This window comes from Rhipicephalus microplus, chromosome 7, assembly GCF_043290135.1.
Source record: "Rhipicephalus microplus isolate Deutch F79 chromosome 7, USDA_Rmic, whole genome shotgun sequence".
NCBI classification, from domain to species: Eukaryota; Metazoa; Arthropoda; class Arachnida; order Ixodida; family Ixodidae; genus Rhipicephalus; species Rhipicephalus microplus.
Window position 1 is genome coordinate 18,995,548 of NC_134706.1, and position 72,089 is coordinate 19,067,636.

General features: G+C 44.8%; 1 protein-coding gene across 1 annotated transcript; it reads right to left on the minus strand.

Annotated features, from left to right (window-relative positions):
* Positions 1–36,145: 36,145 nt before the first annotated feature.
* Positions 36,146–44,589, minus strand: LOC119179948 (uncharacterized). Its single transcript, XM_037431076.2, has 3 exons — positions 44,393–44,589; positions 41,432–41,676; positions 36,146–36,430 (listed from the first exon to the last, which is right to left on the minus strand). The coding sequence occupies exons 2-3, from the start codon at positions 41,540–41,542 to the stop codon at positions 36,152–36,154; spliced, it is 390 nt and encodes a 129-aa protein (XP_037286973.2). The 5' UTR covers positions 41,543–41,676; positions 44,393–44,589; the 3' UTR covers positions 36,146–36,151.
* Positions 44,590–72,089: the final 27,500 nt, after the last annotated feature.

Consider the following 72,089-nt stretch of genomic DNA (forward strand, 5'->3'; position numbering starts at 1 on the left):
CTTCGCGCTGGCGACGCTAGAGTGGCAGCTTGTAACAGTAGTACACACATTTCTCTAATATTCGTACTTCTGGCCTGCTTTTGCCTCCGTGTGTATTCGTGTGGCTTGGAACTGTTTTCTCGCGAAACAAATATTAGCAAATGTGCAGCGGTTGCACTTCACCACCTTACTCTTTTAGACTTACCTTTCCGAATCGGGTCACGAAGTTCAAGAGTATTGAATCTTTATTTCAGAACAAAACCGAAACACAGCAATTAACGAAGCCGCAAGTACGATTCGCCGCCCGAAGTACGAAGACTAGGCAAATGTGTGTACTACCCATCGTTCCCATGGTCGCTGAACGACCGCAGCGACAGAGTCCACTCTAGTTAATTTTAGGAAACTCTATGCATCTGAGTGTTTTCTCACGGAAAGACAATAGACGCATTTTCTCTTCCAATAATAATACGTCTGTTAGATTTGTTCGTTCATACTCTCTTCTTTCTCGCTAAATGTGATTTCGCCGCCACGTCACAGCGCTCGTGATTCAGCAGCATCGCTGTGACACGTCCTCATTGGTTCCCAACATAGCGCCATGAACAGAGACGTACATTGCCAACGCGAGGAATGTGAACATTGTGAACGCAAGGAATGCAAGACGCCGCTCCACGGATCTGTACACCGCTGAACCAAAAAAAAAAATTACTTGAATACGATTTCAATCGTGAGGAACTACATGCTACGTTCTCTCCCACATAGCCGCTAACCATACTTGAAGGCTAGGTGATGGGCTAGAGCAGGCAAGGGCTAAAGGAGAGGGTGGCGCACGGCTGAATCAGGTGCATATTGCTGGCACTATAAAACAGAGGTGGTGCTGACGTGCCGCTGAGTTAGCTTTCCTGGATTTCCAATAAGGCGGAAATGATGTAGGCTCGTGTGCTCAGATTTCGGCGCACGTTAAAGAACCCCAGGTAATCCAAATTTCCGTAGCCCTCCACTACGGCGTCTCTCATAATCATATGGTGGTTTTGGGACGTTAAACACCACATATCAATCAAGCTTTCCTGAATGCGTATTTTGAAGGCAATCTTTCTTTGCTCACCCTAACCGTCGTCTCATCAAGCATTGCCCTTTTAACCGCTTATATATGTCATTATTGTTGCAATAAATTCTCAGTTGATAGTTTCGCCACGTTTTTATCCCTCAATTTGTGCAATCGTTTTCTTTTTGCGCGCCACCTGACGGAGTAACGCTCCTCTGGTATTTTTTTCTCTGTAGTAGAGATAACGTAATTGCCAAGCACCTTCAACACAGATGACGCGGAACTTGGAATGGCTATATAATATCGACGATGACGCAATGCATACGCGAAGATCGTCGCGTTGATGAAGGTAGATGTTGCTGAAAGCGACGTGCAGACGCGTTTCAGTGCTCACGCTAAACGTGCACGCAACTTTACTTCGGCCACGTGTACTGAAGCGCGAAGTCAGGATCTTCTCCCATAAGACTATAGCGTTTCGAAAATGCATGGGTGATCACGTTTTGCATAAGGATGGGTCGTAACTCGGCGCACGAATTCGGACAGCGTTCATTTTGTGCCCGGGGACATTTTTTTTTTTTCTGTGGTGCGACAGGCAAGTGATCATTTCTCACAGTGTATTGTTTTTTTCTTCCTCCTCCACTGGAGTCCAGACAACGGTGCTGGCAGACTTTTTTTCGTGGAAGGGGGGAGAGGGCGCGCGCCCGGTGTGCCACTCCCTGGCCATGCCACTTTTTGCTAAGCATTCATCAGACCTCCCACGCTTCCTTCCGTCCATGCATCTGTCTGTGCGACCGCCAGTGCTTCCATCCGTCTGTGGGTCTGTCCCTCACTCTGTTCGTCCGTCCACGAGTCCGTTCGTCCGTCCGTGCATCCGTCCGTCCGTGAGTCCGTACGTGCGTCAGTCTATTCGTCCGTGCGTTCGTCCGTGCGCCCGTCTACCCATTTGTCCGTCTGGACGTCCGTCCATTCGTCCGCGCATCTGTCTGTCTGCGTTCGGCCGTCCGTGCTTCTGTCCGATTATCCGTCCATCTAGTGAACGCTCCAAGTACCGCCATTTTGCACCTTTTCATCATATATTCATCATATAGGAGTACCGTCATCCAGCGGACATTCCAGGGATTAACCGAGAGGTGGCACGGCCGGTCTAGAAGAGCGGCACGAGCGCACTCTCTTACGGCCTGCGCTTCGTGTCTACAGTTCCCACCTTCCACCACCGTTACTTCAAGCCACAGCGGCCGAACCTTCGCTAAACCTTGCTAAAACCAAGATGGTTACGCCGAGCGAGTTTAACGTGGCAACCTTTTGTGGTGAGATAGTGCTCAAAGAGCGTCCTTCTGTTACTAGTTCTTTTTTTTAGTGGCGAAGCTCCTTATGGCGTAGCTTGTGGATCCCTCGTAGAACCCAACCGCCGGTGGCACATACCCGAAATAGCGGTCCTTGCGATTTTGACCTCCAAGGTGGTTCCGCTGAGAGATTTCTTCTGTGCGTTGTTGAACAATAAAAGATAGTGCTCAATGCACATGTTAATGGCTGCTAAGGGGGAATGAGAGACAGGAGCATTCGGCCTTTAGGTAACGCGCACGCTGCGATCCCCATTAGCAGCTATTGGCATGTACATTGAGCACGATCTGACAAGAAAGGGTTGCCACGTTATACTCGCTGGGTATAACCTCCTAGGTTTTAGAAAGGTTTAGCGAGCATTGGGCCGCATAGCCATGAATACAGTGAACTAGTATATACCATGAACTCGAGGTGGTTAAAGGTGGGAAGTAAACCCGAAGCGCAAGCCGTAAGAAAGTGTGCATGTGCCACCTCCCGTTTAGTCCTTGAAATGTCCGCTGGATGGCGGTGCTTCTATATGGAGAATATGCGATGAAAAGATGCGAGATGGTGGTACTTGGAGTGCTGAATAGATGGGCGAACGGACACACTGACAGATGCATGGATGGACGCATAAACGGACGCAGGCGCGGATGCATGGACGAACACAGGGACAGACGCACGAACAGACGCACGCACGGACGGGTGGATGAACGCATGGACGGTTACACAGACGTACGCAGGAACGGACGGAAGCAAGAACGAATGGACGGACGAATGCTTCGCCCCACTCCCCATCATTCACTCCGTGGATATGCTGCCATTTTTTTTTGTGTGAGAATGAAAGTCAAGGCACATTTTATTGCAAAATAAGTCACCGATACTCATTTAAATAGGTTCTTTTCAACTACCTTTTTATTTATGATTTACGTGTGCGAGTTTCCGCCTGGATTCACAAGAGTGCGCGCTTGCCACTCCTCTAATCCGGCCGTAGAGGGGGCGACCTACTGCTGGACTCCAGCAACAACAACAACAACAACTACTACTACTACTACTACTACTACTACTACTACTACTACTACTGCTACTACTACTACTACTACTACAACTACTACTACAGCTACTACTACTACTACAACTACTACTACGTATATCCCGGCTGCGGCGGCTGCATTTCCGATGGAGGCGGAAATGTTGTAGGCCCGTGTGCTCAGATTTGGGTGCACGTTAAAGAACCACAGGTGGTCTAAATTTCTGGAGCCCTCCACTACGGCGTCTCTCATAATCATATGGTGGTTTTGGGATGTTAAACACCACAAATCATTACTACTACTACTACATACATTGCGAACGCGCGACCCGCGGCTTAAGGAGCTTCGCCCCTGAAAACCCGTCCCGTGGCGACGCAATAGAAGTGTTTAAAACAAACGTTCGACGATTTACAGATCACAGAACTCTACTATGGGAGAACACTAAGCTGTCCCGTGCACCCGTCTAATGGCGATTTGTACAGGCACCACAGTGTTCAGCGTGAAATACACGTGAAATGGGTGCATTTCAGGTCGCTTCATGCGTGTTGGCCGCGTCACATGTACAAGCTTGCTGTGAGAAATGATAAAACGATCTTCCCACACAATCACCGTAAGCACGCGGGTTGTTGCAGACGCACGTTTCTCAACGGTAAATGCGCCTTTTTTTATGCAAGAATCGCAAATCCTAAAACGCGCAGTACGGAGCAATATATATCTTTGTCCACCTATACGTGACCACATGCCTCGATAAAACGTTTAGCTGGGCGAGTTGGTTCGCACCTGAAAGTAAACAAGTGTTTACAAATGAAACATGCACAGACGCAAATGGCCTTTCCTGTCTGTTCTTTCATTGTCCCTGTTGTATCGGGCACGTGTGCTGATTGTATCGGCGCGAATGCGCGTCAGTGATGCGCTGTTCAAGTGCGTTCGCCGGTGCATTTATAAGCTGAGCCTCAATAAACACCGTCGTCTTTCTTGCACTGACCATGCTGCTGTCAGCGTCGTCTATGTGCTCCTGGCACTAGCCATACACCTGTCTTCGTTTGCGCCCACATGTTTACAAGAATGGTCATATCTGGGCTTTACTGTGTCCAAACCAAGATATGATTATGGGAGCTAGACGCCGTAGCGGAGGGCTCCGATAATTTCTACTACCTGAGGCTCTTCAAGGCGCACATAAATCTAAATGTACAGGCCTCAAACATTTGTGCCTCCATCGAAAATGCAGCCACCGCAGCCGGGATTCGATCCCACGTCCTTCGAGTTACCAGTCGAGCACCTCAACCACTAGGCCACCGCGACGTGGCCAGCCAGTTTACCTTGACCCTATGCTTATTTACTGACATGGTTTGGCCGCAAATAACACGCACACAAAGTAAAAAAACACTCAACGACAAGTACAATTGGCACTTCTAACTAAAGTAGACCGGGCGAAAATCCAGACTTAAGTAACAACATACAGACGTGCGCAGTATTCACACAGCCTTACGCTTTCTAGCTATCGAACAATCTCTAGGCCAACTAGGCCAACAATCAGTATTGTTACCTATGCATATTCTGCACAAAGTCACAAGCAGCACAATATTTCGTGGTTTTTAAGTGATCCGATGCATTTTTTCTCGTTATTTCCTGAAGAAATCTTTTTTTTAACGTCACCGACGTAAACAGTGTGGTCTGCAGGGGCAAGTTTACTGAGCTCTTGTGCTATTAACCACGACCAGAAGAGATAACCGGGCGAACGGCACAAAGAACATTGGAAAGACGCTGTGTGCGGAGGTCAACACGCCTGTCTAGAACGTAGAGCATTCTGTTCGAGACTGTGCGGCCAACACCTATGAATATCACGCGGCTTGAGACTGAGCGCACCTGAGCATGTGCAGCACCCACTGATGCACCTGTCTTGCGTTCTTTGTCCTAGTTTATCGTTGCGGTCACATCAAATGCTTCGGCCGTAAGAAGCACTGTCGGGGGTGTAGAGCCAAAAGAAACGTACGCACGATGCGTGTGCGATAGGCTGGCGGGATGATGTTGACCCGAGAATAATGTTGACCCACAGCTTGCATAGCTCGCTAAACCAGGCATTTTTTCGCATTCCATTTTCTTCTGTCTGTTTTTCTAGCTGCTTTTAATTGGTGCTACAGACACTGCATACGGCGCTCTTGACGCCCAAAACAGTTTTATGCATGGCGCTAAATAACGAAAAAAAGTAGAAGGCAAGCGCGTTATCATTGACCACTCATGCTCACACATGACAGATATGAAACCACGTTTTATCTTTATACATATATACATGCCGCCCCTGCAGTACAGATGCCGATGTTTCCGGCTTTCCAGACAAGCGTGTCGACCTCAGTACACGCATTCTGCTTGGTCATATACCACAAAACGAGAGGGCCTAATGCCTAAAGTTTCCCTAGAACGCATGCTTTGAATAACTTCTACAACTCTATTATCCTTGTGTACGTGTGTCTTACTCGTTTGCTAGTACACAGTTTGAAAGAAAAATTGATGAACTATACCATATATTTGTTGATAGTTTTATAAATATATTGGGGGTCTTATGTCCCAAAAATTATATGAATATGAGAGACGCCGAACGGCCTCCAGAACTTCTAACCACCTCGTGTTTTTTAGCGTGCAGTTCCATCCACAGTACACGAGAAAATAGCATGTAGTCCCCATCAAAATACTACCCCCGCGGCCGGGGTCAAAACCCTGCACATTGAGATCAGCAGGCGAGAAATATAACCACTGATCCACAATGCCATATGATCATATAATTGAAGTAGCGCAAACCATTATCCGGTTGCGAACAACTATTTCAATTGTGATCACATCATGTCACATCAGCTGCATTAAAACGGCTGTTTTTCCTTCGTAGAAGTCTCGCTTCCGCGCCACCTGAAACGAAACTTCTAGCCTACAAAGCGTTCGTCAGACCTGTCTTAGAATATGCAAACGTCGCGTGGTTTCCCTTTACAAACAATCTCATAAATGCCCTAGAACGAATACAACGAAAAGCGATAAGATTTGTCTATAACAAGTACAGAATAACTGACTCACCCACAGAACTTTTAAAAAAAGCAGGTCTCTTAACAATAAAAAACCGCGCTAAACTGGGACGTCAGAAATTCCTATATCAGTTAGTTCACCAACAGCTAAACATAGACAGTTCAAAGTACATGTCATTTAAAGAAACAAGGCCAACACGACAAAAGCATTCTCAGACACTGAATGAATATCAGTGCCGGACGGACTGTCTGAAATATTCTTTTTTTTCTACTAGCGATTCGCGAGTGGAATAACTTGCCAATCAGTAAAACAAACAGTCAATCATTGGAAACTTTTTCATCCCTGCTCGAATGTTATTTATTGTCTTCAGAACTGACGAACTCTGTTTTTTTCTTGTCCACTGTTTGAAGTGCTCACTTTTCTTTTTTTTTTTTCAGTACTAGCTGGAATTGATGTCCTATGCTAACAGATGTAGTCATCAAATGTATTTCTGTCGACTTTGTCTCACTCGTTATTATAATAATTCAGTGAGTACCCTCTGTATAAATCTTGCCCTTTCACAATGTATGTGCACTTCCTGCAATAATCCCTAATTGGGATTGGCAGTATATGTAAATAAATAAATAAATAAATCAGCTAGTGCAGTTTTGATAGGCGAGTCTGCTTCCGATGATTAAACCACAGTCTGACAAACTAGCCAAATTCTGATGAACTGGTTCGATTTCGCGAACTACTCCGATCGGATTCGATAGACAAACCCCAACTCTGCTAAACTAACCCAGTACGATCACCCATTCGAATTCATCATTTTTTGTGAACTTCATTTCGTGCGCAACGTTGATAAGAACTTTTCCAAGATTACTCGGTAAGCTGGCGCGAAGGTGTCTACGCACGCATCATTGAACTTTCTCGTCACGACGCATTAACGGGTGATGCGAAGAGAGCGCCACAAGCGACGCCGCACGCAAGGCAAACAAGAGCGGTGGTATAGCCACTCACCACTTCCGCCGTCATCCATCATTGAAAACCCGCAAAGGCAAACGAGCCGGCGCCATTGCGTAGCGTGACACCTAGGCGTCCCCAGTGACGCGTTGTGCTGGCACAGTTTTTTCTGTTTTTAGTGCTTCCGTCGCTTATGTGAGGGAAGCACTGAAATGTGATTAATGCGATGCTGACAGTTCCAGAACCCTAGTCCTCACGGCTCGCTCTTATTACTGTACAGCTCTGAACAGGTGAATAGCTGAGGCTGCAAAAAGCTCCGAACATACTGCAGGGGGGCCTATGGGAACTGCAAATGAAAGATCATTCTTCAAGCATAATGGGCTTTCGCATGCGCAAAGGTTGCCGTTATGACGAATTGAAAAGGCGCCGGAACTCAAGCCAAATGTCTCCGAAGTAGCCACGTCATTTCTTAATATCGCCAAATTTAGAGCCTCATATAATAGGTGTGGTATTTTGAAGCCTTTATAATTGATTAATAATAAGGTAAAACCGTTTTGAATAAGTAAAACGTGAAATTTAAAAGTAGCCAATAAATAGCCACGCTGCCAAGTGGAAGTTTTCGTCGCCAAATGGCTCCGAAATAGCTCCAAATGGCGCGAAATTTCTTGCAAAGTAGTCATCGACGGCCACGCTGGCATACACGTAGATTTAACAACTGGGAGCATCTGCTTTAGAGAGATAATTATTTCAATGGGGAGATGGAGAGGTTTGTCTGGTTTTTCACCTGACAGGCTACTCCAGTTGCGGGGTGATGAAAATCGTCACCCTTGTTTGAGCAGTGTCCTCTGCCCTTGTGCTGCTCAGAAAGCAGACGATGGAAATTTGTACAGACAATTCTGTCGCGGTGCAAAGCAGGTGTTTCAATCGACCTAGTGGCAGGGCGCCTGATCTAGAATGCTAATCCGGTCTCGAAGAAATCATCGCCAAAAAAATTACGACGTTAATTCATTACGCTTCAAATAAAATCAGCCATTCTGCATTACCAATCAGTGTGCAGTTGGAGGTTTCCTTGAGTCTACTTCTACGCTCTGAGGAAAAAAAAAAAGGTTTCATTGTCCTTTTGGTTGCGAGTTGAGACACGTGAACTATCTTAGGAAACCGTTATACTCCTTTCGAATAGACGGTTACACAAAAGAGAGTTAACGTAACTCTTTAAAAAAAGTAACATATATCAAGCCAGGACTTTCCGAGAAAGTAACACATACTACTTCTTTTGCTTATCAATGGATACCTGCTCATTGTGGCATAACGGGCAATGAAGCGGCGGACGCTGAAGCTAAGAGAGCTTTAAATAGTGCCCCGGAAGTGTGCATCGCATTTTCTCGACAAGGCACTAACATCCTACTTCGACGCGTAATGCGCAACTCCATCTTAGAGCACTAGCAGAAACCAGAACACCAGCACAAGCGGCTGCACAAATGGGACCCGGAAATGAAGTTCCGTATGCCTAACAAGTTAAAGCGAAGCATCTCATGCGCTATCCACCGCATTCGCCTCGGTGTGGCTTACACGAGGCGTTACACCCACTTGATTGGCTGTAATGACACAGGTCCCAATTGTGGTCACTGTCGGTTGCCAGAAACGCTCGAACATATATTTTGCAACTGTCCAGCATATGCAAGCGAACGTCAGCAACTGATATCTTCGATTGGCCGATATATTAGTCGACCATTAACCGACGAGGTTGTGTTAGGTCCTTGGCCTGACGCCAGCAGCACACATGTGGTTATACGAGCCGTCATCGCTTTCTTAGAAGCCAATGGACTGGATGCACGTCTGTACAGTTACCCAGCCTAATAAGAACATATCTCTCTACCTTACCATCGTCATTAATCACTCTTTCACTCCCCAGTCACCCTTCCCCAGTGTAGAGTAGCAGGCCAGAGCAAACTATAGCTGAGGCCGACCTCTCTATCTTTCTGTAAATAAATTCTCTCTCTCTCTTCTTTTGCTTAGGGCCTCACAAATAAAGAGAGCAGTAACATGACTCGAAACCAGAAAGGCATGCTGCAAGCGTCGATGGTATAATGAGACGTGCAGCCACACCAATGCTGCACCGTATTAGCGAGAAAACACTTGTCCCAACAGCGTACAACCCTATCTAGAAGGTGATGAAGGATGAATTTTTTTGAATTTCTTACGCGTGTGAGACCAGTGACGAATAAGCAGTGAAGTCGTATGCCTAGTGCGAGCATTTATTTGTTGCATAATGTTGTGAGGGAGGATTAGTCATCCGATGTAAATAATTAAGACGAGAGAAGCCTCATTACCCTTCCCTTTTTCTCCTCACTTTTTCATCTGCAATTCTACGTCGACAGCTCATTCATATTGATTGGAAGCGTTGGCATACGGAGGTGGGGTAGCGGAGCTTGCGCAAGTACAGTCGTCGACACGGCCATGTTGGCTATCTCGGGCGTCAGATGGGACATCTGGCCTCCTCAGAAATGTTTGCATACTTATCAGCTTCTAGAACAGGACGCCAGCAAAAAAAATTAAAATTGGTGAGCTATTCAATAATTGCAGCGAAATTGAATCACGACTAAGTTCATGATGTAGCAGTAGATATAACAGGCGTTAACCAATCGGAACTGTTATTTAGCCGAGACTAGTGGACGTTTGTCCTAATAACAAGACAGTGCACCAAACTAAACTAATCACAGACGCTAAAGAAATCACTGCCATAGCCATGAAGGCAATGATGTTAGAGGAGCTCGCTCGGGGGTGCACGGGGAGTTTCTTGGCGAGACCATTTTTCTAGGAAGGCTTGTTAACGATCCGGCGAATGATGAGTACGCCGAAGGCAGTGTTGTCGGGCACGTTCCGCAACTGGCACTGCACAGTGTTGGCCACGTCGATCGGCGCGTTAACCACCTGCCCCTTCACGTCATACTGGCCACTACCGTGAGTCAAATGCCTAACGCTCATAAATGGCAGACGTGAAGCTATCAGGCGTTCTTTAACGAGACGGAGAGTAGGCAGGTGAGGGGAATTGGAAGGATATTGCTACCCGTGCGTAACACTAATTGTATGAACTTGTCAGTGCCGTAGTGCCTACGAAGCGACTAGAACGAGGTAAACATAGTCGCGAGGAGGCGAGCCCGTGAGCCATTGCAAACCGATCTCTTGGATGGAGGTGCGCCATTTAGTGAGCTTCTTTCAATCACCGGAGAGGCGACCGGAGCTGCGGCCTTGAGCTGCGACCGGAGCTGCGGCCTTGAGCGGTGACCGGAGAAGTGTGTACGCTGGCAACACTGGTGTACACGCCGGTGCCCGCCGGAAAAGAAGGTACAGCGTTCGAAGGCTTAGTCAGTTTCGTGTAGGGCTTTAATGCACATGCTGTGCGATTCGAAGCAATGTCCGTAACATAAGAACCATTTTACCCTATGATGCTCATGCACAATAATCAATCAATCAATCAATCAATCAATCAATTTTCGTGAACAGATATACGCAATTACAGAGATTATTTGGACCGATAGTCTACAGTGGCGAGTGAACGGCCGAATACAATATGCAACATAAAAAAAGTGTACAGGTCAGCTTTGAGGTAACAAACAAAAGCAATCAATAAATACAGATAACACAGTAATTCATTTTTCCTTATTAGCTTGCAGCTAGCTTCGTATACATAGGCACTTGAAAAATACAATGAAAATCGAATCAAACACACATATGCTTACTTGTCTTGACTACACAGAAACAATGTTTTACACGCCATGCTGAAATTACGTGCCGTTTGATTCTCTAGGGGGATCGTGTTTATTATTTTTGTTCCATTAAACCGTGTCAGTTTTTCCCCGTAAACATTAGAACATTTCTGTTGCTAAAGAATCCGAAGATTAGAATCTGTTGCTAAAGAGAAACTGAAGCAGATCGACCACCTATTTTTATTTTAGTTTCAGAAATGCAGAGAGCATTGATAGGAAACCATAGGTAAAGGCTCTTTGAGCTCTAATACAATTACCATTTAACAGTTGAAGTATCTATCACAGCAATCTCGCTATGGCATGCCAAGCATATACCAATGGGCCTTTCATGAAACTTCCACGCAATACTGTTTTCATGCATTTCACTCAGAGTATCGAAAGAGATAAGTGGGCATGCAGTCCAAGTAAGTGAAATATTATCTGTAAAATCTCGCTAGTGAATGTTCTTTCCAATAATAACAAGGAAATAACTCTTTTTTTTTCTCAGCTTTACAAACTCATATCTACAATAGTATTACACAAAGAACAGCAATAAGTCGGAGACGCTGTCGAACATGAAAACTGTGGGCTAATTCTGCGTCATTGTTTCCTTCGTGAGTGCATACTTGTTAATTTTTACACACGAGTGTAACTTGCTGTTTATGTGTGATAAGCCTCTGGTGTTCTTATGTATATTCGTTATCCCAGAGGGCTGTCCATTGAAAAAAACAAAAACTCAATAAACTTTAGTATGGGTGTCACGAAAGTCACGTTCACGCAAGAATCGACGTGGTATACTTATTATAAATAATACATGTCCTAACTTTCACAAATAAATTTAAACGAATTGGATCGAAAGCTTCAGGACCCGTAATGATACTCTAGCAGGCTGTGGTATGCTACTGCTAAGCTGCGCGACGCTGGTTTGATGGCCAGCTCCAGCAGCATTAAAAAGGGATCAACAAGGAAGAAAAGCCGTGCTTTGAGATTCAGGTGCAGCTTACATACATCCACCTGCTCATGACTTATCCCGACTCCCCCAAAGCAATGTGCGTCATAAATGTAGAAAGTGTCTGGCATGTAACATTTAATTCATTAAGTAATTATTGAATAAGTACTTTGTTATAATTCATAATAAAAGCTCTTAGAATTCTTGCTTGTAAATCAGTTTTACCCTTTTGGCAAATTACGAGAGGACTAAGAATCTCGGATTGGCTATCAGGCAATGAATAAAAAAATTTCTCTTCGATTCAGGCTACTCTCCGAAATTCCTACCCGCCAGCTTATAAATTAAAGAAGAAAAAAATAGACAGATTTTTCTTGTCCACCTCTCTTCCCCTACTCTGTCCTACACAGCAATCTTAGTGAGGACTGGTCGATTTATGCGACTTCACGGTGCCTGAGAGCTCGGAGGCTTAATGAAACATTCCACAATGCCACTCACTCATGGCTCTCTAACTGATGACGGTGAAAACCAGTGTTACTTTAGCTAGGTCAAAGCCTTAGGACCATACAAAAAATTTAAACGTCTGGGGATCATTTATTCACACCACATGATAAAATTCGTAAATTATTTCGGAAGCGCCGCCTTGTGTCCTCCTCTGCAAGGATGATCATGTCGATGCCCACTTTGCGATAAAAACGAAGTTGTCTTTTCTTATTTGCTTCCGCATATTGTAGCTGCTTATGATTCGCTCCACTATTTGAGCATGTTTCTTCGGCTATTTCATCTAGCGCATCTTCCAATTGAAAGCGTCTCTGTAAGTTTAACGTGATAATTTCTTGTGCTCTGTTTACGCACTTCTCTATAATCCGCTAGCAGTTCTCTCGAATTTTTATACAAGTTTTCGAAACGAGCCTCGGTTAAGGAAAAGTGTACAGAATGCAGAGAATGCTCATTTTCTTTTATTTTTGTCCTCTTTTCGACATGCTCATGCATGCATTCAGAGGAGACAGCGTGGAGTAATAAAAACTCTTGAGCAACAGGCTTTACGGTGGCCTTCAAGTGGGAATACCTTCATTCCCCGATGCAGGCATAACACTGGGCCTGATTGTAAAATGACCTAAGAGGCAGAAGCAATGAAGCACAAATTTACCAGCTTGCTATACGGCTGTCACAAATTCGCTGAAATATTTCAGCAAGCGAGGCAGTGAATGCAATCCCCAATAATATTTGACGTGAAGGGAGTGAGGGAAAAGAAGTAAGCAAGTGTGTAATGGATGAGGAATACCGTGATCATTGAAAATGGAGCCAGAAGGGTGAGCCGCTGCAGCAGGGCGTCACTTCGACTCGATCATATGACTTCATTTGCAAACAGAGCACACGCACAGAGGCACAGCGGAGTGTCGGCGAATCATGTCGTCAGTCTCCATGAACATCTCCATTTGTTTTGGGTGCTGCCCCGCTGCGGTGGTCTAGTGGCTAAGGTACTCGGCTGCTGACCCGCAGGTAGTGGGCTTGATTCCCGGCTGCGGCGGCTGCATTTCCGATGGAGACGGAAATGTAGGCCCGTGTGCTCAGATTTGGGTGCACGTTAAAGAACCCCAGGTGGTCAAAATTTTCGGAGCCCTCTACTACGGCGTCTTTCATAATCATATGGTGGTTTTGGGACGTTAAACCCCACATGTCAATCAATCAATGTTTTGGGCTCTGTTTCGAAAAAAGTCGTTGAAAGGTTCGATTGCGTGCGCGAGGGTGACGTAGATTTGGTGTCGCTGCATAACCGATGCCCTGTTGAGCCTAGAAGTGTGGTATAGGGGATGTCTCTGTCGGCCGCAACACCATGTTCCAGCGACAACATAACACGAGACATACATGCATGACTTACTCTATCAGGGCCAACATCACAACTAAAACGTTAAGCCCCACATATAAATCAAATCGACGCAGTTACTATTCCTTTGTTATTAGTGATGCGAAACTGTGCAGGTTGTGTCGCATGCATAGTACGTACGGTGAGTTCCGATTCTCTCTACTTACTGTAACTTTAATTACTGTTATACTTGCACGCTCAGTATGTTTAACAAGGCATTACACAAGCTCTTCAAAATGTACTTCCACTTCTTTTTTTTTACTGAAATAAGCCTAACGACCGAATTTTTCGAAAGAGTGTGCTTGCACTTCCTAGGGCTGTTTTGTTTATGTCACATTGCAGCATTCATTTTCTGGCGGGTTCGCATTTACTTTCGCAAAAACTTGGCGTTCCTCAGTTTCTTAATTAGAGCACTAGTGCTATGGCTATCTGAGATGAGTTGAAACACGCAATGTAGAGAACTTTCAGCTTTAAAATACTTCCGCACGAAATAAAGATTCCAACTCGCGATACAGAGCGCCGGTTTTCGCTTCTGTATATATTCACAAGAGCAATGGCGCTCGAGTGGGAAACTTCATATTACATGCGCAGTACAACAGCCGGCAAGCATTGAAACACACGCATGATCGCGCGCACACACGCACTCACACACACACATAAACGCACACGAATGCCCACTTGTATACTTCAGGTGCTGCTTGCTACATAATTGTTTGATTTATTTTTTCAGATACAATGGGAGAAAAGACCACAAACAAACATACGTACGTTCATACAAACATACATACATACATACATACATACATACATACATACATACATACATACATACATACATACATACATACATACATACATACATACATACATACATACATACATACATACATGCATGCATACATGCATGCATGCATGCATGCATACATACATACATACATACATACATACATACATACATACATACATACATACATACATACATACATACATACATACATACATACATACATACATACATACATACATACATACATACATACATACATACATACATACATACATACATACATACATAGCGCCACAGTCAAGCGAGGGCATGTGCAGTCATTTTCTTTGGCTGCAGTACAAAAAATGAGGGATATTCCTTTCTGTCATATGCACCAGTGGCATGGCGTTCCTATTTATGCGATAAGTACACGTACAAATCGTAATAAAATACAGGAGGCTGAACGTCCCCGATCTCCTTTCAGAAGCGCTTCTGACGACTACCTGTGTACAAAAATATGCACCCTTCAGTTACCGGGAAGCGACAAAGAGGAGGAAGATATGGGCGGCGAAGAGAAGGCCATTGAATAACTAGAATACGATAAGGCCAGCCAGCCGCCACCCTCAAGAATGCTCACGATATTGAATATGCGAGAAATGCCGGCATATCTTCATAGTGCTAACGAAAATATAGAAGAAATATTCGTTGGGCGCAGGATCCTGATAAATGCGTTCAAGAAGCCACGTGGTTTTAATGATATCGGCGCCGGAAGTAGATGGAGAAAATAGGAAGTGGTAGCCAAATGACAAGAAATATGAGAAAAAAAAGTTCTGAGATTGGTGGTCTCTTTTTTTTCAGGATGCGGGGAATATATTGTGTCGATAAAAAAACTAAGTCGGGCTTTCGCACGCTTAGCTGCAAGGAGACGGCGGCGACAATTGCCGAATTAATTTGGTTAGCGCTGCAATCCTAGCGATTCTTTACAGGCTACATCAAAATTGAAAATTATTAGAAAGGGCGTGGGGAGGGTGTAAAGTAACATGGACATTCTAGCCTAAATCTAGCTGTAACAGCACTTAAAATATAGCTTTTAGTTTCTTCCTAAGTATTCCGAGTCCTTTTAACTCTGAGTGAGATCACACGAGCCTAATTACCTTGAAGAGTGCAGTGAAAAGGGAAAAAATAACCAGAGTGCTGTTGATTCGCAAACCTGATTTATCTTTAATATTTGGTAATGTGGAGTGAAAGAAATGCTTATGTATTCAAGATTGTTTTTTTTATTGTCACGTTGATGTGTTCGCTTTCGTGCACAATGCGTTTTAAATATTGAATAAAAAGCTTATCTTCATTTGCTACAGCGACCTTTTTGATTTCAATCATTCATTTCAAGAAGCTTTTAGGTATTTTATTAACGAAATCTAAGTGTTACACAGTAATATCAACTTTCGCTCCACTTTATTAATGTGTGTTTTCTCATTTCACTGTTGACGTTTCGCTGCATCATTTCTCCAGTATAAAAAATCGAGCTTTAGCAGCAATATTTTAAATTAAGATCGGGAGTAATAAAATTATGGTTATCTAAAACGTGAATTCTAGTGAGTAGCTTTATTTTTTAATCTCCTCTGGTCGGTTTTTGTCAGTTTGGTGGACAGCACAAGTCAGCAGCCTGTGAATACAAGACAACAGTTGTTGAACAGCAGCAAAACTTTAGCCTTTTGAAATGCTACGTTAAGTTAGGCAAACAATAAATTTATCTCAACGTTAGCTCACACTAGATACCACTAAGCTGACGTTCTTTATTACACGCATGCAAGTTAATATAATACAAGCTAACAACCAGCTAACACTCACCAACACCTAACCAATAACACCAAGCCCCGGTAAAAGTAGGGCAATAGTAGTCTTTAATTTTGCCTTGTACGTTGAATTTAGCCAAAATATTGGCTTGCAGTATTTCAAATAAATAAATAAATATCAGCCAACATTATGAAAGAGTTCACTAACAAAGGCTTGCAATTGGGCACTAAGCATGACTTGACCAAAATTTACCGAACGTTGTAACGCCAGCCAACATTCGCTTAGGTCAAGCAACAATCTGCCAGAGAAATGGTCAGGCAAAGTTCTGCCAGTGGGCAATGCTTGTACCACGCTTCCAGGCAGTCACTCTCCCCCTTTGTAAAGGCCTCCCAATCATAATTTTATCTGCCTGCGCGAGAACAAAGAGCGAACAGAGATAGAGCAAGCTGACAGATGCCATCTGAAGAGCAGAGGCTCCGCCAATTTTTTTTTTCTGAGGAATTGAAGGCAGGAGAAGAAATACTGTTCTAAAAAAATTCTAAAGTATTCCTGTTTTTTTACGTGGTTCAACTACTTAGTAGCTATTATCACCAAATTCACTCACTATTGCTTTCCCGCAGCCCCATTTGCGCCCTGAATATGGTGTTTGTTTTTCAGACAGGTGTTCGATTCTGAAACTAAAGTGTTCCAAACACTCGAACGGTATGTTTCAGGTGAACCTATACTATACCTCTAAAACTACTGTAAACTTGCCGTAAAAAGCTTGTTGTTATAAAGAGTACAAAAGCTGCCGTGAAAGCTCGTACGAAGGTGACAGTTATTTTTGGCACCGCTATCAGGACCCTCACCACCAATTTCTTTTGCCAAGCTGTTAAATTCACCAGTCTCAACTTTCAGACCAGCCATCTGGCAATTGTTTATATGTTCTCACCAACAACATTCAACATGTGGTTGACAAGGTATTCTCAAGGAAACACTTCGTGCGCACGTTGTGACAGGCCCCACTGACAAGCTTTTGTCCGTCCTTTCATCTCCAGTAAGCACTGCATAAACAAACCATCAATCTCCACCTATAATGAGAAACGTGTTACCGAAAAAAAATTGGCTCGAATCTTCGTTTTACACTGTAAATGTCGTCGAAAGATGATAGTCTTGCGTCTGGAGAGAGTGAACGAAACGTTTGTTTGATGTTCTGCGCAAGAAAATTAGAGAATGGTATTCTACAGGTGGTGCGTTAGAGCGCCTCGAGCGTGTGGCGAAGCGAACGAGCACATCTGGGCACGTTAGACACAAGTGCCATCGGGCAGTTATCTTCGAAAACAAAGGCGTGCAGCCCGCGGAGAAAGATGCGCACCAGTCTCGGAGGTGATAAGGAGTAGAACACAAAGCGACGGGCAGGTGCCACCACCGTGACGACGTGTTGGAAACACCTTTTTTGAACATCGCGTTGCACTGTCAGCGCATCGCGATTAAACGCTATATTGCTTAGAGTTACATGTATGTGCCCCTTCTAGTATAAAGGCAGACAAGAAAACATCGAAGCGTTGTTGTGGCGCCTCATATATGCGCAATAATTGCTTTTTAATTGACAATCGCACAACTGTAAACGGCTAAATCTTGAGCAATATTGGTGGGTGCTGCGGATGGGGTTCACTGTTTGGTGCCGTTTGAGATGTCGTTAGGGCGGACAAACAGACAAATGTACAGACAGACAGACAGACAGACAGACAGACAGACAGACAGACAATAACAGACAGACAGACAGACAGAGAGACAGACAGACAGACAGACAGACAGACAGACAGACAGACAGACAGACAGACAGACAGACAGACAGACAGATAGACCAAAAGTTTTCCCTCGAAGGTCGAAGGTCCCCAAGAAAGACTATCGTCTTTAAAAAGTGAAATTGAACGCCTGGTTCAAGAACAGGCAAGAATGGACCTCTATATATTTTTTTGCCAGCTGGGGATGAAGCACGTCGGTATTATGGGCCTGGAATCACTTCACTGAGATGTTTATATTGTTCGACAAACCCACAGAGACCATGAGGGGGGTATGGTTAGGCCTACTTATCGCTTTTTTTTTTGTGATTATTCTCGAGAATTCTCTAATATCATATAGATCTTCATTTTTTTTCACGACTTTAAAAGAGGTGTATCTGGTTACACTTGCATTGTTGGGCAAGTGTTTGCTTACGACTTTGTTTTCACGACTGTTTACCGAAATATTCTGTTGCCGTAGAGATACTCCATGCAAGTATAAGACTAATGCAAACGACTTCTTCGTGAATACGTGTTTGTGCGCATGCGTGTTCTTTCTTTCCTCCACTTTCGCAGCTGTTGTCAGAACAGAAGCTATCCCCTCCCATTTGTAGACACTGACCGCGTCTTCGGGTGTAGAGGGGAGTTTTTGTGTCTACGTACCCCGGTGTGCCTGCCTCCTCCGAGTACAGTGCTTTGAAGGAGAGGTCCGTACGATGCTGCTCCATCTGCAACACCGCCGCTACAACCCGCGGTAATGGGATTTCTCGCGCAGTTCCCACCAACCGAACAACGTAAATTTGCGCAAGAAATAGAAGCGCGGGAGCAGTGCAGATGGTCCGATGCATCGAGAGAAGAGCACCTGCTACCACTGCCGTGGCAGTGATGTCGTCCAGGGTTATCATATATATATATATATATATATATATATATATATATATATATATATATATATATATATATATATATATATATATATATATATATATATATATATAGCTTTTTTGAAGTTGGCTGACATGTTTTTGCATTCAAAACGAAACTATAAGGGTAACTTATAGTTTTTGATAGTTGGATAACGTCGTGGACACCAACAACAAACACTTTGGATGTATCGCAACCACATGGCGGAAAAAAACATTGTGATTACGATATATCAACATAGTTACACACAGGAGAGAAACATTTTTTAACAGTAAATGAAGATTTTGGACGACCGTAATTATGACCTCTGAAAATAAATTTTCCAAACTCATTTTAGTATTTTTTTTCAACACAATGTTTTTTCTTCGTGAATTGTTTGAAGTCATGGCAATTCAGTCTTCAACAGTTGCCAACCATATTGTTTGTTTAGTACGTGTAAGCCCACAGTCATCGCTTGGTCGTCATTAATTGCTTGCGCCTCTTTGATGCCACAACTTTCTTTGTGATGAACTCGTTCCGTGACATGGGGATCACAAGTTGATATAGTAGTTATTTCTATGTGTGTGTTTTTTTTTCAGTCACACGGTGCGATCCCCCTAACTTTTTTTTATTGTCTACATCGCTTGACTCCAAATAAAGTCCCAGAATAAAGTCTGAATGCACTTAATTTGATAGAGATTGCAAGGGCAATAGTATTGCATCGCAGACAAACTTAGTGATGAACTTACTTTGACGAAACAGTAATATAAAGTACGCACCAAAATTAGGATGATACCAGAATAATGTAAAAGTAAAAAGCAACGTTCCGTGAATGATTGCTCCTGAAGATCCTGCGTTTCTATTTCATCTTTCACAGGTCCTTGCGTTGCCTTTTTTTCTTCTTTTTTTTGTTAGAGCGTCAGTTGAAGCTTGACTTTGACAGTTCTATAACCCTGAATAAATGAAACCTTATGAATAAATATACTGAAGTCAACTGAATGGAAATAGTAGCCGATATTTTTTCACCTGCTACACTTTTTTTCCTCCTATTTACTAAATATGATGTCCCTATCCATCGCGTGACATTAGAGGCCCTGCATGCACCCCACCCCCCTTAAGGCACACACTCGCAGCCGCTGAACAGAACATCGCCTTTTCTAATAATAATAAGATGAGAGCGTCATCCTTCACTTTATAACCGACTTCACAGCTAAGGAGGTGCTTCAAAGGACAACGGGATACATTCTCCTTCTAGATCTTCCTGGGACGTCAAGCCATGACGCTGACTTACGCTGCAGGTACACATACGTCAAACACGTAACGGCATATCGTGAAAATCTTTGGTGTCAGAAAAGAGAGTGGCTGGAGGAGAGAAGTTTAATTAGGAGAGCCGGTAACGATAAGAAAGTCCGCGCTTTTGCAGAGTGAGTGACGACGCATGCAAAACTAGAAACACTGAAAGAAAGGTTAAACCCTCTGGGAGTGGAGAGAACAAAAGGAAGATGAACTACGTGCTAAGTTAAGGGGTCTAAGAAATAGAAATTGAGATTGATTGATTGATATGTAGGGTTTAACGTCCCAAAACCACTATATGATTATGAGAGACGCCGTAGTGGAGGGCTCCGGAAATTTAGACCACCTGGGGTTCTTTAACGTGCACCCAAATCTGAGCACACGGGCCTACAACATTTCCGCCTCCATCGGAAATGCAGCCGCCGCAGCCGGGATACGAACCCGCGCCCTGCGGGTCAGCAGCCGAGTACCTTAGCCACTAGACCACCGCGGCGGGGGTAGAAATTGAGATGTGCATCACTTTGAATAAAAAAGAAGGAGAGCGTGAGATAGCACCAGATAACGAAGCCAAGGGCGAGAATATGTAGAGAGGAAGGTGAGTCTAGCGACGTCTCCCTTCATGCTAGCCGTTCTTAGAACGAGCGCGGGCGAGCTTCCGCTACAAACTGTACGTAAGAACACAGTTCAAGAAACTGTAGTATTCTATTCTCTCGCCCTCTCTCTTTCTCTCTGCCTCACGCTATCAGCCTTCCACTTCTCACTCTCTCCCAACATTTCATCACCATGCTCGAGTGCTTCGCCTTGCGGCGTTATTCGCTTACAACCGACACCCTTCAGTTCCTTTAGTAGTGTGCAGTATTGCAAGTACCATAGTAAGACGGTAACTTGGGCCAGTTGGTTAGGATCCATCGTGAACTTACTTACAGCGCAACACCAGAAAAAACAAACAGCAGTTGTGAGTCAGCGCCGTCTTTTCTTTCTTATTTGCTCTTTCCCTGTCCTGTATTTTTTCTGGTGTTGCGCTGTAAGTAAGTTTGCAAGTACCGTGTTCTAGGGCGTACCAGCTGTTAGATCGTGGCAGATTGTCGTGTTGTCGATACACAATGGTAGATTTGTCGGTGCTGTCACAGGCAGAAAACTATTCACCACTTCGAAATGTGCAGTAGCAGAGCTTCTCCATGCACAGACTATTACTGCAGAAGAGCACGCTTTACGTTACGAGGTACTATTTGAGATCTATCTATCTATCTATCTATCTATCTATCTATCTATCTATCTATCTATCTATCTATCTATCTATCTATCTATCTATCTATCTATCTATCTATCTATCTATCTATCTATCTGTCTATCTATCTATCTATCTATCTATCTATCTATCTATCTATCTATCTATCTATCTATCTATCTATCTATCTATCTATCTATCTATCTATCTATCTATCTATCTATTTATCTATCTATCTATCTATCTATCTATCTATCTATCTATCTATCTATCTATCTATCTATCTATCTATCTATCTATCTATCTATCTATCTGTCTATTTTGCACGTACTCAAACCCTTTCCTCCATACACGTGTTTCACACACTCGTATAGCCTACCTCGTTAACATAAGGTGGTTTCGCCACGTGAAACTGCAAGATTTATTTCATATTGCTCTTGAGCGCACAATCCCACATCGGAACATTTAAGTATTTTTAAATACAAACTACGCATCATTAAATAAAATAACGGTCTATTGACTGGTCTTACTTGAGAAACTAAGCGTATATGTGCGTTCAGTTATAAACCACTAAGTCTGCAAAATGACTAGTGCAAAAATCCGCCTGAAACGTAAGTCGTCTTACCGTCAAGAAAAATTTCGGCCTCGGTCGTCACTGAACCGCCGCACTGAATGAATATAGTATGTTAGGTGACAGGTTTAGAATGCGTACATTGGCTTATTATCGGTAGATGAAGACTAAAATGTGAGTACCATAATATAGCGATACTTTTATTAGACGTAAAAACTGCATCCATGGCTTAGCAAAGCAAAAAAAAATCTGCCGATCAAAAACTTTGCTTCTGCGAGGAATAGAAAATTTCATAAGATAATTTCCCTTGCCGATCCTACCATTTAGGAGCTATCTTGATTTTCCAAGTCACCCCAAATTGTTTTGGCGTTCCCAGCAGACCGAATAAATTTTATTGAACTGGATGGTTGAGGAAGTATGTGAGCGAGAATCGGTGATTAGTCTTTTCTTATGTGGGCTCTGGTACGTAGAGGCGAATTCCGGAGCCATCTTCTCTGTCACTTCATATACTTCTGCTCAATAATTTTTTATTAACAACTTTTAATCATAGTGTCGCCAGATTTTGGTCGTGGTAGAGCTCATTATGTGCTCGAAACGGAAGGTAAAGGAAGAATAATTCAGTTGATGGCCCTTGCACTTTTGAAGTACGGGTGTACTTGTTTTTTTTTTCCTTTTTAAACAGTAAAGAACTATTCAATGGTTGATTGATTCGTTCATTCGTTCATCATTTATTTCATAGTTTCTTCGATAGAATAAATGATTTTCTGGTTGATTCAGTCGTTGATCGCACAATTTAATCATTTGTTCGTTTATTAATATACTAGTTTTTATGGTTCTTGCTGGTGGTGAGATAGGGCTTCTCAATAACATAGCCACGTTTTCGCCTTCGTAGCAATGAAAGAATAATGAGCTTAGCAAGTTAGAAAACCATGCCGTTCTTTTTTCGCCTGAGTGTTACTCTTGGCGTAGACAACATCGTCTGACAAAAGCAAGTGTCGGTGTGAAAGCGTTACTTCCAATGACATCTCCTACTGAGTGATTTATCATTCCGTTGAGCCCCCACATTCCCAAAAGCACACGCGACAGTTCAGAAAAGAAAAAAAAATGTTTCTGTTTTTAACTCGCCAAAAGTACACACTCAATCAATGCTACCGATTGCCGGCTAATCAAAAAAAAACAGTAATACTCTTCAGACTGTATCCAGCACTTGAAATGATACAAAGTGTGTAGTGTTCCATCCAGCAAATTTTTATTGAAAACCCCCTCAAATAAATAAACATGTGAATACCGCTTGCGCACAAGCTCCAGCTTTACTGGCTGTTGAGCAGTTTGGTGAGAGCCCCATGGTTTCGTTCTTTCTCCTGCGGAACACCCTCCATGCAGAGATAAAGGCAGAGTATACTGAGAACACTTCCCGCGTCCACACTTAACGACGGGGAGGTGATAGCCGCACCCTCCTTGCCACATTTGCCTTCGTGCCCATGTGGACGTAATGGGGACGTGAATTACCATCTGCCTGTGCTATATACACAGCATGCTTCATCCCTTCACTCGACGCCACAGTGCGTGGTAATTTCCAGTGGAGGGATTCGACGTAAGAAGGACTCAGTGCAACTTCCAGGCATGCTTTCTTCTTACTCCCCTACTTTTGCACCTTACCCCGAAGTGGTGTCCCCTGTTCTGATGTGCTCTTCAAAGCTCTTGGTGTGCCCGGTCAGTGTTTGGTATAGGACGATGCGCAATAAAGGCTGACCGTAAAAGTGCGATCATCCCCTTATTAGTGGCCTTTCTAATTCAAACCGCAAAGTCATGTCAGCGATGGCGTTTGCACTAGACCCTCATGTGCGGTGGTGACGGCTTCTCGGGTGAAATACCCCGCCGCTGTGGTCTAGTGGCTAAGGTACTCTGCTGCTGACCCGCAGGTCGTGGGATCGGATCCCGGCTGTGGCGGCTGCATTTCCGATGGAGGCAAAGATGTTGTAGGCCCTTGCGCTCATATTAAAGTGCACGTTAAAGAACCCCAGGTGGTTGAAATTTCCGGAACCTTCCGCTACGGCGTCTCTCATAATCATATGGTGATTTTGAATTGTTAAACCCCACATATGAATCAATCAATCTTGGGTGCACTGCAGGGCATGAAGCGCTTGCATAGTACAGATTCCTTTCACTTTTACTGCAGAAAAGTGGCGCCAGTGTACGCCTGCAAGGAACATGCATGAGTTCAAACACAATGCGTACTTGCGAAACCAATACGCCTTAACATAACTGAACAGGCTCATAAATCAAAACACCACACTATTTTTACCATAATGGCGGGTGTGATCTAGATTGCTGCGTTACACTTGTGCAGCCAGGAGTGTGGTGGTTTCGAATACATACCAATCAACAGATTGATTGATTGGTTGATTTATGTAATAATCAATTGATTGATTGATTGATTGATTGATTGATTGATTGATTGATTGATTGATTGATTGATTGATTGATTGATTGATTGATGCGGGAAGTTTAACGTTTCAAAACCACCACATGATGATTATGAGAGACGCTGTAGTTTAGGGCTCCGGAAATTTCGACCACCTGGGGGGATTTCACGTGCACCAAATCTGAGCACACGGACCTACAGCAATTGTTCTCCATCGAAAATGCAGCCACCGTAGCCGGGATTTATTCCTGTTACCTGTGGCTCAGCAGCCGAGTACTTTAGCCACTAGCCCAGCACGGCGGAATGAAAGACATATAGCATATAGTATCATTTGACACTGTTTTGAAAAAAAAAAACGTTATATGAATAACATCTGCTGAAGGAACTCTCTTTAACGCACCATGCATTGCTTGGCAGAAGCGTAGAACTATGTCAGACATCAAATCATGCGAATTGAGCAATGAGTGGCTGCTCTAAATGCCCAATTTTTACTAAGTCCTATGAAATATTTAATCCTCATCAGAAGCACAACCATCAATGTAAAGAACCACTGCGAAGGTTCGCGTGCTGCCCTACGCACGTGTAGTGGACCTTTCGCTGATTCACAGACGGAATATTTATGGAACAGTAACCTTTGAACAACTGTGCCTGCTATATGCACTGAGTGATGTCCTGAAAAGGTCAATGTGAGCATGCAGTCATTGGTTTCCTTACAGCGTAGTCGAGGCATGCAACGACCATCGAAGGTTAGCATTTCAGAAGGTGATGTGTAACATGCTCGATTATGCTATCGTGATGTGTTCTTAAAGACGGAGCTCAAGCGTCCTTCAATTTTTCTTATTTTTTATTTTTAAGTAAAGCCAGTGAAGCAAAACGTCGCATAACATTTTACGTGCGGCGTAGTATTCTTTAAGGCAACAACTCCATGCTTGATGATTACTTTTGAAACAGCAAATGGCTCTTCACTAATCTTTACTTCACTTAATATACTCCACGCAGGTAACTATTTATGCGGAATAATGTTATAAGCAAGGCCCGCCGACTATTCAGGGTGACATTATTATTTGCATCAGCGTATTATGACATGTATGAATTGGAGCTCACCGATGTTAAGTGTCTTCGAGAAAAACGTGAAACCTGTGTGTTCCACTGCCCACCAAAAGGCCGTGGTTTCTGCAGCTCTGCAATGAACGAAGGACAGAGCTTACTAACACCAACTCTTTATCAAAATGTGTTAACTAAATGTTCTTTGTACATTCACTCGCTCCAAAGGCTCTCGAGCAGCAGCTGTGCGTGCTAGTCATGCCTGCAACAGTTTAACCTTTGTTCTTGCATGAAGCTGAATTGCTTCTTTCTCGAGAAAAGTCATTGCTGCATGTAGAAGAATGAAAATGCGATGCTGCAATCAGCTTTACACTATTTGACTGGCTACGCTTTCGGAAATATATCATTGAACGACTGTTCATTTTGCATTACACAAAATCTCGAAGAAACTGTTTGGAAAGGAAAGAAAAAAACCACTTTAACGGAACACTTGCAAACTCGGTACTATGAAATAATTTTTCAAAGGTTGCCTATTAATCTTCACAATGTGCTGAGTGCTCCAAATTCTCATTAAGAACAAAATGTCCAAGTGGAATGGTTTCTATGGGACATATGAGTGTGCTGCCACGCCTCACCGCGGTGGTCTACTGGCTAAGGTACTCGGCTGCTGACCCGCAGGGCGCGGGTTCGAATCCCGGCTGCGGCGGCTGCATTTCCGATGGAGGCGGAAATGTCGTAGGCCCGTGTGCTCAGATTTGGGTGCACGCTAAAGAACCCCAGGTGGTCTAAATTTTCGGAGCTCACTACTACGGTGTCTCTCATAATCATATAGTGGTTTTGGGACGTTAAACCCCAGATATCAATCAAATCAAATCAATCGAGTGCGCTGCCTTCTTGTGAATACCTTAAGAACAAATTAGAAAACCGTTTCCTCTAACAATCAAGAGGTTGCACTAAAAGCCTGGAAGCAATCTATTTATTGTTTAGTTTTTTAAAGAAATGAACATGGAGAAGAAAGAGATGGGGCTTATGAGTTTCATTCAGTTATAAGAGCTTTTGAAAAACCGCACATCTACACGTACCCCGGATTTCACAGGGGGAAATTTAAACTTTCATGAATCGGAAGATCAAAATGAAGAACTCAGTAATAATAAAATAAAATCTTTGTCAGTATAACAAAACGCTGAGTTCATCGAAAGCAGGCCAAATTGTGCAGAACAAACCTTTTTTAAAACTAACGTACTGGATTCCAGGACTACGTGCAGTGCGAGAAAGAAGTAAGACTGTTATTCTAGAAAAAGAAGTTAAAACACTGTCTTCTTGTGTGTTTACCGAGCCCAGGAAACCTAAATCAAGCCAGGAAGCGATGTTTGCTTTATATCATCGGGAGTGGCGCCCTAGGAATAGCTTCTGGGCGAAAAGTGGGAAGGTGGTAGACTGAGAGGTAGGACTTGGCAAGGCAGTTAAGCTGAGCGGGTGCTTGCTATTCAAGGCACGCCACACCCCAAGGATAAGCCTGCAAGAAGCACTGAACAAACGGCATACACAATGTACCGAGAGGAGCCAGAGAAAGAAGAAAAGAAGAATGAAGTAAATAGGGAAAGACGTCTAGCGGGACAAAGCCGCACAGTGCGTGCAAGTAGATGGTCGGTAAACGTAGATCCCTAAAACAATAGGGACGGCGGGATGTGAGCTGGGGAGAAGAATCTTTAGAGGGGAGTGTTTTCCAACTGCACGCTGAAACGTGGCTGAGAGCGTCCTGAACGTGACATTGAGGCGGAGATGTTATTTGATCGACATGCTTGTGTGTTGGTTTTTTTCACTGATGTTTGAGCTCTTCGTTTTCCTTCATTGCTGGAGAGAGAAGAAGAGAAAGTGTAGGAGGGAGAGGGCTGCTTTTTCTGTGTCATCACAATGAAGTTACGTGGTGTGGTGCGCTTCTATCAAATAATGAATTTAGCGTGAGACAGAGGGGGCATTTCAAATTTGTACTTTATTGGCACATTATCACCGAAGGAAACAGAACTCGAGTTCACGTAAAATTGAGCCCGAGTTCACGCAAATATTAGAGGTTTACTCGTACAGGTACAAATTCAGATGTTAAGTAAGGCTCGTGTTTCGCAAAAAAACAAACACCGAACACAAATATAAACATTATATAAAACAAAGGATCAGGATTCTATACCCATCTGAACATTATAAAAGATTCATCTTACGTGTTTTTGTGAGCACTCTGCCCACATCGCACAGCCACTAACAAACAATTGCAGAAGTGTTTGTATCGATGTCGTGCGGCCACTGTGTTCACAGTTTTAAATCTTCACGTAGGTCTTTAACAGCAACGAGAAAAACGAAAAAGTACACACGAACAAATTACTAGTGTCGGGCCGGCTTATCGCGTCCAACCATGTCCCGAGTCGATGCAGTGCATCGCTGCGAAGGGATAAAAAATAAACAAGACAGAAAAAAAAAGAGTAAGCTGAAGAAGGCGGCCATCGTTTCGCGTCGTCTGCAAGGCGAAGCCAAAGTCGAAGCCGAGGCCGAAAAGGGAAAAGGGCTCTCTTTCGGCTCGTTCATGCAGATGGCAGAAGGAGGCTAAACAGTCATCAGAAGTCAGTATAGACGGCGTGATGGCGTATAGAAGCAGGCGGTGTCGTTGTAGCGAAGGGACGACTCCTCTCACCACCAAAGTAAAGGAAGGGGTGATTGCAGCCGCCACCAATCATTGTCACATTAAATCTTCACTCGCCGGAAGCGGTCATCCGAAGGCAAGGTTCTACATGCTGTCCTGCGCTAATACCGTGCACTGTGGTGACGTGCGCTACATTGTTATCGAACGTCGCGTCGTCCTACTTATGTGCAGAGAAACGTTTTTGGGAATTCTCGTCGTGTCTTATCAAGGTGAGAACACTGATTGCCCTCGCAGCCACGTAGACTGTTTGCTTTTCGAAGGTGTAATTCAGAGAGTGCGGTTGTTCTCGGCGCTCATTGTCAATCGTCTTTGATGCAGACGACTTTTACCTGAAGTCGAGGAGCGAAAATTTAGCGGGCGACGATTGCCGGCGGAATACATCTATTGATTGATTGATTTGTGGGGTTTAACGTCCCAAAACCACCATTTGATTATGAGAGACGCCGTAGTGGAGGACTCCGTAAATTTTGACCACCTGGGGTTCTGGCGGAATACATCTAGCGGAGGACTTCTTGCACACGATGATCTCCGAACTGACGGATTCTTGATTATTCTTCAAACAACAACTGCTTCGCCCATATCTGTGTTGCTGGGAATTAAACGAAGCAAACCTTCGGCGTTTTTGACGGTTATTGTCGATTGTCGCGAAGGACCAGTATCCGACGGCGCTCAAAGTGACACGAGCAGATCACGAGGGAAGGCACGAACACGTTCTGAAGAGATAACGACAGGTCGTCTCCTTCTCTTGGCGGCCGTCTTCAGAAGAAATTAGCAATACTTCTTATCCTGTATGACAATTACGTGATGTCCGGAAAGGTTTCACACAATGTTTATCTTTAGGGGCGAAGCTACTTAAGCCGTGGGTCGTGCATACGCGATGTATGTTGTAGTAGTAGTAGTAGTAGTAGTGGTAGTAGTAGTAGTAGTAATAGTAGTAGTAGTAGTAGTAGTAGTGCATCGGTGTAGTACGTGGCCACCTCCACAGCCGGACTAGAGGAGCGGCAGGCGCGCTCTCATTTAAATTGAGGAGAAAACCCGCACACCTTAATCATATATAAGAAGATCGGTGTTTCTGAATAAATAACATCAGGACAAGTATTGGTGACTTAATCTGCAATACAATTTACCTTGAATTCGATGCTTACTCAAAAAAACTAGTATCAGAAGGGCGTACTTTGATCACTCATCTGGTTGCCACGTGGAACACGCTGGGCGTAACCTCCTTGGTTTTAGGAAGGTTTAGCGAGTTTCGGGCCGCAGTTTCATCAATTAGCGGCGGCGAAAGGTGGAACTAGACACGAAGCGCAGGCCGTAAGAAAGTGCGGGAGTGCCATTCCTCTGGTCCATCCGTGCCACTTCTCGTTCAAACCTTGAAATCTCTGCTGGATGGAGGTACTTGTATTGCATGAATATATGACGAAAAGATGCGAGCTGGCGGTACTTGGAGTGTTCAATAGATGGACGGACGGATGAACAGACGCACGGATGGAGAGACAGGCAGATGCACGGATGGACGGACAAACGCACGGACTAATGCACAGATGGTTGGATGCACAGATGGACGGATGCATGGATTGACCGATGCGTAAACGGACGGTCGCACAGTTGCACGCACGGACAGACGGAAGCAAGAACGAATGGACAGACGGCAGCGCATACGGACTGACAGATGCTTCGCCCCACTCATCATCATGCGCTCCGTGAATATGCTGTGATTTTTTGTTGCTGAATGTTACTCGGTAATTTTTATGAAGCACTTTCCCACATCTCAATCAAGGTGTTCGAAACAGTTTTTTGGAGGTTCCCTTATGGAACACAAAACTCAACACTCAAATCAGTTAAGAAAATGAAGATCACTCGTGAACTGAAGTAGGATGAGAAAGCCGGTATAAATAGACTAATATAGTCTATGTGATGAAATAATAATCAAATTTGAAGCTCAACTTCCACACGAAGCTGTCCTGTGGTCATTAGGCAGGGAGGGAAGGGTCATTAATTATTTATTACAAGCAGTGGATGACGTTGGCTGCCTAAATGTTGTCTAAGTACTAGCGAGAGTGCCCAGTGGGGGGTCATTTTTGTAGTTTTGACAACTATTTACTCAACGTTGAGTACTGTTGGCTGATGTCGGATGATGTTCGCGTGAGCATAGTATGATGAGCTCGTAATGCTTCGCACACACCACAACTCTGCGTAAAGAACTTCGCTGCACTCCTCGTCCCGACCAACTTACTCCAGGCCTCATGGCTGGACACAAAGGTGTTTATGGCATCGCCCTGCCATGGTGGTCTAGCGGCTAAGGTACTCGACTGCTGACCCGCAGATCGCGGTATCGAATCCCGCCTGCGGCGCCTGCATTTTTGATGGAGGCGGAAATGCTGTAAGCCCGTGTGCTCAGATTTGGTTCCACGGTAAAGAACCCCAGGAGGTCGAAATTTCTGGAGCCCTCTACTACGGCGTCTCTCATAATCGTATGGTGGGTTTGGTACGTTAAACCCTACATGTCAATCAATCAATTGTTTATGGCATTTACTCGCTGAAGCTGATATTACCGAAAACAAAGTAGCTTTTTTTTTCATACGATGCGTTGTAGTGCGAACGCGTGCCCATTGCGCACCTGATGCTGAAGAAATATGGATATATGACGTTATTGTATATGTCACCGCGCGCACTTTAGCTTGTGGAGACCATCATTATTGACGAATATTTTAACTACCACTATTAGTTTCTTTATTAGCGTACAAACAATATGAATAGTTTCTCTATTGAAACCTTAGTCCTAGAAATTATCAATAATCATTCCAGTCTGCCTCGCCTAACGACGGCGAGATGGTCGGAGAGCAAGCAGAACATTCAAAAACATACGAGTCAGGATAACATCACACAGCAATAACAGAGGTGATTCTGTCCTTTTCTGGTGCGGTTATTTCGATCCCAGGAATGCCACAAACACGCTACCTTGCCTTCCGCGGATCCCAACAAATACAGCTCTGAGTGCTCAAAACAGGGGGCATAAATCTACACTAAGCGGGCTGGAACCCCGATCCGACAATTCACAGAACCAGCAAAACAAAACGATGAACTTTCGAGTCGAGTGAAGCAAATGTGTATGTATATACAGTGTAGCTTATGTGCGTATCTCCAAATATAGGATGTCCACGGAAAGGCAAAAAAAAGAAAGACGGAGCAAGATTGCTACAGAAGAGACGGTGCATCAGTGGCGTTAGCAGAGAGCGGCGGTTTTTTCCGTTTTCCCGTCCTTCCCGTCCAATGCGATAAAGCCCCCGATGGAGAAAGGAACAGTGGCGACACCATGCGGGGCAAACAAGAAGTGTCTGACAACCCGCACAACAGGCGGACCGCGACGTAGCACTTAGAGCTCAATCAGACAATAAGGATCCGAGCTACAGCCGACAAAATTGCATGCCTGTCTCATTGCTTTCACTTTCTTTCTTTTCTTTCTCACATCTACTGAACGACAAGGCTTAACGTTGGGGTACGTATACACTACCATATACCGGGCTCATCCTGTTGCGTAAGACCCTCGCGTACTGACCTGTCGGCTAAGCCTGTTGCTTTTCGATCAGTTCTTGTGTCGACAAGCGATGGGTAAGCCTAGCCCATCGGTATGGTTGTCTTACCTGGGGCTATAGTTGCCCGTATCGCTCACTTCTTTGTACACAGGAGCTGAGCAAGCAACCCTGAGAATTGAGAGAGCCAATTCTGTCACGCCCAGCCCCGTATACTTTTGTTTTTGTCTCACTTTCCAGACTGCGTAATATATTGACCTCGTACCGCCTGGCAGAAGGTAGCCGTAAGTGTCTGCTCTATCACGCGATTTGTTTCGTACAAGAGCGTAATAGGCTTCAGGGGGGATCAACATATAGCGAGGCGCTGTTGTGAAGTCTCGTGGCAATGCAACTAAGCAAAAACAATATTCGTGTTTCTTTTATTTCGTAATTGTTTCCTGACAAGGGGCCAGTCGTACACACCTTCATGCGCTTCGGTACATCTTCCTTCGGTTCTCTTTTTTTTCTTTAGCACTGCCACAGAACGTTGAAAGAGGAGTAGCTTGGTAGCTTACACACACTTTCTACTTTGTGGCTTGTGAGAAGTATGGTAGCCACACCTCTTTGTTGTGTTCTCACTTCTATATTTTTTTCCTGGGGAAGACGTCGTCGGCAATGAGTCACATACAGAACTACATCAGACAGAAACTCTACTTTCCGGACCTTGCTGATTGTGGGCGAGCACTCCAACAAGTTTAATACAGAACCAGGTGAAGCTTAGACTTTTCATATATTGCTTCTCTTTGAGAAGTGCAGTCTAATTTAGGTAATGACAGGTAAATAGACAACGCTATTGCATGCGTATTCCGTCAAATCAGGATTATTTTGAGCAGAAATATGATCAGAGTGACATGCCTGTACCCCTGCGCTTGCGGAAGTTACTAAATTTAACCTATTTTCTCCCCCTACCTCGTATGTACCCCACCCCCGTAGTGAAAAAGAAATAGAGATGACACCAGAGATCTTGTACACAGGCTCTTTTCTCGTGCTGCCCACTTAAGGGATCCTGTGGCTTTGTACAGTTGGTGTACGCACTAAGTTAATTGTAAAAAAAATCACAAATCCCACAAAACAGGGGAATCAATGTCATGCGAAGCATGCGGGGCAGGTCCCTGTCGTGTAATTTTTTTTTCTTGAAATGTTACAAATTGACGCTAAACGTGTGTACAAACGTTTACTCACAGACATGTACTTTGAACAGCCGCATATGGTTCATACAGCCAGTTTTTTTTACAAATTCATAGTGATGCCACGAGCTACATGTGTATTACGAACACCAAAAATTGTAAGCTGAAATGCGGCGCTTGTGCTTGCAAAGAAGGCAGCCCTAGGTAGTGCTACGTACAGCTACTTCTGTGGATTGCACTTACCTACCACTGACGCTAAGCCAGCATCACACCTGTACCATTGAAGTGCATATGTAATGTTTACAAAACTAGATTGGCAGCATTGCAATCGCTAATGACATTTCACCAATAAACCGCCAGCATAGGATCTTCCAAAGGAGTTCCTTGACCTGGCGTGGCTCTGTGGTAAAATACTTTATTTCCACGCAAACTGATTGGGTTAGATTCCTTCTGGGACAATAACAGTCATGTTAAGCATTTCTCGGGTCAATTATGCTGATTTTTGTTTTTCTTAACACTTTTGCATTCAAATTTACCATGCCTGTTATCGCCGTTTCTTCGTAGAAATCAACTGACGAACTCCTGGGGCGCATAGCCACATTTACCTAATACACGATGACATTTGCACTGAGGCACACAAACGTGTGGTCAATTTGCTACCACGCAATGCCGTGTAAGAGCTTCTGCGTTTGGTGGAGACACCACTCCCCCTCCGATATTGACTTCACTCAGCAACGAAAACGAACGCTAGTGCGTTTGAGTGTGTCTGAGCAGGCTGCAGATATAATTAAATTCTGAACTCGAAATAAGATAGTGCCACACGTTGGCACATCAAGGACGTACCAACTTACGATACGCGTTCCGCACTTAGTACTCGTTTGGACTACGTAAACAAAGTCTTCCTCCACCGCCCTCGCTTAGACTCACTAAATATTTTCTCAGCCAGACTGACTCGCACTCGGGCTCATCAAAATATTACACAGCCGGAGTCGCTCAAACTTACATTCACAGCTCTCTTGCGATTCGACTCTTGAGGGAGTTCAACCACTTATGATTCATGACCAATCTTGCTTGTCGCCACCGCCATAGACACTGGCTGCATTCCCTGTGCGTTTGCTCCTAGCAACGTGCATGTGTTATGGCGTAAATATACGTGCGTGGCTTCTACTATAAATGTCTGCCTAAACAACCAGGCCGAAATAAGTTGATTGTTCAGGGTGAACCAGTGCTCCCCTTTCAGAGGCGAAGCTCTTTATGGCGGCACCCATTCGTTCCTCGTGGTTTCGTAGTGTGTAACAATTGTTACATTTTGACCTGCAAGGTGGTGCCGGTGGGGATTTCTTCTGTGCGTTGTTGAACAATAAAAAATAGTGCTCAATGTACATGCCAATAGCTGCTAATGGGAAATGAGAGACAGGGGCATTCGGCTTTTAGTTAACGCGCAGGCTGCGATCCCCATTAGCAGCCACTGGCATGTACATTGAACACTATCTGACAAGAAAGGGTTGCTACGTTATACTCGCTGAGTGTAACCTCCTTAGTTTCAGAACGGTTTAGCAAGCGTTGAGCCGCAGTGCCATGCATACAATGAACTAGTATATACCATGAACTCGAGGTGGTTAAAGGTGGGAAGTAGATATGAAGCACAAGCCGTAAGAAAGTAAAAGCCGAATTCTCCTGTCTCTCATTTCCCATCAGCAGCCATTGGCATGTACATTAAGCACTATCTGACAAGGAAAGGTTGCTACGCTATACTCGCTGGGCGTAACCTCCTGGGTTTTAGAAAGGTTTAGCGAGCGTTTGGCTGCAGTGCCATGAATACAGTGAACTAGTATATACCATGAACTCGAGGTTGTTAAAGGTGGGAAGTAGACCTGAAGCACAAGCCGTAAGAAAGTAAAAGCCGTATTCTCCTGTCTCTCATTTCCCATTAGCAGCCATTGGCATGTACATTGAGCACTATCTGACAAGGAAAGGTTGCTACGCTATACTCGCTGGGCATAACCTCCTGGGTTTTAGAAACGTTTAGCGAGCGTTTGACCGCAGTGCCATGAATACAGTGAACTAGTATATACCATGAACTCGAGGTGGTTAAAGGTGGGAAGTAGACCTGAAGCGCACGCCGTAAGAAAGTGTGTGTGTGTCACATCTCGTTTAGTACTTGCAATGTCCGCTGAATGGCGGTGCTTCTATATGGGGAATATATGATGAAAAGATGCTAGATGGTGATACTTGCATTGTCGAATAGATGGACGAACGTACACGCAGACAGATGCATGGATGGACGCATAAACGGACGCAGGGTCGGATGCATGGACGAACGCAGGAACGGACACACGAACAGACGCACGCATGGACGGTCACACAGACGGACGCATTGACGGATGGAAGCAAGAACGAATGAACGGACGAATGCTTCGCCCCACTCTCCATCGTTCACTCCGTGTACATGCTGCCAATTTTATTTCCCCAATGCCAACAAAACTCAGCTATCACTCGACAAAACAGTTTAAAATGCGTCAAACCTGGCAATCTTTATTTTCATTCTTTGGCTATGTGAACTACCAGAGAATCGAAAGATAGTAGACACTTGAGCTAGTTGGTTGAGATGCATGGTATAGATGTTTAAATGCGCGAAAAGAGACACAAAGAAAGAGGACAAGCGCTACCTGCACTTGTTCAAACTATCAACGGGTCATACCAACGCCGACTAAATTTCAAGGCCGAAAGGCTGCCGCAGTGACGTCAGAAGGTGGGGGCCCAGCTACGCCACGAACGCGGCGGAAAACCTGTGTTTGGTTCACGTTTTAGGAGAACCAACACTCCCGCTGTCGCAGCTGCTGCGGCTTGATTGGGGCGAATAAAAGATGTGGAAAAAAAAGTCGTACTGAGCATGCTCAGTTGGGCAACTGGGCCCCCAACCTCTGACGTCACTGCGGCAGCCTTTCGGCCTTGAAATTTAGTCGGCGTTGGTCATACGCAACTCCGCCTGCGGGAGATGAGGATGGACGAAGACGCGGCTCCAGGCCATGTCAGCCTGTGATAAGGTCCCTAGATGTTTCATCTAGGGACCTTAAGCCTGTGAATGCTACGCGCGCCCCCTATGGGGTTTCTTGCTTTGGGGACGCCGCATTTCAACCTTCCTGTCGTTGCTCGTCTGCGCGGTGTCTTGCGTACGCTGCGTTTTCACTCTCTTGCGATTGTTTGTACGCTTGTTAGGTCTGGCACGCTTCGTCGCGGTGCTTCTCAGTTCACTCTCGTCCACGGAGCATTGTTGGTTGATGACAGCGCTCCGTCTGAAAAGAGCCTTCACCGCGGGATTTTCGAAGCACAAAGCTTCTCCGCCACGGTTGTTCGCCTGAGACTCCTGCGTTGGAACAAAAATGCAGTTGTTGACGCAAGGGTAGTTCAACAAACGCAATAGCAACAGAATGTAACGTTTTACAAGGTAAGGCTAACAGCTAATCACTTGTTTATATCCAATCTTGCGTATCTTTAGAAGGCACTATTGTAAGGAAATACGGCCGCAGCTGAGGGAGAAGTGGTTTTTACCTTAAATCTCTCCCGAACAAGAAGTAGTGATGGTGCAGTACGTGGAAGGGTATACGAGGTGTTTGCTAGATTTCGGAGTTGTTGCTCGAGAGACGCAGCCTTCACACCATTCGCATGGCGCTCCTTAACGCTCATCGCGAAAGACATCCGTAATGTTTTATCTTTGCTTTAAAAGCAATCGAAGACAGGTTTCTCCCGTAAGGCGATGTTTCCGCATGGTTCCTTCTGTCTCGTCCAAATCATGCCTGTTCTCCTGGCGCCCAGTACGGCATCTCATTCTCGCTTTCCCCACACGAACTCATTGCTTTTGTCCATGTACGTAACAATAATGGTTAAGTATCGACTTATAGCAGCTCTGTTCTTTATGAGAGTCGAACACGAAACTTTTAATTGTGTTTTAGCCTCTGATAAAAGGCCATGTTGTGAACAGCGTAAAAAATGGCCTGGATTTCGTGGCTGCACCCTGAAAACGTAGTTACAGTATTTGCTTAAGAGCTAGCTATAGAATCTTACCGTGACGTTTTAATTGTCTTTTCAGCCTCTAATAAAAAGCCATGTTGTGAACAGCCTAGAAAATGTTCTGGTAATCGTGGCTGCACCCTGAAAAAAGTAGTTACAGTATTTGCTTAAAAGCTAGCTACGAATCTCACCGTGACGTGACAACCCAATATGAGCTTCTCGTCTCGTGCTTGTGTAAGATATCAAAATATTCACTCGGCCGCACCACTCCGTAGCTCACTTACTGAAGCGCAAGCGACCATTTTTATTGCTATGATACCTCGCGTCAACACAAATAGTCCTACTGTTGCGTACAAGTCACCGCTGTAGGCTGACGTCACTGCATGCATTTTTAACTGCGTGAACTATGCAAAAATCGATTATGATGTAAAATAAACAGCAAACCAGTGTACACCCTTAAGAGGGTATTGTAATGTGTATAACTAACACGCTTACATCATTGAAAAACGTTGTTTTCACGTATGGAAACACCCGTACGATAGGTTGTTTGTAATGCCTAAACACCCCCATCACTGAAAACACGTGAATAAATGAAATCTATCAGTCAGGAAACACGTATCGAGAGATGAAACCACAATAAAAAATACAACCGCTACGTTACTTTATGATGCAACCACTGATCAAGCCATACACACTACGAGCGTATTGTAAAATGGCCCATGAGTGGAGCACTCGCGCATAACAGCTTTAAGGCGTCCATTGGGTATGTATGGCTGCGTATTATACAGTATGTTAAGCCGCTGTTCAGTGCTGGTTCGAATATTCCTGTTCTGAATATAATAACACAAATGGGTAAGATAATTGGCCTAAATTTGCGGTATGATTGTAGATAGCCCTGAAAGAGGCATATCATTTAATCAATCAATCAATCAAATCAAATTTTATTGTTACTATGAAGTAAAGTCATTACAATGCGAGTAATTCACCAAAGATCCTAAGCATTATTTATTCAGCGGGTACCACTAATCATTTCGTTCGCTCTTGTATAGGACATAAATGTTTCGATAACCCTAACACACCCTTAGCTCCTAAAGGGTGTCTTGTGGTGTCATCTATCGGAGGATACAGAGTGGTCGACAAAACTCTGCGCCGGAGCATTCCACTCTGGTGAAAGGCAGCGGACGGGAATCTGCCAATGACACACACGCGATTCCCTCTTGAGCAAATGGCAAGGTCATATATGAACGCGATGACGCACGTCTCTTTTCTTGCTTGAGTCGGCACGCTGCGCAAAGCGACGCTATACGCCAGCAAAACCTTACATCCGACGTGACGCGCGACTGACGCGACCGGCGTCCGTTGGCGTGCGCCCTGTTGGCCCCATTTCGAGGCACGGGGCACCTGCGACTTCCGGTCTAACGCGCCGATTTTGATGGAGTGGATAAAGTTGCTCTGTGACGTGGATCTCGCGACGGAGCTGCCCCAAATCGGCCAATGGAACATACAGGGAGCACTCTCAATCTGCCAATGGAACAGACTTGCTCCTCATACAGCAGAAAAAAAAGTGTTACCGGAAGCATAGAGTTTCCCACAATACTAACTAGAGGGAACTCTGGCGCTAGTATCTTTGGGAGTTGCCACACATGGCGCTTCAGCGAGCATGGGAATGATGGGTAGTACACACATTTGTCTAATTTTCGTACTTCTGGCCTGCTTCTGGCTCCGTATGTGTTCGTGTGGCTTGGAGCTGTTTTTTCACGAAAACATAAACTAGAAAATGTTCACCGTCTGCTCTTCACAACATTACTCTTTTAAGCTTAGTATTTCGAATCAAGTCCCTAAGTTCTAAAGGGTTTGTTCTTTCTTTCAAAACAAAACCGTAACCAGTACTAAACAAAGGCGGAAGTACGATTCGCCGCCCGCAAGTACGAAGACTAGGCAAATGTGTGTACTACCCATCATCCCCATGGTCGCTGAACGATCGCAGCGCCAGAGTGCCCTCTAGGTAATCTTGGGAAACTAGATGACCGGAAGTGCTCCGAATCTGCCAATGGATGACACCAATGGATGACACCAGGACATCGCCGCAGCGGTGGTGAAGTGGTTCAGCGTCATCTAGGTACTAAGTCCGATCCCTCGTGCCGGCCGGCCACCCACCGATTTCGAATGGGTACAAGTGAGCTTCGTTGTGGTGCTACGAAGTGTGGCAGCTTGGGCTAGTTGGTATGACATGACGATAGTTATAGCGCGAGAACAGAACGACGACAAAGAGACAAGAACGTGTCCTTCGTGTCCTTCTTGTCTCTTTGTAGTCGTTCTGTTCTCGCGCTATAACTATCGTCAGGTGCTACGAAGTCGCAGTGGTGCGAAGCTTACAGTGCTTGGAAGACACCAAACCAGCTGCGCTGGGCTTATGTCAGCTAAAACGTCACTCGTTAAGAGGCTGCTTGTGGAGAGAAAACTCCCTTACACCTCTATTCTGCTAATTTGGTTCTTTGAAAGCATGTCTTGCATTCTTGAAACACCGTGAAGCTTGCAAAGCAGCTTACATTGTCAGTATTTTTTGAGCTTTAGACTTCACGAAAGACACCTTTGCACACATATTTGTATGGCAAAGCAAATTTTGCTGAAGAATGTAATGCAGAGTGAAATTGGTGTCACTGTCCCTTCAAATGAAAAGCTGGGGCGTGCCCACACGTCCTCTTCTAAACTCGGGTGGCTGATATTTCGCTGGTCGTTTAGCCCGCCAAGAAAATTGTCTTCTGGAAGTATCACGGGACAATTAAGGGTCAGACCATTCGCAGTTTTTAGAGCGGATCTATATATAACTACATGAGCATTGTGTTTAGCCACCATAGAAATGCAGCCAGTGGGACCGGAAACCAAAATCGTACATCACCTTCGTAGACGAACACATGCAATGGCGGGTGGGACCAAAAGCTTTACACCTCTTGACACCTTCACTTAGTTTGCCTGTAGCGTACGTTAAAGGGTGGACAAGAGTTAGCGCCCTGTGTGTCTCTATGTGCCTCCATTTCGTCCTCCCTTTTATGTGCGCAGAAGAAAAAACAAACAAACTGAAGATATTGTACCAGCAAGCCCGCATCGCATCTTTAGTAAACTTAATGCCTCTGAAAACGACCAAATAGACCGTAGGGGTACTGCAGTGTCGGCGTCAGTGTGAGTCATACAAAAACATTATGTTACGACGTCATCATGACGTTCCTAAATGCCAAAATCAGTGACCTCACCGTGACTTGATATCCCGTCGTCGTATGATATAGGCTGTGTTCTAATTCTTAGACAGCAGTCTACGAAGACTACTTAGAAGACAGCATCGAGGCCATGCTGTCCAAGAAATGGAACACATTTAAACGGCTTTTACGCGACATTGCGCCACCTCGCGCAGAGAAGAAAAAGCTAAAATAAATTAACGTAACAGTTGTATTTTCAGGCTTATTTCATGTTGAAATAAAAAACGAGTCATACAAAAACATTATGAGTGTGAGTCATACAAAAACATTATGTTACGACGTCATCATGACGTCCCTAAATGCCAAAATCAGTGACCTCACCGTGACTTGATATCCCGTCGTCGTATGATATAGGCTGTGTTCCAATTCTTAGACAGCAGTCTACGAAGACTGCTTAGAAGACAGCATCGAGCCCATGCTGTCCGAGAAATGGAACACATTTAAACGGCTTTTACGCGACATTGCGCCACCTCGCGCCGAAAAGAAAAAGCTAAAATAAATTAACGTAACAGTTGTATTTTCAGGCTTATTTCATGTTGAAATCAAAAACGAATAAACTTTACTCACATTGAGCGTTTGGAGAAGCGTCAGCTTGTGTGCAGACGACCATTCCGGCGAGATTTGATCTATCTGAGCGTATTTGAGTGATTCGCTGAGCCGCCATCTTGTTTAGACTGCAAAGTAGCCTGCATCTTATTTGTCTACGATGCGGTCTTCTCGGAGCTGTCTATTTTGCGGGCTACGGGAGAATTGGAATAGGAGATAAGATGGGCGCCCTTCTATTTAGCTCTCTATTTAGCCGTCTATGGTGAGTATCGGAACACAGCCATTGTCTCTCGGTGAAAAGTGGGCCGGCCATGTAGGCAGCGAAAAAAAATCAAGTAAGGTGCAGAAAATGTGCAATGTCTCCAAACCACGAGGTTGTAGTGCAACGCAAAGTGCAGAAAGCTTTCGGACTGAGATGGAAACAAAAAAGGAAACAGCTTGCCCATTGGAGCCGCCCCAAGTGAATGGATCAGAGACTGGTGAATTTCTTTTCACTGCAAATTAGACCACTCCAAATTTACATGTTTTAATCCCGCTGCGAGAAATCCATCACTTACCATGCGATTCATGGAAGCGAAGCAGAAAACATCTTTGTCAATGGAGACTGCCCATTTGCTGTGGTCCACTGCACCGCTGAATTTGACGAAATTGTATGCGTCATATCTCATGATCACTTCCTCGATGTTGAAGACGGAGCAGGTCGAGCTGCGCACATTCGGAAGCCGAGTTCAAGCGCCTCTATACCAAGCCTGCACAGCAATCGGGCCCTGCAAGGCTTTCGCAAGCACCCCGAAATGCAGATCTGTAAATATGGGATGAAAAGAGACATATGGCTTGTTGTAAGTCACGCAGTTTCCGTTCACGAACAATGAAACGAATGAATCAGTTATGAAGAAAAAAAGGACCGACGTTGGCGAAGAAAGCATATTAGAAGAGAGGAGAAGGAAGGACGGAATGACTGATGTGAGAAAGTAAGGAAGAATTGGAAGGAATGGATGAAAAAAAAACGAAGCATGAATTGATTGAAGCAGAGAAGGAAAGAAGCTCAGGGGCGATGCAGGAAGGAAGAAAAGTTTATGAGAGGGGAATCTAAGAAATACTGAAAGGATGAATGATAAAGGAAAGAAGGCAGATAAGAAAAAAGGATGCAGAAAAGGAAACTATGAGCAAAGAACGAAGAACAGAACTAATCTACAAAAGATTAATGTGTGAAAGGAAAGAAAAGGGGGTAAGCAGGTATGAAAGCAGAGAGGATGGAAGGATTGTGTGTTTAGAAAAAGTGGGTACGATTTAGAGTACTAGGTACTCTACTATGGGAGAGCTTAAAACCGTCCCGAAGGCCTGTCCCAATCGTACCAAAGAGGTATAGAGGAAAGGATTAAAGAGAGCAAGGAAAAAACGTGACTGATCCCTCTGTCTAGAAATCGGCATAACGCGAAAGTGGAAAGTGTCTCCAAAATGCCAGTTGAGAGAGTTACTGTGCATTGTTTCGCCAAAAGGACGGAAAAAAATGACTGTTACAGCAACAAATTGTAGCGTCACGCGAAGAACGACCAAGAGCTCGTAGCTTGCAGCGCACACCTCAAGCAAAAAGTATGCACGAAACGAGCGTGCAGAGGGCGAGCACGAACAATTGCCACAATGTTTCTTCGTGTGCGAGTGCCACGGTACTTTTATTACCGCGGCCGCGGCAGCGAGCGAAGGGACCTTTACGTTTTCTTTAACCACTGTATCTTCCAAGCAAACAACTGCCACAATGTTTCTTCGTGAGCGAGCGTCACGCTACTTTTAATCACGCGGCCGCGGCAGCGAGCGAAGGGACATTTGTGTTATCTTTAACCACTGTAACTTCCAAGCAAACTTGTTGGAGAACCGCAGAAGGTAGAAAGCATCCGAATTACGAGATAATTTGGCGTGCACGAGCGACCACAACCTGTGGAGGCGCGCGCTCATCGCAGTGGGTGGGGCGATGACCTTTAGAGCACGCCCAATGCGCGCCCTTTGCGCCGTATTCGTACTGATGACAAAAACGCACGTGAATTGAGGAGCTCTGAGCACTTTCAATAGCATATGGTGTATATAAAAAGTTCGCCGTGAGCAAGCTGGAAAACTTATAAGCTCGATAATGTACGTTTTGGTGCAGAAACGGGTAGGGGGCATGACTGTTCGGCTATTTTGACCTGTAGTCAAGAAGGTAACAACAAAAAGTTTTGTTGCTTAGTGATTTGTCCCACGCACTGTGGGGCTAAAGGTCATAGGTTTGACACTCGGAGACAAAATTGTTCTCGTTTTTTTTTCTGAAACCTGTTAGTATGTATTTTACAGTGTCATATTCGTGACGCAATTACATCGGCAGAGGCGTGGTGGACCCCGGCATGAGACACTTTTGTGCCAAAATGAGAAGGTAGGAAAGAAGGTAGGCAGCATAGAAGAAAGAAAGCAGTGTCTGAAGGAAGGCAACAAAGACATAAAAATAGAAGAAACGAAGAAATGAAAATTTTGTAGGAAGGAAGCAGGCCTTGTCGTTTCAATACGAAAGACTTGCAACTGTTATTTTTCACTTTAGTTAGCCATTTTTTTATGTCAAAACTTGCAAAAATCGTAATGCGCTTAGACATGCTTTTACAGTGCTCAGAAAGGTGCGTGTTGTGAACAATGCCGCAATCGCAACGTCGCCGGGCGCGCTGCCACAAACTATGCTCTATTGATCATGTATGTTTCCACTTCTATTTCTATTCGATGATGGTCACTGGTCTAACAAAACTTATCGCTGTGCTTGTTGATGCATTGTTATAATGCAGTAAAGTGGCGCAACAGAAGGCAAAGAGGAAGGAAATAAATTTATTTCTAGTGTGCGCATCTACTTCTTCCCTCGTCTTCGCCTTTGTGCTATGTGGCGGCGGAGACGTTCCAAAGAAAGAGAAATGAAGAGAAAAGCGCGTCGTTGTAACTGTCTCTCTCATGGAGGTCACCGTGTGGCGGCTTTTTCCTGTATTACGCGGTGAGTGGCAATTCTTAGAGCTACCCTATAGATTTTTCCTCAGCCCCTTTTATCAATACTCAAAAGGCGTTAAGGAAAATACAATCACACGTCAAGAGAACAATTAGGATATAGGAAATTATCCGCTACAACGAAGTAAATAAATAACCACCTTGTCATTGTTAGACCTGAACATTTTTCATAATAAATTTTCGAGTATAATCAAGCATTTTACTTTCTTGTCGTGTGTGAATTGGTTTTAATGTGTTACCTGTACGTGTCCATTGTACAAGTAATGAAATACGACTACAAAAGCTTCAAGCGGGAAAGTTCGCCCGATACAACCATGCCTACGGAAGGGATCACTGAAGGTGAGGGTGACTCGGATGTAAGTGTAAGTGCCAATATCAAGCTGACGTGAAGTCAACTCAACAAGCACTGGAAAGGCGATATAGCACGCGGCTCACTTAAGTCTGAATGACGTCGTATCCCTACGTCAGCACTGGAGTTTAGAAAAATGCTAGAAGATGCGCCTTACCTTGGCGTGCGGTCGCCCTCTTAGCGTACGCATTCAGTTTAAGGCCGCCTTCGCTGGTCAATGCGGTGGCGTAGAGCGTTTCTTGGCTGTTCTGAACGAATCTGTTGTTATAGAGCTGCTCCACCTCGCGGTACTTGACCTTCATAGCCGGCGGCACCCTGGAGGCGTAGACGTTGGCGTACTCCGTCCGTAGCACCCTCGCTGCGAAGACATTAGTTTGCAGGTGGATGAAAGTGGCATATCTTACGTTTGGACGAAACCTACGAGTCCAACTCAATTACTACCCGTTCACCAACTGTGAGCATCACATGTACATCTTCCGTCTGAAAATGAAGCAAAAATTACGTCACGCTCTTAGTGTCTGTGAACAGAAAGTGAACGCTGATCATAAAAGAACAACTTGTTTCCTGTAGCTTTATTCTGGAATTCTATGCACTCAAATAATAAATCAAGCCCTTCAATACAGTGCTTCCGGTCTGATTGAAAACGGTTTCTAATTAGCAACACCATGCGCTACTTTAATAAATGTGCCTAATGCCACGCAATAGGGGCCGCAGAGACAAGAAGAACAGCGAGGCAGTAAGACGTGTATCATGGACGAAGGTTGGTTGGCTGGTTCATTCCTCGGTATCTTGGCGCAACCCACTTCAGGGGATAAGCCATTAACGTTGATGATCATGATGATGACGACGATGATGATGCCTCCACTATGCCCCTTGCCCACTCAGGGGGATCGGCCAAGAATTGAAAATATAAAATTCAAGGACTTTCAAGTGATACGCAATCTTAACAAATGGAGAATAAAGCAAACGTAAAAACAGAAAGACTGCAATAATTTTTTTTGCTGTTCTGAGCAGAAAAAAAATGAAGAATTGAAATTGCAGTTTTTTGAACACATTTCAAATTGATGTTTAGAAATTGCTTATTAATAATATAATAAGCAGAAATTCAGAAGCACGTTCGTTTTGTTTCATGAACATAACTGCACACGACATTGAAGGCGTCCCTGTGGCTGTAGCCCAGAACCGAAGCACCAAAGGAATTAAGGGCTAACACTTCGTGTTTGTGCTCTCCCTTTTCGGCTGGCCATGGCTTGCCAGCTCACAACACCAGGTGGCAATATGCATTCATACAATTCTCTCTCTCCTCTCTCTCCTCTCTCTCTCTCTCTCTCTCTCTCTATATATATATATATATATATTGACACACCTCGATGGGCGCATGAAGAGGAGGAGGTCGAAGCGGTCTGGCTCACGAGACATAGGGAACGTCGCTGGATGTTGAGGGTACGCGGCGCTCTGTTCCCACTGAGACGCAAAAGGAGGTGGATGGCTGTTGTAGCCGTAACGACTGTGGGGAGCATAAGGCGGCTCTACATAAGAAGACGTCGGTGGTGGAGCCCTTAGCTGAGGGCCGCGGTTGGGATAGCTGCGCTCCTCGAAACTCGTAGCATTGATACTTGTGGACGGTGTATCGCACGGTGGTTCTCGGGCGTTCAAGGGCGCGTAAAGGTGACGACGAAGTTCCTCACGTACAATGAGGCGAATCGTTGACGAAAGGTCGGTAGGCACGGAGTCTTGGCACACATCGACAGTGGCGACGGTCGTAACATTGGCAAGGCGTCCGAACTTCGTAGTGATGCGGCGAGTCTTCAGGGCCTCAAACGTTCGGCAGTGCCCAATCACATCGGCCACAGACTCAAGACTCTCCTTGCCGATAAGGAAGTGGTAGACGTCTTCCGCAATTCCTTTGAGAATGTGGCCCACCTTGTCCTCTTCCGTCATGTTGGTGTCCACACACTTGCACAGTTTCAGTACCTCCTCAATGTAGGTTCTGCATGTCTCACCACAAGCTTGAGCTCTCTGCGACAACATTTGCTCTGCACGTTTCTTCTTCGTCGCAGGGTCGCCAAAGCACTTCTTGATCTCCTCCATAAACTGGGCCCATGTTGTCAAGGTGTCTTCGTGATTCTCGAACCACACTAAAGCACTGCCATCGAGAAATAGACCCACGTGGGACAACTGGCTGGCCGCATTCCAGCCATTGGCTCGGCTCACCCGTTGATAGTGGCTGAGCCATTCTTCAACGTCATCGCCAGGTTTTCCTGTAAATGTGCGTGGCTCTCGGTAGTGGAAAGACGGCGCCCTCGCGACCGGCTGCTGGATGTCTCCGTCCAAGTTCATATCTTGAGGTAGTGGTGGCAAGCCCGCTAGTCGACGGCTGCGGCGAAGCTCGTGCTCTTGCGGTTCCGTCGTTAGTAGACGGCTGCTCTCCGGTCTCGCTTGACAGTAGCTGGCGTACCCAGCACCTTCCACCACAACTGTGACGATGAAACGCGTTTATTTACAGGAAATGGTTGAGATCGGTACAGCTCAGAGCCAGAAAACGGAGACCGAGCTGCTCGTGAGCCAGACCGCTTCGACCTCCTCCTCTTCATGCGCCCATCGGGGTGTGTCAATATTATTATGAAGAAGAAGAAGAATGACAACAAGAAAACCTAGCTAGATCTACAGCCGCACATATTACCCTTGTGCGGATGACAGCTCGAGAAAACCTGCAGACACGTACTTATCTAGCTTGTCCCCTTCTGACGTCCTAAATGTGACGCACATGAACATCTGGCCGTTGCTTCTGGCATTGTTGGGAAAGCTGTACCGGCCACTGTGCAGTCCGTCCACGAATCTGGGCGCGCTATGCAGAAGCCACACGCCGACGTCGTTGTCGAAGAGGACGACCCCTGCGGTCAAAGACGTCATAGTTGAGGCTTCAGCCCACCTGCGTCACAGATGACTTTTCAGTGAGGCCCCTGATACCAATGTGTTGGAACCAACGTGAAGCGATGCGAGGTCAGGTGTCTCCACGTTAGCGATTTTAGGTACCATGCTTCCAATTAGTGGGATAGTCAGGGTGAACAGTGGAAGTGCCTCAGACAGGCTGGCCGACGTTTAGATAGGAGAATTCATCTTTGTCAAAGGCACCTTGTCATCCTTGGCGTGTTAGTTTTAAGGGGGTTAATAGTGACGTCACTTCCTGGTGGTGGCGCATGTTCTTGTTGGCGATTGCCGTCTGAAAATAAAGAAAAAAACTATAAAACAGAGGAGTGCCGTTTTCGCTTCATTTGAAGTTACTACTTTTCTCCCCCATTCTCCGAGAACATCTTTAACTTGAAATGAAGCGATGACTGCACTCCTCTGCCTTATAGCTTTTTTTTATTTTCAGACGGTGATTGCCAACAAGAACACGCGCCACCACCAGGAAGTGACGTCACTATTAACCCCCTTAAAGCTAACACGCCAAGGATGACATGGTGTCTTTGACAAGAATAGGTCCTCCCATCGAAACGTTGGCCAGCCTGTTTTAGGCACTTTCACTGTTCATCGTGACTATCCCTCTACGTGTTTCCATCCGTCGGTTCCCATCTAGATTTTTGATTTCTGTGCTTCAAATCAGGCACACAACATTCTGCTAGTTATATCAAAATTTAGCTGGGTGCTGTTGTACAAGTTCATTTTGCTGAAGATGCTACAACGTTCGACATGTTCCACGTACCGTATCCAGCGAACCATATCAAAAGCACACTTTGTTTCTTTGCTCAAATATTAAAACGTATTGCACTATATACTAGCCTGAGATTCGATCTCGCTAATGCAAATCTTGCGAACCACTTTGAATAAGGTTAAAGACCACGTCATTGTGCTGCCTTGATATCATCAAATCCACCATGCTTCAGCATCTGTAGGTGAGGAATAAGCGTTCATGACGACAGATGCGCGGTATTGATCCCGCAATTGTTAAAACTACGCTTACTCATAATGTACCACTGTATAGAAGGTGCATCAGATATGTTCGGTGAATGGCCACATATGGTAAAAACGTGGCAGAAGGTTTTGATTGAAATGTGGGGTTTAAAGTCCCAAAACCATCATATGGTTATAAGAGACGCCGCGGCAGAAGGTTCCATTATTTGCGAGACTTCAAGGCGAATGCCCACTGTACACTAGGCAGTTTATTAATTTGTACAAACGCTGCCCAATAGCATGACGGCGAAGGTTGGTCACCAGTAGGAGTATTAAAGGACACTGTTTTTACTAAGCAAATCCTGTCCCACCATTGTTCAAAAAGCAGGGTTATGAAAACGCAGATTCTTGTTCATAATGTCCGCCAAGGACTTGTATTCCAAGAACTCATTACTTCCCGTCTGTTCTGTCGTGAGCCAGGTACCATCCACGTCAATGTCAAAAACATGTAACCATTTTTTTTCATTCACTGCCAAGCATGTTGACATTTGTACGAACAGGAGGGGGAAGCAGCGATTAAACATTGCGCCCCCCCCCACCAGGAGGGGAACCTGGCAAACACCCCTCTTTGCGTAAAGTTTCGTAGAGCTTCACAACCAATGTACCGAAGTAGGAGTCGTAGCAATGGCTGAGAAAATAGAGATTACTGAAAAGGTAATTTCCAAATACTCAGACGCGAAAAAAATAGGCTCTTTGCAGCTCCTATTTTATTTGCTTTCCATGACAGAACCACCATGGTTCTTTAGTTACTATGGCACGCGACTGTGGACCAGAAGGTCGGAGGTCAAATCCCGCCTGCTGCAGCCGGGTTTTTGATGTAGTCAAACATGCTTGAGACCCGCACACTTCAAGTCGGGCGCGTGTGAAATTCCCCTAAGAAGTTAAAATTTCCGGAGCCCTCCAACATGACGCTTGTCTTATTCATTACGTGGTTTCGATACGATAAAGCTCAAGTAATTAAACTCTCCAAGACTATTCACTACAAACTACGCTTTTCTGAGGCACAATATTCTTCCTATATATGATCACCAGGAAGGGATATGTAGCTTGTCGATTTGTTCCATTCCCGCAAGGGAGGTAGGGCTACAATGGGGCTTGAGTTTAAAGGGACACTAAAGTCAAATAACAATTGACGTCAGAGTGAAACCTCAATGTATGACAACATATAACACGGCAATATTATTATAAAACGGCAACAACAGTGCCCTACTTACCGATAAATTAGGATAAATGCACAAGAACACAAGCGCTGCAGTAGGATTTTTTCAAAATGATCCCGATGACATTAGACGGACCACGTGCAATAATTCACTAGTAATCGATCTAGCTTCACTAAATAAAGAGCCTTCCGCGCATAAAGAGACGCAATAAAATGCTGCTTGTTCGGTTCTGTTTCATTCACGAAAAAAAGAACCGCCGAACGTTTCTATGGGGAATGGCACGAGTGGTTCGAAAATTCAATTTTCGCGTGATTACGCGGGACAGGCAGTGTCATCTAGCGGGGCGCCGTTGAAACTAAAAACGTCTCCCATCTCACGGGAAATTGATTAATGGCCGTTGTTGCTGCTGTGGCTCTCGCTGCTTTTGGTCTGCTGCTACGAGCGTAGTAAAGCCGGGCAACGTTGTGCCCGGCAACAGTGACGTGACTCGGTCCGGTCCGTCCGCTTCTTGAGGCGGGTAATTTGAAGTGGGCGAATTAGATGCGGACCACTAGAACGGGAATTTATTTCAACATAGGCCTTTCTTCGCACAAACGTAAAACTACGAGGTTTCTGGACCACTATTTCAACACTCAACGTTGACTTAATAGTTGCCTTTAGTGTCCCTTTAAGGAAGTGGTGTCACAGTCAAAGTTCAAGCAGTAATTTTTTTACGGATGTTTTAGAATAGACAAGCTTCCACAAAGAAATAAGTGTACGTCACTTTTGCACCTTTGCTGTGGCCAGCCCGGGTTCCTTTGATGTGCGAAGGTGGCTGGTCATTGTACACGAAATACAGAATATCCTAAAATTCAGAGAAATAAAAAACAAAAAGTTAGTTTACTATCCCGGATATCAAAAAAGGAACAAAAGCAAGAGAAATTATATGCGGAAAGAGTAGATATAGGTGTTTGGATAGATTGATGAACAGACAGATGGACTTAGATGCAGCCTTAGAGATGCAGCCTTAGAGACGGATACTTGTCCTCTCTAAGGCTGCATCTGCTTTCCTATATAAGAGAGTGTATGCATTTGCCTCAAATCCCCTTCTTCCACGCAAACAAAGGAAGAGGATGGCTCAACTCTGAAAGTAGCTGGAGAAGTGAGGAGGGGTCGGCACGTTGAATTGTGCAAGTCAAAAGAACAGAATGAACATGCAATTAAAAGGAAAACGTGTGGTGCGGCATTTGCATCAGAGCTTGCAAAAAATATGTAGACGGTTCGTTTCATCATGGTCGTCTTAAAGAAGTTTCACCTGACTATTATATGAACTTTATGGCTGAAAATTCTTAGATAAAAAGTCTAAATCTCACTGTTTTTATATGCACCATATACGCTTTTGTATTATTGTGTAAAAGTCACTCGTTTCTTCCAAATATATGTTTCTGTATTGTACGTTGTCTTCTTAATATTTTGATGGTTTCAGTTTTTTACGTATTTTCGTAATTTGCTACGGGCAAATGTGTGGTAATTGTAGGGTGATAGTTTAAAGCATATGTTTCATATATGCTTTCTTCTTTTTTTTTCATTGCGTCTTTTGTGTTCCTAGAAAAAGAAATCACTGCATTGAAGCGAATGTATGGACGAAGAGACCCTAGTCAGACAGCGAAATTCTGTATTTACTTCCTTGAACGTATGCGAGAAATTTTGAGGGTAAATAAACCAACTGAATAAATATCAGATGGAATTAAAAGTGCATTTTGAAATGTTTTCACCATTTGGGTAGAGTATATCACACTTGTGAGTATGGCGTGACCCTTCATATTTCATCTCTCTCGGTGATCCAACGTTTGACTTAAATGTGTAAAGCTTTGATTGATGATTTGATTGATACGTGGGTTTAACGTCCCGAAATCACCATATGATTATGAGAGACGCCGTAGTGGAAGTCTCCGGAAATTTCGACCACCTGGGATTTTTCAACGTGCACCCAAATCTGAGCACACGAGTCTACAACATTTCCGCCTCCATCGGAAATGCAGCCGCCGCAGCCGTGATTCGATCCCGCGACCTGCGGGTCAGCAGCCGAGTACCTTAGCCTCTAGACCACCGCAGCGGGGCAATGTGTAAAGTTCTATATTATTGAAGTTGGCATCTTCCACATTTAATTTCTGTGTCACTGCTTTCAGCAGTTCATTTGCCGCGTCCGCGCGCGCTGTTCGTGGCAATATGTAGGGTTTGCGAAGTTATGAACAGTAGATCATTGAGATGACGTTAGACCGTATTTGAAATGGGAGACATAATTAGTTCCGGTGCTTTAATTATGAAGACATTTTTAAAGTGCTTGTAAAAATGGTGCTATGAGCGAGCGCAAGGTTGTCTTTGGGCACTATAAAGAGTATTTTTTTTTTCACGGACTAACATACCCTTATATCCTAATTAACCCGGCTGGTAATTTTAACTGCAAACACAGCATATCTCGATAGCCTTTCTCTCAAAATAAAACGTGATATACCCAAATCCGCATTGTTTACCTTGGACAACAGAGTGCTTTTGAACGACATATTCATGTCCGGGAACATCGTTGAATGTACTTCGCAAGCAACGATAGCCCTTTTGAAATTCTTAAACACTTCCGGCTTCATCGCCAGCCTCTACAACTAACGTCGGCCCTATGCAAGTCAGGAGTTTGCGTAAATGATGTGTGCAAAACACACATGTGCAATCACGAACAATATGAAAGGCAACACCTAGTAAGTGTTCAAGAAGCGAGTACCCGTGATTCGGATGCGAATGTAGCGTATTGATTTGCAAGAGATGCCTTTCAGCTAAAAAACAGTTAGCGTTATGAAAACTGGTATGTTTGGGAGGGAGGTTCAGGCACTATAACCTGTTAAAATCACGTCATTGTTCTGCTTAATATTGCTCGTGACAGTACATCACTCACTGCACACTATTACTCTCCCTGAGTCCCTCTAGCTATTTTTTTTCCGCTAACCCTTTCCCCCTTCTTAGAGTAGCAGGCCGGTCACAGACTCACTGGGTGTTAAGGTGCAACATAACCCACAGAAAGAGTTCAAAGTAAGCTAATTAAGAAATCGTGAGAGTTGGAACTTGTCTTTTGTGCTTTATTTTTTGTAGGCCTGTGTCTTGTTAGGGCTAGCCATCCAGGCCTTAGTGCTGTTTTCGCGTAACATCTTCTTTCCTGCTCTGAAGAGTGAGGGAGATGTCAAGGGTAGGTCTGAGAGGTAAAATAAATGTTCGAATCCGGTTAGTTACCCTATACTTGTGTGGAGAAATAAGCAATTATAAACGCTGCCTCAGCAACTACCGGTAAATTGCGCCACATCTCCCCCCCCCCCTCTGCCCCCCAATATACACCCGTGTAGATTGAAATAACTCATCACCTGTCTCATGGTTGTCTCATAAAGAGGTTGAAGCGTGAAGGCCACCGGGTTCCTGTCTGAGAAAATGTCCTGCTCAGACAGCGGCCAGTAACGCAGTCCATTGGGTCTACTGTTCACGGCGTCTATGTACATGAATTCGCCTCCTTCTGACTTGAAGGCACCATTCGTGTTCCGGGGAAGCTTGTACATGATGTACCTGCAGATAAGATTTAGGCAGCTCTGTTTAATGTCCAGTTTTCAAAAGGCGAAAGTCTTCGATATCTCCAAACGCGAAGTTTGACCGGTGGTACCATCTATCTCATCACGACGTCGCACAGTGCGAAAATTTGTGACGTCAACGTGACGTGACACGAGGACGTCGCCGTGTAACATAATCGCCTGGTCCAAAGTGCCGATGAAAGAGGCAGTGCCAACTCACGAGCACGTGACAAGATGCTCATACTGTGCCAGGGTATACAGGAGGTGAAAAGTGCCTTTTAATAATTGTCGCCATTGATTCTTTAGGAAGCACACATACTTAGCAGTATATTTTTCAAGGCCCTTGAGGGCTTAATTATTCCTTTCACTCAACAAATTGACAGCTGAAAATCGTGATGTCAGTACACTTTCAAGCCTGGATAAAAGTCCAGACGACACAACACTCTGGTGACCGGTGAATGAAACCTGGCTCCTTGTTTTGCCGGTGGAGGTCGTACAGTGGCATGCGCGGGGGTTGTTTTGAAGCTAAACTACTACTCGGTCTAGTAGGAACATATTCATTTTGAAGTTTTTTTTTTTGCGCAGGCACGTGGGGACAAAGACGATAAACAGAAACAGGCGCAGTCTAACTAGGTGATTTTTTTTTTGAAAACGTTCGCTTGAAAACCATCAGATATGCGCAATCTGGTAAGAAAATGAACAGCGCACATGGTATAACAAGTGATGAACATGTTGATTAACATGCTCAATGAACAGAAGACAAGAGCGAAATTTTGTTTTAAAGCAAAAAACTGATGGGTGGCTAATACACTTTTGTTTTATCTCGTCAATGTAATATGCTTTCATTATCTCTCTCGAAGTCCAATCGCGATGCCTATATTCTACGGTGGTGTTATAACAAGGCGTGGATTGGGCACTCATAACAATCTAGAGCTAAATGTGTAGTAGGGTGACCTTTGAGACTCGACATATATTCTCTTAGCCTCATGGTAATACATCTGAAGGGCTATCTATTATAATGGGAGGAGAAAGGGGGAACCAGCTGCATAGGGGATGAATGGATGATATGATTAACTTTATAATGTCCTTCGGAACGCACTTTAGCACGTTGCGGACCGCTCCCATGCCTGAGCAGAAAGATGAAGTATCTCTGCTGCATCGTGGGTCCATTGGACGGCCCATAAGTGTTTGTCCGAGTTCAGAGCTGGGAACAGCACCCTCCCATTTCGAAGGCGAGATGACTTCCCCAACGCGTAACGTGCCACGCCGCCAGAGCATGTGTTCTAAATTGAGCAGGGAATGTAAAATTGAACTTAAGACGATGACGAATTTCTCACAAAGGCCTATCATTGGTCTCCATCACTAAGGGTACCATAGGCCGGGCATTATGAGAAACGCTGGAAGCAATCATGTCTTTGAATCCAAACTTCGGACTTCTTCGTCACAATTTTTTGTGAGAAATATAAACTCGATATAAGCCGTCCGGCTGCACATTCAATAATAACGTGAGTGTATTGACTTCGCATAGTTACGGCGCAGAATTTGCACCTACCATCAGGCACTTTAAAGGAGGGGGGATGCAGCCGCCTTCTCTGCCCTGCCATTGAGGTCATGTATACTGAATTCTTAGGTTGACATTCAGTACCTTTACGGGACGTAGTAGCAACAACATCGTAAAATACCCATGTTCAAGCCACGGGCATGGTCGTTCACGAATTTACCAGTCAACATCTTTTCCCTCTTGATTCTTGCACCTTGGTGATGAAAGCGCCGCGGAAACAGTCACAGAAATGACCGCATACGCGATCAGTGATAGGACGTACTTCATCGCACTCTCTGATCTCACAAGATCTTGGACTTTCAATGAACCGTCAACGTTAAGTCAGTGTAAAATTAGGCGATTTGGCTCTCGATTAGGAATCCCTCGAGTACACTTTCCTCTGGTCTCTGTCAGTAAAGAGAAGAAAATTTGCTCGGCGAACGAGAAGATCGACGGCAACCCTAGCACGGAAGCACTGCATCTGGGCTCAGCGGTCCCTCTCATTTATAGCAAACTGTGAGGGTCTCGTTAATCTATAAGATCGCTGGGGTGGAAGAAAACTGACAAGGCGGAAAACCCCACCTCGCAGTTGCGATTTCCGTAGCTAAGTGGCAACGTAAAATTGAGGTACAAGAGAGAGAGAGAGAGAGACTGTTCCCACTTTCACCATTCAATATTCGCTTATCTGCAAAGAAGCTCAACATTTCCCGCAATGTCGTACCGCGACAATGATTTTTTTCCCTCGTCGTGTTCCGGGTCGGTATCTTTCGTCGAGAATGAGGGCATATCGCAGTAATAGGAGAATCCTTGTCGGGGTCGACCAACTGTGAAAAGAGTTTCCTCTTCTCACAGTGCAATATCATGCCGCCACATCACTCGTTGTACTGACCTTTCTTGCAACTAGCATCGCAATCTCCTACGTTTAAAACTTCCTACAGGGGCTACGCTTCAAGCATCTTTTTAAAAGTACGTGAACGCAACAACGGAGATCAGACAGCAAGGGGTGTGTAGGATATGCAAGAGTAAATTTGGCAGGTCCCACGTATCTTGGGGATCAATGTTTTGCAAATCATGCGTAGAGAAGCTTACTACGGTGTATTTTTTATTGAGCGAAACGCTACTTAAATTACATTACTAAATTCTGCCGGAGCTTCTGCTCCCACAGAAGACAGCAGCCCAGCCCTGAGGTTCCTTCTGCCGGAGCTTGTGCTCCGGAAGGAAGAACCCCAGGGCTGCTCCCAGGTGGCAGCAGCAAATAGCCAGTAGAGAGCTTTTTCGTGCATAGCGTCGCATCTTCAGGGCAGCGTAAGAAGCCCCACGTTCTTTAGAATAACGTATCAATGTATTTTCTAGTAAAGTAACACACCATCTAATACTTACCTATTTTAGTGGCGCCAAGGATTTACGTAAATTTTGCTTTTTGACCGACAGTGTTCCCAAGTATGAACGCAGAAACCACTTCAAGATGGCCGGGTGTTAAGCAAGTGCTTGAACTTTGGCCATGTGGCTTAATCTTGTTACAAGCAGGCAGCCAGACATACAGACCAGAAGTTCCGCCTTCAAGTATACTAAGGAATACTATAGCTTTTAAAAAACAAAAAGAAACAATCACACATGCGAAAGAACTGCATCAACACAGCGGCTATCCCCAATTCGGTGTCCACGAAACTCGAGTCTTGTTAACTTGCTCACCTTTTTTCACCAGCCCCTTTTTGTGTGTCGAGACATTGTCTCCCCCATGATTCTGTTGAAATAAACACTTGTAAGTTCACGCTTCTGTTGTCCCGTACCGCTTCCATTGTCCCTCTATTGATTTTCTTCTTTTCTTGAATCTCGGAAAAAGTTTACACGATAGCAAGGCGTTAGCCTTGAGGACGAAATGGAAAAAATCTGTGGTCATAAAATGAAGCGCGAGCTCGCACAGTACAGGCTTAGTTGAAAATTACTGACATGAACATTCACTCTGAAGTATTTGCAGCTTAGTCGAACGATGCTGCTGATGACAGAATGAGAATTAGCACACAATACTACACTACTGCTCATCCCACCATCAGTATGCGTGCAAGCATGGGAAGACGTGATGACTGGTGCGTGCTCCGAGGGCCAGGATTCCACAGACGTATAGCCTGTGAGAATAAACCACGACGTCCAGGCATGATGATCTCATTCATCTTCGTCTATTCACGAAATAAAGTGAACCGCTACTCAATCAGTGCAAAAGCATCACCATCATCATCAATATCGGCTTGACTACGCCCGTTCCCAAGTAAAGCGTAGCTGTCCCACTTTTCGCCAATCTACCCGGTCCTGTGCCTGCTGCGAGAGCGTCATCCCCGTAGAATTACCAATCTCACTTGTGCACCTATCTCTCTGTGTCCCCCTCGCCTGCTCGCCTTCTCTTGGAATCCAGTCAGTTACTATTATGGACCAGCTGTTATCCAGCCTACGTGCTACGGGCCTTTTCAACTATGCTGTAATTAACCCCCTTTGTTACTTGACCCATTCTGCTCTCTTTTTTATTTTTTGTCTCTTAAGGTTCCAGCAATCATTTTCATTTCCACTGCTTGCTGCGTCGTCCGCAATTTAAGTGGAACCTTCTTTGTAATCTGTATAGGTAGGATCATTTTGCACCAAGAAGTAAATTTTAATGTTGCTCTCACGTATGTTCAATAAAAGCAAAGAAAAAAAATTACACTTTCAACGTGGTTCGCGACGTGCAGCTGAATATTTAAAATTAATTTAAATGATGACCCATTCAACCCGCAGGACGCCCAGTTCATCTAATTTGCCTTTATACTGCTCTCAATAAGCAACTAGTCGACGCAAACAGCAAACAACTACGGCTGTGGAATATTGTGTTCAGAGCAGCTCAAAGCGATAAGAAATGCGCCCCGGCAAAATGACGCCCCGTTTTTGTCATCTTTCTGTCCACAAACCTCTCGTTTCTGAAGGACAATACGCGAAAACCAAGTCATATTCTTTTCATTCCCCAATAAACCCGTGATTTGAAATATTTTTATTGATTTAGATTGGCTGTTTGTTTGTTCGTTCCACTAAACAACCGAGCATGTAATTTATCATCACCGTCCGAAGGCTGCTTTCCACATTCTACGCGATATATATATATATATATATATATATATATATATATATATATATATATATATATATATATATATACAGAGAGAGGGTGGGTAAAGAAAACTAGTATAACATGCTGATATTTTCTTGGTGTTTTCATCCTTCTTTGGAGGATGTCAGTGTTATGGCGATACCCGCAGCAGAGGGCCAACCAACCAGTTTGGCGTCCAAAGAAAGAGAATAAAGAACAGAAAAAAATGACTGACAAAGGAAGTGATAGTTCCTTTGCTGGGGTGCTCGTCAGCGATCGACAGAAAAGCGCAAAGAAAGAAGGAAAGACAGAGAGCTGTTGAACGCGGGCGGATTATCCGTGCGTCGTCTACGAAGGTCAGATAAGAAGAGCGTCTGAGGAAGCGACTAAAAAATAAGAAAACTGCTAGGAAAACCCGCCCGCGCTCGCCTGCTATGCGTCTTTCCATCTTTATTTCCGCTTTTCTTTCTGTCGCTGACGAACATACTACCAAAGCAAGTGTACCTTCCTTCGTGAGTTCCTTATCTATTTTTTTATGTCCTCTTTTGGCCGCCAAACTTGGTGGGCAGCCCTCTGCTGCGAGTTGTACCATCACATTGAAAGCCAGCATAAACTGTCAGAATAAAACAAATTGTTGTTTTGTTTATTGTGTTGTACTAGTCTCAGTTGTACTCTCAAAGGTGTCTGCATTTCTGATGGAGGCGGAAATGTTGTAGGCCGTGTACTCAGATTTGGGTGCACGTTAAAGAACCCCAGGTGGTCAAAACTTCCGGAGCCCAAACTACGGCCTCTCTCATAATGATATGCTGGTTTTGGGACATTAAACCCCACAAATCAATCAATGAATCTCAAAGGTGTACATTTAAGGGTTTGTTTTGTATCTTAGACACAATAGTAATAAGATACCGAACAACCACGCAAAGGAAGGTATAGGCGACTTTTTTTTAGTTAGCTGTAATGTAAATGTGAACAAATAAAAGTGGACGAGGAAGTAACTTTCTGTAGACAGGAACCGAACTGGTGACCTTGGAATAAGGCGTTCGATGTCCTACCACAACTGAGCTACCATGGCGGCTATCCCCCGTACATTTTAAGGGGTATAAAAAGGGGTATATATGCGCAAGAAACGTGGAAACGTAAGTGATATATATATATATATATATATATATATATATATATATATATATATATATATATATATATATATATATATATATATATGCCTTCGGTTTCCGTCAAACAAATGGGAAAAACGTGTACGCCACGGCCACGCCCCACCTCCACCAAATATGTTACGTGAAAAACACACCTGTATTTGCCGCTAGTTAGGCGAGCAGCACTGTCGATGCGATCAGCTCGTGCCAGTTTATTTGCTGTCGTCCTCATCATCGTCTAATTGGGTGCGATGCCACTGGCACGTATCAATATCTGAGGTGTTTGCGTCCCGAAACCACAAGATCAATATGAGACACGCCGTATAATGGGCGTTTGCAGAATTTTCGGCCTCCTGGTGTTCTTTAACGTGCACAAACATCGCACAAGTACATTTTTTCGCCTCCCTCAAAATGCGACCTCCGCGGCCGGCATCGAACCCGCGACCTGTGGTCAGCCACCAAGAAAGGTAATTTCTATGAGGCGTACGATTAGAAAAAAAATCACTGCATTTCAAGCTGCTTGAAGATAATAATGGGGCGAAGCTTTCGGAGGTGATTATTGTTATTAAAGTTAAGATAGTACTGAGACTAATTGTGGTTGTGATACTTATACATTTTTTTATTCAAAGAGATAGTGCTGAGACTGACTGTGATATAGCGGTGATTCTTCTTTATAGCTAATATCAGGTTCGGAGTTACGGGTTACGTTTTGACTTATTAAACACAGCTTCATTTGCTATCGTCTCTGGTGTAGAATTTTCTTGTCGGTATTGCCGCCTTGCATCCACTTCAAGTTGTCTCAACTGCGCGTCAGCTAGGCGTTTTTCCCGCTTAGCCTTTGCTTCTTTAGCCCTGGTCAATGGTGTAAAACTTTGTTGTCGCCGTCGCCGCTTTGCATCCGCTTCCTTTTCTTTTGTTTCCGCGGTAGCTTCCCGTCGACCGCGACGCTGATACTCAGCACGTCGCGCTTTCCTGCGTTCGTCTTCGACCATATGAGAGAAGGGAATGTGTGGTATGGAACGTGGTTATATATATATAGCGTTGACAGCAGCGCCATCACATTTACAATTAACCACAGCGCCCTCTGTTGCTTATAAGTTGAAGGTGACATGCGACACGGTTACCACCAACGCCCTCTGTTGCTTATAACTTGAAGGTTACATGGAAAATGGTTCGGAAACGTCAGACAGATGAAGACGTGTTACAAACAGACGGGAGACGGCGGACATCGTGAGGTCTTAAGGAGCTTCGCCCCTAAAAAATGCGGGAACCTCGAGTTTCGCCTTGGAAGAGTTGAACGCAATAGGGAAGTTTTGTCCCTGGTGCTTACGTCGACCACTTAGTTTACACTTTCTTATTTTATGATGTAGATAACATGCCCACAATCGTTTAATTGATTTTAATATAAAATACTTTGCAGGAGGCCTCCTCAGGGGAGCAGTGGTTAGTTTACTCAGCTGAACCAAAGGTTGTGTGTGCGATTCCGGCTGTGGCAGTCGCATTTCGATGGAATCGATATGGTGGAGCCCAGTGTACTGTGCGTTATCAGAGCACGCCGAGACGGACGAAATTTCCGGAGCCCCCCACTACGGCATCGCTGAAAAACATATCGTGGTTTTGGGGCGCAAGACTGCAAGTATTATTACTTTTCGGCGTCCATTAAGCGCTGCGGTAAGACATAACATCGTAATATTTTCGCAATAAATAGTCAGTAGACGCTTGTTGCGCTATGCACGAAGCTTGATGGGTCTATGGCGACGGTGTTGTGGGACCACGGTGTCGTGGGATAGGTTTGCGGTGGTCGATTCGGGAGTATATAAACTCTTCTAATGAAACCATTCGACAGTTACTTCACAGAGCGTCACAGGGCCCCTCTGAGGAGCCCCTAAATCATCCCGAGTGCCAAGGCGAGGAAGTTATTTTTTTCTCGCCTTTACTACCCATCCTACAAACGCTATGTTGTCCTTGTAACTTATTTCACAAAACACTTAGAATGCCAGCGTTAAGCGTTGATCCAGTTACGACTTCATGCTTTTCGATTACACGCTGTTATAACCGCAGTCACGAACGTTGAAAACGAAGCGAAATCAATTTTTCGCGCACGTGCAATACAAGGCAGAACGCCCCTGTGACTGCGTGGTAAGCAGAGTATGAAATAGTTCAGAACAGACATCTCTCGTGTATAGATAAATCGAGAGCCTATTTTATCCTGACGTCACGTTAACAAGCTGTTGATGTCACGAGCCGTGCCGCGAGAACGGGATTGATTGATATGTGGGGTTTAACGTCCCAAAACCACTATATGATTATGAGAGACGCCGTAGTGGAGGGCTCCGGAAATTTAGACCACCTGGGGTTCTTTAACGTGCACCCAAATCTGAGCACACGGGCCTACAACATTTCCGCCTCCATCGGAAATGCAGCCGCCGCAGCCGGGATTCGAACCCGCGCCCTGCGGGTCAGCAGCCGAGTACCTTAGCCACTAGACCACCGCGGCGGGGCTGCCGTGAGAACGGGAAACACCGAGAAAAAAATTGAGTTTCTGTTTTTTGTAATTTTCAGATTCCGTCTAAGCGGCCTCTAAGTTCTCCTAGTTCCAAGCGCATGGGTTGTCGTAGTGTTTTGTACTAACTGTGATGCAACCTCAGTGCTCAGGATTCGAACACGAGGTCTCATTTTATCTTCGTATTTCACAGTGCTTTGAAGAGTGAAGCTGTCGCGAACTCCCCGTGGCTGATAGTTGGCATGCACTGAAGGTAGCCAGAGCAAAAACAAGCGCGCGGGTGAATTAAATGTGCACGCTGGTCGCTGAGGTTGTCAAACTTATCAATCCCCGCACGTGTAACATCGAAGACTTTGGTACGTTCCGTCACATCGCAGGAAGCTATAATTTCGCCAAACCTTTATCTTCCGGTTTGCTACTTTTATATAAAAGTTAAGGTAACAGTTATCATATACCTTGTTTGTTTTTTTTTTTCAGCATAATAGTGTGCTTTTTCAACTGTCGTGACTGGAAGTCCGTCACTATCATTATCTTTCACGCGCCGCTCGCTATTCCTACGAAGCCACTCTGCCTCGAGCATAGAGTTTCCCACAATACTTACTAGAGAGAACACTGGCGCTAGTGTTTATGGTAGTTGCAACACACGGCGCTTCAGCGAGCATGGGAATGATGGGTAGTACACACATTTGTCTAATTTTCGTACTTATGACCTGCTTCTGGCTCCGTGTGTGTTCGTGTGGCTTGGAGCTGTTTTTTCACGAAAACATATATTATCAAATCTTGACCGTTTGCGCTTCACAACCTTATTCTTTTAAGCTTACTATTTCGAATCAAGTCCCTAAGTTCGAAAGGGTTCGTTTTCTTTCAAAACAAAACCGTAACCAGCAATAAACAAAGCCGCAAGTACGATTCACCGCCCGCAAGTACGAAGACTAGGCAAATGTGTGTACTACCCATCATTCCCATGGTCGCTGAACGATCGCAGTGCCAGAGTGCCCTCTAGTTAATTTTGGAAACTATGGCCTCGCGTTGTCGCGGCCGAGGTTCGGCGCCATGGCCTCTATTCTTGTTTTCAATGGGTCCGGGCTAATGCGGCGTCGGGGGTGCTAGCACGCGCATTAGCACATGTGCATGGCGGCCGCCACAAAGATCGCCAGCTATCACGTCCATTAGAAACAAGGAAGAAGGGAAAGGAAACTGGTGGTTTTCCACTAGCGTGACACGCACCTTTCTAACGATGGCGTTGGTATAGCATATGCACTACCCGATAGGCTTAAACTATGTCTTTATGCACACTCATCAATCAAACAAATATTGCATCAGCCTGTGTACCTTATAAGATAACATTAAAATAACATATAAGTAAAGAAACTATATTGTTTTAGGCTGTTAAGTCATACTAGGAAAATTGGTGTCGTCAATTTCACCACAATATGTTAATCAATATATAATAGCATGCCGAATATCAAAAGCATGCTGAATATCGCAAGTATTAGGCTCACTAAGAAGAAAACATGCTTCACGTTCGCCAATGAAGAACAGTACAGCCCCGAAATGACGCCGTCAAAATTGATGACGTCATGGCAACTGGCACTAGTACTTCCGGGAACGCTTTTTTTCGCTCAACAGATTGTTTATTAAATTTCGAAGTCCGGAGTTTCAACCTTCGTTGCTGCAGAAGCTGTGCAGATGGTTTCTGACCGGGCTCCAAAATCACATCAAAGTTTTAATCATGGGCGGCTATTTCACTCATCACACTATTTTCACTAACACTCGACGTGTTCTCAGTGTTCTCTTATTCGATAATGATGTCGTTTAACACTAATTAACACAATGGCTACATCACTTAAACAGACGTTGCTGCCCTCATGCTGTTTGGGGCCGGAAGGCCTTCTCGCAGCACTCTGGTGCTGGCACCACCTCCGCTATGGGCTCCGCTATGAGCTCAGCTCAGCAGTGGGATTGCCATCAGAAATGTCACGATGGAGAGATAACGTTACCACCAATTGATCGTCGGTGTAATGTCTGTACGGAGACCGTTGAACGAGGACAGCGTTCCCGTGGGGGCCGAAGCGCAATCCCAGTTGTCCTCTGATTCAGACGCGGTTCGGCAACTGCAACACGTTGCCCGTTCTCAGAGAAACAGTAGGCTCGATTCAAAGCCGAGGAAGCCTGGGGTGCTGAAGAAATCGGCGGGCCGAGCTGCCGCCCACTCTTCCAAAACCTGTCTGCAAGTCTGCGCGGTCGTGACGTTGTTGATCGGCGGAACGTCGATAGGCATGTAGTCCACGGACCTCCGACGTTTCGCTGAGGCTAGAGTGTACCTCCAAGACGTGATCACGCAGGCGGGACCAGAAGGAGTTGGCGTTATCGACCTGTTCATTGATGGAACGCGCATATGGACAACGTCCGTGAGAGGATGGCGTTCTGTAGCGGCTGCAGGGCGTGACGCAGTCTTGCAGGCTCCACCGGGAAGAGTTCGTACGGTCGTGTCTTCGGCCCGCAACGGAAGGTTCTCGGGAATTTTTCCCGACAGGGTTCAACTCAATGGTCTGGTTGCAGGAGGTGGACGAAGATGACGCAGGGGTGCTTCCAGACGCTGGGATGAAAGCCGAAATCGTCGTCAACTGCGGAAAATTTTGATCGACTTTCGTCGTAGCTGGTACGGGGGAAGCTGCTAAGGATGGCCTCACCGGTGTCGTAGGGGTCTTTGCAAAATGCAGCAGACGTTGATCTATGTGGGGCAGGTTGCTTGTACCGGCTGATGTGCCGTCTTCTTTGCGTCGACGCTGCGTATTCTGGGGACGTTGTTGAAGACCCCGCTGTCGGACTGCGGTGAAGACGTCATGCTGCGAGGTCCTCGCGTGTCTACAACGACGGTTACGGGCTTTGGGCGACATATCGTTGCTCTTTAGCGAAGGCGAAGAAACGCGCGAAGAGTGACGCCCTTCTTTTTTCCGTATCCTGCTCAGCCTGCTCGTGCGATACTCATGGCGATACTCATGGCGAGGGTGGTAAATAAACGTACCAACTGACGAAGGTAGCTTTAAATTTATTTCCCACGCACCATGCAATCAGTGATTGGGCAAGCGATAGACTGCTGTCTAGTTACACAAAGACATCAAGATGTTCTCCGCTGTATCTACGTCCTTGCAATATCACGCGAGCGTCGTCTACGGTATATGGTCATCTTTAGTGCCGGGTTAGAGCAACAACAACAGTGGCACGACGAGCGGTGTGATACCGGGTTTCTGAACACACGATCACACAGATAAGGCTGATATGGCACGTGAGTTTTCAAGCACGTACCGTGTCAGACGGCGTTCGCACACGATTCTGTTTCCGCCCTTGTGCATCATGCAAAAAGCGTCGTTGCTTCTCGCCTGTTCTAGGCACTATCGTCAAAGTTAGATAGACTACGTAAAGAGTGGCCGCCTTGGCCGTTTCGTGGTCAAGCAGGTGAGGTTCTGACCACCCGTCAAGCTTCATAGCGGCGGCCACTTCCACTTCGATTCAAACGTGGAGAGCTCGTCATGCCTCCAGCGGGCTGTGTCAAGGTGTCGCATATTTCTCTATGGGTTCCTTCTGCCGCGTCTCGTTCCATAAAAACGTGAAGGCAGCGCCGGCGGCTACGTACGGTCATGTGCCGCTGGTTACGCTCTCTTCCCCTTGCTTTCGGTAGTTGGCTGCTGCGGTGAAAGTCATCCACAGGAACACAGGTTTTGAAATTTTTGAAAAAAAAAATTATTTCGGCGCGCAAGCGAAGATGAAAAAAAAAACGAAAGGTGAGAAGACAAATGGGCGTGACCCCATGTTAAGGACCCCTATCAGGCGTCCTAATATTCACATGCACTCTTAAGCTACCCTGGGTATATATTTCGTGTACTTCCTTCAATAAACTGAGTTGCGCGTCGAAATGTTTCCTAGAATGTCCTTAAGCCCTTCAAGCACAGATTTCTTTCAGTCATTTCACAAGGTGTGGCCGATCTAACCCCACTAAATGTTGTTCCTTTTCAGCCATTTGTCGATTCTCTTAGGCACTTTTTCTTTCAAGCATTATCGACATTTGATACGTGCCAGATGGTTCGTTGCGAGAAAAACCACATGAACAGTTTGTGGGAGAACTTTTGTGAGTTGTATGACTGTTGTCTAGTAGCTTATGTACCCACTCCTGCTATATCTCGTGTATCAAGACAGCAGTATTTGTAAGTAAATAAATAAATAAAAGCAACCGGCTAAACTTTCAATATCATTATGTTACTAGTGTTAAAGATCGGGTGAGTTGCTTTGTCGGGTTCGAACTGTTTTAGAGCATTACGGAAAAAAAAGGAATGGCCGAGCAGACGAACACAAGAGGACTGACCACTAGCAGATGACACAAAAGGACTAGCGCTCTCTCTAGTCATGATCTGCTCGGGCGTTTTTGTTTTTTTAGCGCAATTGCATCAAAGAGTTTGTTTCGCGAAAATCCCGGTGTTGACATTGGCCTCAGCACAGTTTACTGATCGATCTTCGCTTCTCTATCGCCTTTGGCTGGGAGTTGCTTTCACGAAAGCTTATACCACGTTAATCGGAATTACTGACAGTGCGGTGTGCGATGTTTGCGGCACCAACGAAAATATCGAACACCTGCTGTGCCATTGTCCTAGATTTGCCTCAGATAGACAAATACTTGCCAACGCAATGCGGCGACTGGATGATCGGCCTCTTTCTGTGCAGGTGCTATTACAGCAACGTCCACATGCCTCGACAGCCCACAAGGCAGTGAAAGCCCTGCTGTGTTTCCTGAGAAAGACAGGCTTGTGTGAACGCCTCTGACATGCGGTAGAGTTCTACACGCTGCAGTGAAATTACTGTCAGTCTCTCCCCCACCCTTTTTTTCTTTTCCCCCTCTTCTCTCTTTCTCGTCTTTCTTGTCCCCTTCCCTAATCCCTCAGTGTAGGGTAGCCAACCGGATGTCTTTCTAGATAACCTCCCTGCCTTCTCCCTTTTTGTTGCTTCCTTCCTTCCTTCCTTCCCGTCGAACAGTTTACTAATCAGTGGGAGAACACTTTACTGACCGATCCCGTTGACAATTTGTTTTTTCTTTAAGAGCTCGTCGTGGGGAAGTTTTTAGCACTTCAAGCGGCACCCTATTGTTGCGTGCGTGCGTGTGTGTGTGTGTGTGCGTGCGTGCGTGCGTGTGTGTGTGTGCGTGTGCGTGTGTGTGTGTGTGTGTGTGTGTGTGTGTGCGTGTGCGTGTGCGTGTGCATGGGAAAATTTGACGTTTCCCTTTCCTGATGCGATTACACATTTCCAGCTCGTTGACATATTTCCGTTCAGTAATTTCCACATTGCCGCTGACAGATAACGAAATCAAATGCTCGCTTTCCAAAAATGTATGGTCCCCGGATGTGAATCCTATCGATTTACCAATTTCAGGCAGTTCGACTCCAAGGAAACTCGTCCTAAAACGAAGTCCTCATGAAGCTCAGCAACAACTGCTGCGCTTGCAGGCTCGAGAAGCGTCCGCCCCAGTTGGTCGATGCGCAGACGTTGCCGAAGACCTCGTAGTCCAGGTCAAACACCATGATTCCTATGTCGCTTGACACGTGACCCGCTTTTATCCTGCAGAGCTGTTGAAAGGAAAAAAATGGGCGGGAGTGATGCAATTGTAAACCCACACTACGTGCAAGCGTTTCGTGTGCGATAGAAGTGAACTGAAATGAAATTTATTTTCCTTTCATACAAAGGAGGAAGCTGGGGCTAAAGGCTGAAGTGCTTAACAAAAAACAGCAATTCTTCTACATTTGATACCCTAGAAGGGCCCCTCAACTGACTCTGGAATTGCAAACAACTGTGTTATTGTTTGTCGTCGCGCTGCTCTCGCGCTATAACTATCGTCATGTCATGTAAAAACTAGTACAAACCACCCCACTTCAAAGGTATTCTCCTCTTGTGTTTCCTGTCTTTTCGGCACTATTCATGGCGCCAGCGGTGGGTTCATGTCACGTCATGAGAGCATAAACCCTCGGTTGTTGTGTATGCGAGTGGTATCTGTAGAGAATCGTCGCTTACTCTGCTGTGCTGGGCAGTCACCCGACATGGCAGACTGGCGTGGTACACCGCTGCATGAGCCGTGCTTGTGGGCCGCTTCCACTCGCACACAGAGCGTATACAATGCGCGGGGTGATGTGTTCGATACGGACTATATACGGAACATGATGGCGATGGCCAAATTTCGTCCCGTGTATCCTTTTCAATGTTATCGCAATGAAAGACGTAACGAAGCATCTTCCGCGGTGCGAGCATTGCCTCGTCTGACTCGACTGTTATGCAACGCCTTCACTCGTACATAGAACACATAAAAAACTGGTCTGATGTTGCCTATCTAAACTTTATATTGACCACCAGTGTTGAAGATTGGGCAAGTTGGTTCATCGTACTTGAACTGGTATAGCGCATTACGGGGAAGAAGAAACGGCCGAGCAGACCGAAACAAGAGGACAGAGCGCTAACTTCCAACTGAGCTTTATTGTCAAACTGCATCAAATATGTAGACCGGCGCAGGCATACAAAAACCTGCATGCTTGACCAAAATATTGTCACCAAAATATGTCCTTACGTAGACGACTTTTTAATTTTCATCGACTGCAGCGACCCTGCCTGCCAGCACCTAACCGACGGTATTGTAATGACTTTTAATGAATGTTTTAAACCGCTTTTATTGACTCATGAGATGCCAGTTGACAACAGCTTACACTTTTTAGATTTGAATTTAATTCTTTCACCTGACCATGTGTGCTGGCTATTTGAACCTAGAAATGGAAAACCTCTTTCACCCTATGACTCTTCCCATTCCAAGTTAGTTAAGCGAAGCACCACAAATCTTTGTCTCATCAATCCTCTTAGGAAATCGTGTCATCATGTCATGCAGCGCAGCTTTGCAGCTCAAGCTGAAAGGCTTTTGAGTGCTAGGTACCCAGCTATCCTATTGGCACCTGTAGCTGAAAAGCTAATTAAACAGATAAAGAAAGGGTGCAACTCCGAGGTTCAGCCGGAATCTAACGACCGAAAAAGACCCGTAGTTTTACCCTACCTGCATGACATTTCCCACTGGCTAAAAAAGATAGGGGAGAACTGCAGCGTCAAAGTTGTGTTTTCAGCGCCGAATAAGTCACAGCGGCTTTGCAATGCAGTCAATCCTCTCAAATCACGTACCACTGGTTGCTCAACCAAGCACAAAACTCGGTTTGTGCAGTGTGTAACGGGGGTTGTTTACGCTATTCCATTCTCGTGTGGTAAGTGGTATTTCGGCCAAACGGGGCGCTGCCTTAATGAAAGGCTATAAGAGCACCATTATAATGTTCACAAAGCAATCCAGGGCCACATTGGTATTCACTGCCGTGATTGTGGATGTTCCCCATGTTTTATCAATGTGAAGTAGTAAAAAAAAACACCCGTCACAATTAACTCGGGAAATTATAGAAGCGCATTGTATAGCAAGAGCTGGCATCACGTGTATTAGCGCCCCTTCTTTGGTTTTATCTGAACATGAGGTGGCCTTCCTTCATCAGGATAACCGCCTGTGAATCTGTGATATGTGACGGTGCGATGTTGTGTGTAATCTTGTCGTTGCGTTAGGATGGTTTTTGTATGCCTGCGCCGGTCTACACATATGATGGAGTTTGACAATAAAGCTCAGTTGGAAGTTAGCGCTCTGTCCTCTTGTTTCGGTCTGCTCGGCCGTTTCTTCTTCCCCGGAATGCGCCTTACCAGTTCAAATATTGACAACCACCACGACGGCAGAAATTCAGATCGAGGGCCCGAAGCTATCGCAACAGAGTCGCTAATGAAATGCAGTACACAATGAGGGCATTGTTCCGTTTGTTTTCTTTGTTGCGTATTCAACAGTGCATAAGTAAACTTAGGGAGACAAGACTTTCGGACTCGTCAGTGCGTGGTACATTCAATGATTCCGCTGTGGTAGAAATGCAGTGACCAATAAAGAGAACAGAAAACCGCAAGACCAAACCTTTGTCTTGGTCCCTGTGTTAAGCTTACAGCACTATGGCCTGACTGAAGAGCATAAATGCTTTCTTGGAAAAGTTGTTACCAGACCTTTTGGCAGAGGGCCACTTCATTGTCGAACGAGAAGAGGTCCCTGTCTCCACTTCTGCGTCGCCTCCACTTCTGTGCTGTAGTTGTACTTAAATCCGTATCTTGGGTTCTGGCAGACCTGGTATGATAGACAAGCGTATATAAAACAGCAATGTCCATAACATTTCTGCTGCCACAGTGCCGAGGGGTCAAAGTTATCGTAGAGATCCCAACTACGGCTTGCCTCATAATCATATCCTAGAACCGTAGAACCGTAGAACACGTAGAACCCTTTTAATTTTTGATTACCACTGCGCGAAATATCAAGCAAGCTAAGATTCAAAGGGACCAAGCCTAGCCCAGCTTGGTGATGCTTCTGAACAACACAGTGTCGGGGTCAAAGGCGCAACAGAAAGGTCAGGGACTCCTTGACTTCTAGCGAAGTCCAACGTCCCTTCGTGGTCACCGAAATCGCCCAGGTGGCCTTCACGTCTTTCGCAGCGAGAACATTGTTCCTGTTGGCAGCCGTGGTCTGCAAGCGTTTTTAAACTAGACAATTTTGCAAGGGCGGAACGCAATATTGAAAGTGTCCAACTAATGCCACGGTCCACTTCGGTATGACATCATCAGAAAGTGTTCAATTGCTGCGACGAAAACGGAAAGGGGTTTAGTAGTTGCGCAGGTGCGTAAATTTGTAGCTTTACTGCTAAAACTTCGACTTTCGTTTGAATGACAGTATGAAAGACTGCGCGTTCCAATGATTACCGCTTCATTGACGACTGACAAAGTGTGCGACGATATCAATGTAGTACAGCGTGCGTTGCTCGCTGTTTTTTTTTACTTTTTGTTACACGGCCACGAGTTGCCCTGAATAAATTTTCAGCTTGAAAGAGCCTACTGCTGTCTTTGTACACAACACAACCACGTTACAGTATATAAAGAATCGGTCCGCTAGGCGATGACACTGCAGCAATGTATTTTTTTTTCTCTTTTAATGCTCGAACCAGAAATGAAGAAAACATGGCTTTTAGTGAATAGGGTGAAAGTGCATGAACATCCTACGAGGTTGGCAGAACCTTAATCTTGGCAAGACTCTATCTTCCACTCTATCTATGCTGCTGTAGGAAATTTCACACTTTGACAATCCGATGTTTCAATGTTTAGATTTTTTGCCTTGCGCTGTCAACTGCTAGCTTCCTGGTTATCTCAGTTGGTAGAGCGACTGCCCCAGATAGGCGTTGGTCCCGGGTTCAAACCCATGAACAGGAGTAATGTTTCGGTAACTGAGAGGTTTTTCTTTCTAAGAAATTTGTACAGATTTCTTTGTGGCTTCGTGCTACAAAAGAGTAGTTGTCTTTTTTTTTTCTTTTTCTAACCTTTCTGCTATTTTGCGGGTTTCAGCACAATTCATTGGCGATGATTTTTCGGTATTTCTAATTTTCAATCACTCGTCAGTTAAGCATTCAGAATTTTTTATGCTTTAACTTTCGGCATACTAATAAGACGGCGTTTTCATTTTTGGCGACTAGAATTCAATCCGACGTCTCTTTCATAGGAATAAGTATAGTCAAATGAATATTGGATAGCTTCATAAAAACAGGTACGTGTGCATTGCACATCAACACATAAGTATTATAAATGTACGAACTTGCACTACGTTTTCAAGAACCGGAAAGTTCAATGCTCGGTTCCCAGCTAAGAGCACCTTGCTGAAAAAAAATCTGGATTATCATTTGTGATGTGCTATTAGGCGTTATTTCCCGCCAGACTACGATGCCGACCAAAAATCCCGTCAGCGAGATGATGGTGAGATGATGGCGAGAGAAACTTTAGAGTTTCTCGTGAGCCCTTAATTTTTTATGAAGTTATCTTCAATTAAAATAATATCAATGTTTTTGATTTGACGTATAAGCACTGACAAAAGCACATTAGCTGTTTTTATTTGCGACCACCAGCTGCGACATTAATCAGCCAAGCAAAAAAAAAAATAGCCCTACTTTGCTGCCGCGCCTCCATCAAACAGCACGTGCTCGTGATGGCGATAGCGGCAGAAGCCCGCTAGTCCGAGATGAAGCTCTTTATCTGGCCGAACTTTGTGTCTGGGAAATGAAAGTTCCACTATAACAATACACACAGGCACTCACAGCGGTGAACGCTGCGTGAGCCGTCGATAAACTGGTCCGTGGCAAGGTGCGTCGGAATTTACAAACGCGGCATCGAACATTCAAGTACTATAACATCAGGCCCCGTTTTCACCCGAGAATAAACTGAGTTTTCCGTGTTGTCATGCTCAAGCCTAACACACGATCTTAAAAGAATTGAATGCTCCGGCATTCTGGCGTGGTTCGCATAAGGCATTATCCATCGATGCATTAGGTTGGCAACATGAAGCATAAAATGGGCTTGCGTGGTACATAATGGTGTACCCACGCAAAAATTTCTTGTCCTTTTTTCTTGTTGTTTCCGCATTAAGTAGCTGATTACCCACTTACCACGGCTGGAAAACTCGTTTTGCTCGAGCGAATGACGGGTAATTATTTGAACGCAATCGTGTAGCGTGTGTTGGCCACTTTAATTATAGAAGGCGCTCTCAGAATGTTTTCGTGTACACGTACACTCACAACGGAAGCAGATTAGGTAACCGGAAACGCCGATAACGAGACTTTTAAGCAGATTCCCTTCCGCAATAATAATAGGGAGCTTTAGAATAACGTTAGCAGGCATAGCGGGCTCCATGTGAGATTTAGAATAACGTTTGCCCCTCATGA

Bases quoted from the DNA above. Each gene is read 5' to 3' on its own strand.
- LOC119179948 (XM_037431076.2), bottom strand. From the start codon at position 41,542: ATGAGATATGACGCATACAATTTCGTCAAATTCAGCGGTGCAGTGGAC. The intron at 36,431-41,431 runs GTAAGTGATGGA...GTTCCAACGCAG, and splicing joins TCGCTTCCATGAATCGCATG to GAGTCTCAGGCGAACAACCG.